Source organism: Centroberyx affinis, unplaced genomic scaffold (genome assembly GCF_046629955.1).
Source record: "Centroberyx affinis isolate AG114_WGS23_722 - 3 ecotype Tasmania unplaced genomic scaffold, CSIRO-AGI_Caff_v1 ptg001883l_1, whole genome shotgun sequence".
NCBI lineage: Eukaryota > Metazoa > Chordata > Actinopteri > Beryciformes > Berycidae > Centroberyx > Centroberyx affinis.
Window position 1 is genome coordinate 144180 of NW_027280255.1, and position 58203 is coordinate 202382.

General features: G+C 41.9%; 2 protein-coding genes across 2 annotated transcripts in view; both read left to right on the forward strand.

Moving 5' to 3' along the window:
* The window catches only part of kif5aa (kinesin family member 5A, a), a 26302-nt gene extending 17512 nt beyond the window's left edge, over positions 1-8790 (forward strand). The window contains exons 16-29 of the mRNA XM_071530130.1: positions 1-120; positions 709-826; positions 1178-1239; positions 1620-1729; positions 2642-2743; positions 3662-3722; positions 4021-4092; positions 4786-4890; positions 5670-5886; positions 6720-6897; positions 7543-7622; positions 7855-7894; positions 8338-8423; positions 8683-8790. The exon at positions 1-120 is cut by the window's left edge and continues 69 nt beyond it. Of these exons, the coding sequence (XP_071386231.1) occupies positions 1-120; positions 709-826; positions 1178-1239; positions 1620-1729; positions 2642-2743; positions 3662-3722; positions 4021-4092; positions 4786-4890; positions 5670-5886; positions 6720-6897; positions 7543-7622; positions 7855-7894; positions 8338-8416 (1344 nt within the window). The 3' untranslated portion in view covers positions 8417-8423; positions 8683-8790. The remainder of the gene's footprint in view (positions 121-708; positions 827-1177; positions 1240-1619; positions 1730-2641; positions 2744-3661; positions 3723-4020; positions 4093-4785; positions 4891-5669; positions 5887-6719; positions 6898-7542; positions 7623-7854; positions 7895-8337; positions 8424-8682) is intronic.
* A 6811-nt stretch (positions 8791-15601) lies between these two features.
* LOC139653167 (pleckstrin homology domain-containing family G member 4B-like) lies at positions 15602-55269 on the forward strand (the record flags this gene model as incomplete). Its single annotated transcript, XM_071530132.1, has 30 exons — positions 15602-15887; positions 37336-37394; positions 37784-37981; positions 38323-38699; positions 38859-39023; positions 39624-40042; positions 40472-40714; positions 40842-41045; positions 41613-41733; positions 41967-42060; positions 42821-42907; positions 43500-43616; positions 43755-43853; positions 44203-44354; positions 45506-45644; positions 46124-46246; positions 46342-46539; positions 46910-46952; positions 47058-47604; positions 48276-48737; positions 49493-49742; positions 50436-50525; positions 50913-51020; positions 51089-51093; positions 51131-51242; positions 51533-51703; positions 52154-52331; positions 52989-53105; positions 53927-54214; positions 55034-55269. Coding segments are annotated over exons 1-30 (5688 nt in total), but the record flags the coding sequence as incomplete, so codon positions are not given.
* Positions 55270-58203: the final 2934 nt, after the last annotated feature.

A 58203-nucleotide genomic window follows, 5' to 3' on the forward strand; every position in this document is an offset into this window, starting at 1 on the left:
TCGGAGGTGAAGAGCATGGTGAAGCGCTGCCGCCAGCTGGAGAACATGCAGCTGGAGTGCCACCGCAAGATGGAGGAGACCGGGAGGGAGCTGTCCTCATGCCAGCTCCTCATCTCCCAGGTGATGAGAGGAGGGAGGAGGCAGAGAGGAAGGGAGGGGAGTTACAGGGGGAGAGGGGAGAGCAGTGGATGGATGGATGGATAATTGGGTGGGGGGGGTCATTTAGTCTATTATTGAGTCCTAAAATCTTAGTGAAAGTGAAAAAATCTGCCAATTGGGTTTGATAATTTCACTAGTTTCCAATGCAAATCAACTTGTTTCAAGAATTTTGTAGAATCAAGTTTCATTTTCTTGATAGTAGTGCAGTGATCTGCCTTTTTCTGACTTTTCTGAGTTATCTCACCCCATTGGCAGAATTTTTCTTGTTTTAAGAGAAAAACTTAAAATATTTGAAGGGTGAATATGAGACTAAATGACTTGCAAAGATGGACATTTTTTGCAGTGTGAGAAAAGAACCAGCCCAAATGCAGTGATGTTGGACAGTAATGGAGGAATTGACAAAAGACTCAGTGAATTAACGTTTTATTTGTTGCTGGTGTTGGCTGGGTATACATGCCACAGGACTCTAACTTATTGTGATTTTGTGTGTGTGTGTGTGTGTGTGTGTGTGTGTGTATGTGCATTTTTTCTATATGTGTGTTTGTACAGCATGAGGCTAAGATCCGCTCTCTGACGGAGTACATGCAGAGTGTGGAGCAGAAGAAGAGGCTGCTGGAGGAGAGCCACGACTCCCTGAGCGAGGAGCTGGCCAAGCTGCAAGACCCGGGTAACACACCAGACACACACACACACACACACACACACACACACACACACACACGCACACACGCACATACCCACACAGAAATCAATTTGTACAGACAGAAACGCGGCAGAAAGATGGCATCGCATCTGTTAAAGAAAAAGGGACAATTTAGCTTCCTACCACCCTCCTTATTAAATTTAAACTAATAACCCACTTCACGTACACGCACACACACACACACACACACACACACACACACGCACACACACATGCACACACGCACACACACTTTATGAAGTTTCAAGGGGATTTTTTTCATTTTTGATGCAGATCTGTGGTTAATACCTCCTTCTTTTCTCTTTCTTCTATCAGATAACTCCCTGCTTGAGGAGAAGGAGGGAGAGAAGGGTGAGACTGAGGAGGGAAATGTCAAGGTAAGAAAACGTGTGAAGCTCCTCTGATATAATGCCAGATCTGACATTTGAGTACAATGATTGAAACTCTGATGTAGGCAGACTGTTGGCCCAGACTAACCCACATGCAACATACTGTAACTGCAACATAATGATGTGGGTCACAACCTTTGCAGCATTTCATACCTTCTATTTCCTTTCAATGTATACTGTTCAATAAAGTAGAAATACCATAATCGTAAGGCTTCTTCTGTCAGAACATTCCAGAAAATTAATAATTCAACCAAACGATCATTGTGTAATAACCATCTAAGTGTGTAAATACAAAATGATCATGAACATTTCCATTTTTGTAAGTTTCCTCCGTTCAGCTGACCCTTCTTGTCGTCTCTGTTGCACAGAAGGTTCCTCGCCAGCAGGGGGAGTCGCACCGCGGCCTCCACCACAAGCAGCTGGCCCGCCTGCGGGATGAGATCAACGAGAAGCAGAGGATCATCGACGAACTCACTGAGTCAGTGACGCAACACTGTTAATGTTTCTGATTTACACATGGATATTGTCCCACATATTCTGATTTATTATGTCTTGTGTTATCACGTTATTACGGAAGCCGAGAACGGCCGTGCTTGCAATTTTTTTTTTAATGCCGTTATCTCGAGATCACAAGTTAATTATCTCGTTATCTCAACAAAACGAGCTTTGTTATCTTGAGATAACGAAATAATCAACCTGTTATCACGAGAAAACAAAATGTCGTTTCCTCTTATTACTTATAATGTTTATCAGAGATCAGGAGTGCCATGCCAGCATGCATAGATGGCGTCTTGACAACTGTAGCAGCTGAATTAAGCTGAAAATCGTAACTGCAGCAAACAAAACTCCACATTTATGCCTTGACTTCCTGTTCAGTTATGAATCCTCCCCGACAGTCATGACAGTGATCTTGAAGGCTGAAATCAGGTGTGATCAAATGAACCAGACACTCAGTTTCGAGTTCTCCATAATTATCTCGTGAAATTATCTCATTATCTCAAGAAAACAAAAGGCAGATTTCTCGAGATAACGAGATAATAATGAGATAAATTAACCCGTTATCTCGAGAAAACGAGGTTTGTTATCTTGAGATAACGAAATAATTAACTTGTGATCTCGAGATAACTCTTGCATTAAAAAAATAATTGCAAGCACGGCCGTTCTCGGCTTCCGTACGTTATTGTCATTTTTTTTATCCAATTCATATTACTTGTAATTATAATTACTTGATGATTTGTTACAGAGACATCTACTTAGACATTTACTTATGTATGAAATAAACATGTTTGCTTTACATTACAAACTAAAACCCCTCCCTTCCTCTCTCTCTTAGTCCCTTGTATATCAACCCTTTCCTTAACATGTTAACTTTGTTTTCTCTTGCTTCCAGCCGTAACTCCAAGCTGGAGCTGGAGCTGGCTCAGGTTCGCTCCGACTTCGACCGCCTGAAGAGTCAGGACAGCACCAAGAGCGAGCGGCTGGAGGAGCTCTCGTGAGTCCATTTTCTCATGCTTGACTACTTTCTGTGGTCTAAACAAGTATTTTAGTATTCTGTGTGTGCTGACAATTTCAAACACTAAAGCAGATCACAGACAAAAAAGATCCCATCACTTTCTGCTCTCTACAGCACTTATCAGTTGCATATCTTACACCATTTTGCTTTTGTTTCGTGAAGTTTTTGTGTGGCTTTGATCATAACATAACTGCTACCGCTACCTGAATGCAGCTACCAGAGGATACAGTACAAAACAACAGCTTCAAAGTGTTTTTTTTTTTATATGGCAGCAGAAGCCCTCTAGTGGTGGTCTGCAGCCACAGCTCTGACTCGGCAGTTTGAGCTCTACTTAGTCATTTCCACTCTATTAAAATTATCTTAATGACCTCTCTCAACATCAGAAAATACATGAACTGGCAAATTACAAAAGTTGACATTGAATCCCTGAACAAATAAAGGTGTACAAAACAAGTAAAATTCATTTTTTATCACCCGCCATCCCTAGTAAGAGTTTGAGCCTCAAGCTACTGTTCCTCTGTGCTGCAGTGTTTTACCCGAATAAGCACTTTACTTTCCCCTATACCTTTCTCTTGATTGAGGTATTTGAGGAAAGATGAGAGGAGCAGATAAACAGGAGAGACACCTCAGGCAACAGCTCCAATGCTGCTGACTAATCAAAGATCCTCCATTTTCTACAGACAGATAGTACTTATCACATTTTTTTGTGTACATATTTAACACTTTTGACCCACAGAGTTAGAAAAGTAGAAGACTGAGCATTGAGCTGATATGTAGTTTTAGGAGTTTTGTGCAATTCAGAGGAAATGTCAGAGTTTCAGCACATGCAGGGATATTTTCTTATTTGTAATGAAATGTAAGCCCACACTTTGATGATGCGTTTCCTGTTCCTATCAGATTCCTGCATGAGCGCCACGAGCAGACGAAGCAGGACCTCAAGGGTCTGGAGGAGACCGTCGTGAGTAAAATATATTCAACAATCCATCTGTGGGATTCATAAAATTTAGGAATTATGTTTTTCTCAAAATTAAAATAATACTGCAAATCCATTCTGAATTGAGGGAACTGAAAGTGAATGGATCCCAACCCTGCTACCAAATAATCTTTTCACTCTTTCAAAACATTTCCCTCTGCCTCTGTGTTTGTCCTTACTCCTTATACCTCTCGAGTTTGTCCTACCAAGTCCTTTCTTTTTTACAACCTCTAAATATCCAGAGTTTTGTTCCTAAGCTGCTCTCCATCTGTCTGTCCTCCAGGCCCGCGAACTCCAGACCCTCCACAACCTGCGCAAGCTGTTCGTTCAAGACCTCACGTCGCGGGTTAAAAAAGTAAGCAATGGAGAGATAAAAAAAAAAAAAGAAGAAACAAGTGACCCAGAATGTCACTTCACTCTGCTCATTTTTTTCTTTTGTAATCATTTTAAAGGAGTATTACAGTAAATAATCTAGGACCTTCATTCATCGCTATCCACCAGTAGGAATTACAACAACATTGATAGAAATTTTCTCCTCCTGCACAAGTCTCTGGCTAAACTCCTCACCCCTCTCATCCCCTTGAGTTCCAAAATGTCAGGTGAAGTGGTATTATATCACGATACAAATTACTATAATAAAAAATACTGCTTTGTCATTTGCTTTTTTTGGCTTGAGAACAAGGATTATTAGCCTTCGTAGTTGAAAATGTCTTGTGAAATGTGTCTTGTGCTCGCTCATAGCGCCGTCCTCCATCTTTTAGCAGTTGAAAATGTGATTAGATGGGATGGGGGGGGGGGGGGGGTAGGAGGATTGGGAGTGTCTGGAATGCCAATGAGCAGGGATTATTTGCTGGAAAGTGAGTTTTGAAAGCCAAAAATCTCAGCACCTGGCAAAGTAATCGTATTGATCAACAGCCCTATCAACCCCCCCGCAGATATATAATGGGCATTTTGTGCTATGGGGTCGTAAATATCTTAGCTGTTGCTCCTTTAACTAAACAGTCCTTTCCCTCTGTCTCTTCCTCCTCGTTCTTCTTCTTCTCTGCAGAGTTCCGAAATGGAACCTGATGATAGCGGGGGGTCTTGCACCCAGAAGCAGAAGATTTCCTTTCTTGAGAATAACCTGGACCAACTTACAAAGGTTCACAAACAGGTCAGAAACACACATAGCAGCTGTGGGTTGGAAAGGAGGAGAAGCACTGTCATTTTTGAATGATTTTGGATGCAAATAGGAACTGAAATTTAGATTGTTGTGAGGCTACACTTGGCAACTGCGTATGTTGGCGGCCCCAAGTGGCAGCAAGAGGCAACTGTAAAACCAAGAAATCATGAAACGTGGTGTCAGCAAACTGCAGTCATTGGACTCAGTGGCGATTCTAGGACTTTTTAAATAGTAGATACTTGAGTAGATCAGTAGACCAGTAATTTTACCTCTACTTAAGTAAAACTTTAATATGGGCAAACCAATCCTCAGAAATTAAATTAAGGGGAATGGGACGCTCTTCTCTTTGAGGCCCCACTTTGTGATTTAGGCTTATCAGACGGATGTATTTTTACATAAAAATCTTTCCTTGTGCAACTTTAAATGCAAAACACGACACAAAGAGAGAAACCCCAGACTTGACGATATGAAGACAATCCACAGTGTTCCACAGTGAGTCAGTTGTGTTTAGGTTACAGGCAGGAGATTGTGAGTCTCTAATTTCTTTGATGTCTCCTGCATTTCCTCCCTCTCACCTTTCCCTCTTCCTCTCTCATTTTTCAATCCACCCCTCTCTTTCTCCTCTCTTTCCCTCACACTCACTCGCTTTCATCTATATTCCACTCTTCCCTCCCCATCTCTTCTCTCTCTCTCTCTCTCTCACCCCTCTCTCTCTCTCTCTCTCTCTCTCTCTCTCTCTCTCTCTCTCTCTCTCTCCCACACACACACAGCTGGTTCGTGACAATGCAGATCTGCGTTGTGAGCTTCCAAAGCTGGAGAAACGTCTTCGGTCTACTGCTGAGAGAGTTAAGGCCCTGGAGACGGCACTGAGGGACGCCAAGGAGGGCGCCATGATCGACCGACGCCGCTACCAGCAGGAGGTCGACCGCATCAAGGAGGCCATGAGGGCCAAGAACGCCATGAGGCGCCCCCATGCGGCACAGATCGGTACTGCACCGCACTTTGATCATTTGAATGACCCTTTTGTTTGTGGTGTTTAAGATGCTGCAGCTATATTTCTAATGAGGCTGATAACGATTTAGTATTGAATTGAGTCTGACTAGTATCACGTTATAATGAGGCTGATAATAATCTAGTTTTGAGCTGAGTCTGACTAGTGTGAGCATGTATAGCGGGTGTGGTTACAGAAAGCTCGAATCGAGTGTTGAGGCTTCTGGAGTTGTTGCAGGCCTAAATCATCATCATCTGAAATGCAACTTGATAAACCAAATGTCATCAGTAGACTCATCCTCTTTCCCTTTAATATCTGAGTAATGTTTGGGTAAATGCTGAGTTAGGACATAAGACAGACATGGCATAATCTGTGATGGCATCATTATTTCTTTCTCTAACAGAGCAAAAAAAAAAAACACACCATAAATAGGCTGTAATCTATACTTTTTCCCATACTTTCCATTCATATTCATACACACTTCATACCATGTTCTAGTGTTGAAATTGTCAAATGTGTATGTTTATATAACCCGCATTTGCTTTATTCTTGTTTTTATTCTCTTTTTCTGTTTTTTCTTTGATGTAACCTACTACTCTTTGCAGCTGCAGTGACCCACTCTCATCAAAGTTTCATCTTCATTTTATGCTTTATATTGTTTTATGTCATGTGTCTGTAACCTTTATGTCTGTCATTGATGCTGCTTTTCTTGGCAAGGTCCCTATTAAAAGAGACCTTGTATCCCAATGAGGCTTTTCCTGGTTAAATAATGGTTAAATATATAAATAAATAAAATCTTACCTCACTTTGTCTTATTATCCCCGTACAGCTAAGCCGGTGCGACCGAAGCAGCTGGCTGTCTGCTCCCCCACCAACCCGTTCTACACCTACAACCGCGCCGCCAGCGAACACTCCAACACCTACAGCAACGCCCTCTTCCAGAGCGCGCTGTCGCAGCAGAGCGCCGCCAGCGTCAACTGCAAACCCAACTCCATCCAGAGCAACACGTGAGTTTGAAGGCGCAATGAAATGAAAAATGACTCGTTCACCCTCCTTCATATCATAATGTACACTTATTATAACAAAACTGCACAAACAGAATCTGATACAAATATATAAAGAGTCACGTGGAGGCCCAAAAAAGGCTCGCACTCACCAATGGAAGAAAAAAAAACTCAAACCAAATAGTTGGAATACAAAAAGATTATGTTTATTCTACATCAGACCAATATAATTACATGTGTTCAGGTGAAACAGTGCAAACTGTAAAATGTTTTTGGACTACCCCATCATCAGTGCAAAAGATCCATTAAAAATCATATATAGACTACAATGACATCACATGGGCCACAACAGCTGTGTATATATGTATGTATGTGTATATACTCTATATGTATGTGTGTGTGCAGACAGATGTAAAAAGGTTGCTTTTCCATACATGGTCATTTGATTATTCATGTTGTCCATTCCTTATGGTGATTAGAGCTGTCAGGCTTTGCTTTCCAATATAAATTACGCTTGGATACCTTTTTTCTTTTGACTCTGACCACTATCTTTTGATTTTTGTTGATGTTATGGGATGTGCATGATCTGCTTCACACACACACCTACTGACACACACTGCGTTGTATTCTCTGTGGTGTGCTGAACAGAGTTTCCACAGCGCTGGGCTACAGAGCAGGCAGACACACTGGAGACATACTGGAGTCCTTCCCACTCAACATAGACAACGGTCAGCGCACACACACACACACACACACACACGCACGCACGCACACACACACACACACACACACACGCTCTGTCTCTCTCTTATGTGATCCTTGATAGTTTTGTCAATTAAAGGTGCCATATTTGTTTGCATGAGAGCTGAGTTTTGCTTGTTGCTTTTAAAATGTTACATAAACTGATTAACTAATTAATCAATCAATAAACTAATCAAACCACTGTTGTGTTTGCAACAGGCAACAGCATCAGTGAAACGAGAGACATCAATGACAACAGGTGAGCTTGTTAGTAGCAGTAAATTAAAAGCCTGCTAATATTTACCTCACAGTTTATCAGTTAATTTATGTGTCACCTTAACTACCTTAATTGCACATTGTCTACATGGCTTTGTGAGCTTGAAAAGATTCAAAATATATCTGTATTAAAGTGTTAGAAGAGTGTTGTATATGTTTCCGTAAGAGTGATGTGCACCAAATTTGTACTTAATGAGAAATGAACATGAAATAAAAATTAAAAATGTGTCTTTGGTACTGTATAAAATAATGTAGCGATTTACTGGCAAATCTACAAAACACCCAACTATTTGTTCATGGGAGTATTTCTTTATCTGTATTGAATAAAGTCTGTAATATGAATGATATAAACAGATTTTTCTGTGCTATTAGGAGTGTTTTATGTTGTACACTGAATGTAGTGTTTTTGTATTTCTGTGCTAACAGGAGTGATGCACACTGTGGCAGCGAGGTGGATGATTCAAACAGGCACTACATCATTCAGCAGGAGACCGCTGCAAGTTAATGCCATGGTACCTAACACACACAAATCGCACATATGCATGCATGATGGACGCACACACACACACACACACACACACACACACACACACACTCACATTCACACAAGCAGACACATACAAACACACAAACACTGTTTAGAATCATAGAATAAACAATTGTTTTACTTAGAAATTAAATCTAAAAGTAATCAATCATTTATTTACTTTACATGCAATTGCTTTTCTCTCTTCCTCCAAATAATCAATCCCTCTTTCTCTCTTCCTCCAGATGACCAAACACTGTACCCATCCAAAAACCCCTCTCCTCCCATCTGCATGCAGCCTCTCTTCCAGTCCCCCTTTCCACTGCATCACTGACGAAGATGACGATGAAGATCCGTAGCCCTGTAGTCTTCTAACTAGATGAAGCCCCTCATGCTCCCATGGTGACCGCTCTCACACTCGCTCCTGTGATTAGGCCCGGGTTCGGGGTCCGGTCCAAATTCCAATTCATTCAATCTGGGAAGTGAATTATCAGCAGGACTCAATCGGAATTTTTTTGTTTTAATGCAGAACTTCTACTTAATCAACTTGTCAACCAATCAGTTTATTACCAGATATCACAGATGAATGTTATTCTCTTACTTAATCAGAATATCACTTCACTACCTTAATTGGCTGAATTGAAACGGGGCCTGATTCCATCCCCGATTACTTAGTACACACATATTGTAAATAATTAGTGCTGTATACTCCAGTAGAGGTTTTTGACCAGCAACTGTTTCTGTGTATGCACAGCCTCCCCCGTCCGCTCCACACACCTTCTTAAGGGCATCATAAGGATGACATAGGCTGACATGACCTTTTTCCTGTCGTAAATAGAGTATACTGTGTTATGCCGGCTTGTAACAGAAGACCCTCACTCTGCATGCATGTCGCTTAGCGGGTTAGCTTTCAAATCTTTGCATGTGTCATGATTCCAGTCATGAGCTGGTATGCTGCGAGCGAACTGTTCTGATCGACTTCGACAGATGTAAAAGAGAGAGAGAGTTGGCTTTTTTCCGCATCTAGATTCCCTAATCCCCATCCTGGTCTCGACGAGATAGATTCTCTATTTGGAAAGTGGATCTGAGTACGAGACTGGGCCGTTGTTTTGTGACAGATTAAACGGTGTTAATGTGCTGTACAATGGCTTAAACACAGAAAAAAACACCTGTCAGAAGACAATGGGACCAGAGCTGAGGTTTCCTAAAAGCTGCTTCATCTGTGTTCATCTATTGTCTTCATCTATTTTGGAAAAAAAATGCTTCCTAAATTTCACCAGTCAATATTTCAAAATCATAGGTGATTGTATCAAAAATATACATTTTTTAAGTAAAGGTCTTAAGATGACTCCTAACTTTAATAGTTACCCATAATGGACTTTACTTTAATATCAGTTTATTAGAGGAGGTGTCGATGTTTTCAAATATCTCATATATCTCATTTTGGAACAAAACTCTTCAACTGTAATTCAATAGAACAAGAGTGACATCTGATGCAAAATGCTTTAGTGAAACCTGGCCCAGGCTTGCAGTCTGAATCGGGGAAACCTTTTCTATTTGCATTGATGCTGTAATGTTATAGCTGTATGATGCCATTGTACAGGTCAGGCAATGCTGCCCACCACCTATTGCCATTTAATGTGGCCCTTCCCTGTATTGCATCCACTCCGCTACTTAAACCATTGTGAGTCTTCTTACCGAGCCTTAAGAGCAGCTGATTTCTCATGATCAAATAACATGCTGTCATGTGTATACAGGTACATTTGTAATTACTACCTCTAGAGCTACTGGTAACACTTATTCTACTAAAATATCATCCTTTCAAATGCTAGCTATGAGCCGATTGTAGTGTGTCTAGAGAAAATTGCAATTTTAGTACAACGATTAACTGTAAGTAGGTTGTTATCAGCTGTTATGTTCACCTGCAAATTAATTCATACACAGTTTCCTTCTCCATCATATTAACAGGATCAGAGCTGGGTTGAATAGTACTTGCAAACAAGTCTTCAAGTATACTACAATTCTTTCAAATACTTTCCTGTGACTGTCTAAACTTTCTGGTACTCATTGCGTTGTCCTATCTGGCACCTGATAAAACAAATCATAAAAAAGGATTTGCAAAATGCTGTTCAACCCAAATCTGAATGGGACAGAAAGTGAGGAAATGAGAACCGTATCCATGGTCCATGCCTTCTGCGTCTCCTAATGTAAAGTCACACTGTTGACCTCCTCCTGTGTGTTCTCATCTAAATTGGGATTTTAGCATGGAAGTGAAGTAACATCTCAAACCCTTTAAAACTCTTTGGATGTTATTCAGTGTGTCATGTTGTTGGTCAGTCCACGAACAAGTTCCCAACTGAGCTGACACCGGTCTGGGATTGGCAGACAGTTTGACAGAAGCTTCATCCTGCCACCTTAGGTCGTGCTGCGCTTCCTCTGGTACAAATCCTGAACAGCCAATCAGGATAGAGGAAGCCAGCATGTCTTTGGTTGGTGATTAAGGGGTGAATCTCCTTGGACAGAGCTGAGTCACTGAACTGAATGAAGTTTAGGGCCGCATTCAGAAGTGTGCCACTCTTCAACTGAACAGGTAGAAATATATAGTGTAGAGGAAACATGCTTCCCAACCAAGAGGCATTTGTAGTAATTACAACTCTACTGAGTAGCAGATGGGAGTTTTAGTTCTACAAACGTTTCTCAGAGACAGAAATAATCTCATTGGTTGAGTTAAACCTCAATGGGCGGAGCCAAAGAACCACAGTTTTTCTGGCTAACTTTGAATTGATTGAAGCCCAGTGAAAAGGGCAAGGAACTAGAGAGGAGGGAGCTAATATTATGAAGCCTAGCACTTTTGCTACTAAGAGACAAATGCAAACTAGGTAATACTAAATTATCTAGATTAGCTAGTTAGCCTAGCTGAGTTTCCAAGTTCAAACTAGCCAAACTAGCCTATAGCTATCTAGTTAGCTAGTTAGCTAGCTGTTGGCCTTCTAACATCATGAATGATGGTCATGAATGAAAAAAAGAAGTAACTGTCATGTATATTTGTATTTAAATTTTGACCAGAGTTCCTTCTTTGCCGTTCAAGTTTCCTAGTTAGCTAACTTGAACTCAAAAAAACTGTGGTTCTTTGGCTCCGCCCACTGAGGTTTAACTGAACCAATGAGATTATTTCTGCCTCTGAGAAATGTTTTGGGTTTTTTTTTAACTCAAACTCCAATCTGCTCCTCAAAACATTCCCGTCTGGAAAGTTGAATGTGTTCCACCCTTCTGAATAGTTTCTCCATGTAGTTTCCTCCAGATTACAGAACACAGTAAAGAAAACAAACGTCCCTCTCCAGTCATCTGACATCTACTACTAACACAGCTATGACAGAACCACTCGGTCTAATGTTATCACTGGCATTAACAACATCTCAGGGCTTCACAATCACAACCACGATGGGCCACCGCTGTCTTCCTCACAGACGTGAAAACCACCGTGGTCAGGAGCATGTTCTTTCGAGGCTTAGTAGAGGAACGGGATGGTAAAAAGAATAATACAGATGCATAACATCTCCATTCTAGCACCTGACATCTTCATACAATCTTTAAAGTAATCACTCAGTCACAACCTGGTCGGACCCTACTGTACGTGTCAGAGCAGACCCTCTACTTGTCATCATGTTTTAAGTGTAAACATAAATTTTGGGGGAGGGGAGAAATGTGTACTATATTGTCACCTGCTGTTCCACTGTCTGATTTTAACATATCTAAAATACATGTGATAAATATTGTTAATCTTGTAAGTAAAATAGCGTATCATGACATAGTAAGAAGCGAAAGAAAGATACACGCTAACTCTGTTCAGAGAAATCCCAAATGTTTGTTTAATTTATTTCTCTAGGTCTATACTGTAGCGTCATCATGAATATGTGAATCATCGTGCATATTTCTGTATATATAGACTCATTACTATGCTGTATTGTATGTGAACCATTGTGTTGTAGTAAAAGTTAAATAAACTTGTAGAAACAAGTTTGTTAAAGGCAATCGTTTGTGTCCAAAGAATGGTAGAGTCTGGTGAACATCGTGGATGGTGTTTTGGTGGTGGTGGTGGGAACTGTGACAGGATTGTGTGTGTGTGTGTGTGTGTGTGTGTCTGTGTGTATTTGAGAGAGAGAGAGAGAGAGAGAGAGAGAGAGAGAGAGAGAGAGTGAGGAGAGGAGAAGAGAAATTGAGAGAAACAAACTTTCTGTAAATGCAGGTAATTGCAAATTCTATTTTAATTTTTTCCCTATGGAATCTTTCACACATATTCTCTCTCTCTTTCTCCTCTCTCTCTCTCTCTCTTTCACACACACACACACACACACACACACACACACACACACACAAGAAAACAGAAAGAAGAGTGGGATGCAAAGGTGCAAGTTTGCCCCTGACTGAAAGGTGCAAACGGCTCCCTCTAGTGGATGGAAGTGGGAACTGTATTTCATTTAATTTAATGGAGTGAAATACCATTTTATTTGCTGACTGTTTCTCTTCTCTCAACATGTCTCCTCTGACAAGAAGCAGCTGCCTTCATCTGAACCTGCAGATGGAATAAGAGCATACAGAGCGACTGTATATCCGTATGAGTTGTGAAAAAAGAAAATGTTTCCCGAAATCATTCTGGATACGAACACACTCTTCCTTTTTCCATCTTTTTTAAATTCACTCACTGTGGAGCTTCTCTGCACAGATTAGGGAGTGAGGGAAACTCTTCACTTTACAATATCTGTAATAAAGTTTTCCCTAATGAAAAACTGCATCCTCTTATTATTTAGGAAATCCAGTAGTCAGTTTTGCACTTATGGGTTTTTTTCCTCCATTAATTTTGCAGCTCTATCCTGTAAACTGTGATTTGATCGCTATCACTGAACGCTCATGAGCTCCATGTATGCTCAGCAGCACTCACTGTTGTTGTCATGACCTCTGACCTAAACAGGAAATGAAGCTTCTAATGAAAGGCACCTTGCCAAAAGTTATAGCATCAAAGATATATGGGAGCAATGGGAAATCGCCTCAGTGGGTGTCAAGTTCTGCTAGGTTTTGTTCAGCTCCTGCCCAAACTTTAAAATGGCCCGGTTGACTTCAAAGGACGCACAGGACAACTCACTCTTCTTTTCCTCTTTTTATTTTCCACTTTGCTTTGATTACTTTGTTACAGTCCAGTTTTGCTTTTAGTAAAACTAGTAAAAGCACTTAGTAGAGTTAATTAAGTTGATAACCTTTTTAAAGAAACAAAGGGAAAATGTACAAAAAATGCCATTACTTTCAAACAAAGATATTCGCTCTTTAAATTAGACATTTTCTTATTTGCCTATTCCCTTGAAACATAGTTACAGTATCTCCAAACTGCAAAAAGTGGAAGCGCAGTCAAGAAGAAGATGAACCAACAATGCCGTCATTTTCCTTCAAGCACATCCGTCTGATATTTGCCCACCGAAACCGCCCTGTGTGGTGATGTCATGGTGATGTCATGGTACACTGGGGAAAGAGGTGCCACTTGACTTAAATGCCTGAGTGCCTGCTTTGAGTCACGTAATCGCCTCTGTGTCCTCCTCCTGTGTTACGGCTTGATTTGATAAAGGAAACTTCATGATGGAAACTGCTGGAGACAGATTTATCATCATTATTGATTGAATTGATTGATTGAATTATTGATAGTATCATTGATTTTTTTTTCTAGGCTACATGTTTTCATTTTTGTAAACGTTGTGGTCAACAAAAATTCTCAACATCTACCTGTTTTTTGGTCAGGTCAGTTGAGTGAAACATGCAAATAAAATGTTTGTCACCATATGAGAAGAGGAGTGGAGTGTACAAGGGAAGGTAGATCTGTGTGTGTGTGTGTGTGTGTGTGTGTGTGTGTGTGTGAGAGAGAGAGAGAGAGAGAGAGAGAGAGAGAGAGAGAGAGAGAGAGAGGGAGGGGGGGGTGATTCATTCATAAAAAGAGATTCCTTCCTTCATCTTTTTCAGTTGTCTACAATATTCAAGTGCTGCAGTTCTTATTACAGACTGTCATGTTGGTTTTAATGCAGAGTGTCACCTTTAAAATCAGGATGGCCTACAATCTTATCATATTAGTCCCCTAAAAGTCTGAAACAAGTAAATCTGTACATTGATAGTATGATTATACGCTGTACAAACAATTTGGTCACCCACATTTTTTGAATGCTGTGTAAGGAATGGAAAGCGCTGGCCATACTGCAGAGGAAATTCCTGCGCTCATCTTATGACAAAAAAATGTGCCCTTTTCTATTCTAATAAGCCGTTTTTCATAGTTCCCACGAGAAAGGAAGCGCTGATGTAAACAGGAGTGGAATGTGATGCATCATCATGCTATATTGGTGTGCGCGCCTGGTGTTGCGTGTCCCTTTTAATAATACACAGAGAAATCATAAGAAATAATCAGACTGGTTTTAAGCGGACAGTGAGACTGTTGGACCAGAAAATTCATTATCTACACTGTGACAATGTTGTAAACAAATTTTGTCAAATCAGCTCAAACATCAAGCTGTTTCTGAGCAGTGTGTGGAAAAAGAAAGAAAGAAAGGAAGGAAGAAAGAAAGACAGAAATCTTTCTCTCACATGCAGGAATATTTATTTAGGGAAACTGGAGGGGGCGGCCAGTGACTGTAACAAACAAACTGAAAACCCTCTAGTAAAATTTCAGTAGGGGATTAAGTTTAGCCATGTATTCCCACACTCATATCTGCTAAATCCCCAGGTTGTAAACTAAACCATATTTAGACATGCATTTATGTGTTTGGAAATATCTGTAAAGAATATTGTATGCCCTTCCCTTGCATTCACATAAATCAATCAAAACCTGAATAACATCCAGGTGAAGGTGTTTCAGATTAGGCCATAATCTAAACTGGTGTGTTTTGACTAACTGAATTGACTCCATAATGCATTTTTAAGGTTTTTACTTTGTGAGTAAATTCTGAACTCCTTCTTAGTATGCAGCTGGAATGGACACATGCTCAGTATCCCAGAAAAATCAACCGGCTGGTGGTTGCTGGCTTGGTTTTACTCACTTGCCACCCACTGTGGAATCTCTCTCTCTCTCTCTCTCTCTCTCTCTCTCTCTCTCTCCCTCTCTCTCTCTCTCTCCCTCTCTCTCTCTGCACATTCATGTTTTTTTGCTCCAGTGCGCAACCCCGCCGCTCGTCCACGCTGCCCTCTGGATCAGAGACACTGGAGACTCCAAGGCACCAGGAGGACGCAGCGCCCGGTGACCCGAACAACAGGAGCCGACACCGGAGACCCGGAGACCTTTCACACCTCCAGCCGGACAATCAGACACAGAGGGAGAGGAGACAGAAGTTTAAAGACCACCTGTCCGCGCAGAGGCATATTCCACTGTCTGCAGGACTGGACTGCCACCATGGAGCCATGCACGTGAAGAGCGACGCACAAGGTAAAGCGCATGGCACGCACAGTCACTTTGGTAATGATTGTTGTTGGCAATGTGGATAAATCTGTAAAATTGCACCGTTGACTGGTGATGCAATTCTTGGTTTCATACTGGTGTCATTATTGCCATTTTGGCTACTGGTGCAGCAGTTGGCCTAGGCCTACTTCTTCTTCTTTTTTTTCAATGTATTTTTGTATTTTCTTATTTTCGTATTTTTCTTCTTTAAGCAGTATTTATTTCTGTCCCACTGCTAAAGCCTAAAAGAAGAGGCCGCAGTTTCTATTTGAAGTTGGCACCGCACCGCCTTATTGACTTGTCACATGACGGTGTCAAATTGAACCAACAGAGTTTTTGCCCTTTGGCGAGTCTCTTGGATGAAGATTTATCCCGGACTGGAGCCGATGTAACTCGCTGGGTTCGTTATGTCAAGTGTAACCTTTTCCACACTCGCCACGCATCAGCGTTGGGAATAATGCGTGAACTCTGTGCGTAAAATGCGCACACGTCATGGTAAAACAGCGGAAAATGAGGCCTGTATAGTGTTTGTTTTGACACACTGTTGTAGCTCTGCAAACCCACAGTGAAGAGGTTCAGTTCCCACAACATCCTAACCCGTACAGATGCTTTATCTCTGAATGTACTGCATTTTTTTTGCTGGGAATCCCAATCACTGACATTCCTGATTATATTTGGCCATACTTCACTGAAACCAAGCAGTGACACAATTGTTAGCTATATGACAAAGTTGGGAAATATTTGATCTCAGGAATTATTAGGAATCTCAGGAATTATAACGCATTCAGGTCCAATTAGATAGAAAAATTTAGTTGCAGCACAGCCAAATGCCATAAATTGTGTCATTTTGTTACTGATGTGTTATATTACACCACATTGTCACTGTTATATTGTCAACAAGTCTGCTGCATAGCCAGAGCCAAAGAGGATAGATTTATAATGGCTAATTTATTGCTTAGTTTCAAGCACTCATCGACAACCAGCGGGTTCAGTTTCACTCTCATAAAGTTAATAACGTGAGGATTTATTAATCCATGCAGATATTCTTTTAATCAGGAGCCAAAGGAGAAGGCGATAATCTTCTCATCTGTGTGCTATGCCGGGGCCAGTTATATAAACTTAAGACTGATGATGTGATGACACACTCACACGCGCGCACACACACACACACACACGCAAGACAGTGTGCTTAAGTGTCACTCATCTGAATCTAAATTGCTGTGATTGAAGATGGACTGATATTTGATTTTCATCCTTGCAGCTTGTCTTTTGCTCTGAAATAAGATATCCAACATATGAAAAAAATAGACATCTATCAGTACTCTTTCAAAATAATCATACCTCTACAGACTGGATCTTTAATATTTTAGAGATATTGGACGATGAAGTTCTATTTTTTTCCCATAATGGATACTGTGTATTGCAGATTGTAAATTAACTCATCATCTCTGCCTTTCTTGTTGCTTTGTACTTTAGTTCTGGAAATAACACTCTACTTCAATATGTCATACAAATATAATTTTGGTTGGCATCCAAGTGGAAATGGCGATTTGCATAAACAGAAAACCACTTAAACCTCAAACACTCCACTCACAAGTCAGTAAATTATTTACATTGCAGTAAAAACAATACCTGAACTCTGTGATATCTGAACAGAAAACAGAAAATGCATTTTCTTTTCCCCTTTTGTCGATCTCAAGGAAGCAACTACTCTCTCTCATTCCCAGGTGTGTGTGTGTGTGTGTGTGTTCAATGTTCCTATACATGCGACCTGAACTCTCTGACTTCACTCCTTTAACCAGCTGTTACTGTCTGTCTGTCTCTTCTCTGGGGCTTCTTCACTGCTGTGTGGGCTAGGTTATAAATAAGAGACTAAAAGGTTTGTGTGTGTGTGTGTGTGTGTGTGTGTGTGTGTGTGTGTGTGTGTGTGTGTGTGTGTGTTGTTTAACCAGCTGCTGGGTCGGTTTGTTTGTCTCCTCTCACTGCAGGTGTACTCACCGGCCTCTAGATGCTGTTCTCGGGCCTGTTGTAAGGTTTTGCCCCAGCCTGTCCGGCTTTACCACCCTGCTTTTCCCTCAGTGTTTCTCAGCCTATTTCTGGTCAGTCAGCATCACCTGTCCGGTGTGTTTTAACAGGGAAAGATTCTGCTGAAGTGGCTTTTAGGCTTTTATTCTGCAAAATATGACATTTTCTGCAAAAAAAGTAAAAGATATCCAGATTTTCCTGTTGTATGAGAAACGTTTATGTTCCAATTCCTGTGTTAAATACCAACATTTTTCATATGTTTTATTCTTTAAATAGGTATGTATATTTATATAGATGCAGGGAAATTGCTGACCATGAACTTTTCTCTCAGGCGATTTAATGTCATAGGATTGTATTTTTTTTAGGTCCCTGAGAGGTCATGACTCAAAAAAATGACCTCAAAAAATCTTGGGGAATTTTAGAAGAATGCCTACATTTCTCCACAAAAGCAACCTTAACGTCAGTTTGGATGGATTTCCTCTTTAATAAGCGTCGGCCCCCAGAGTGAGGTGAAATTTACCCAGTTTACTTACAGCTGAGAAAGTTTAAGAACCCATATTTTGAGGTTTTTAGGCTATTCCTGATCTTCGAACAGATCCCAGAGAGAAATTATACCCTTTAGGTGTGTGTGTCTGTGTGTGTGTGTGTGTGTGTGTTCTCGTCTAGACTGAAGGGAGCATGGGAAAGTTGTGCAGGGCAGACCACCAGCAGTCACAGTCTATAATTGACAGCTTGATATTCACAGTATTTGACAGGATCTGGGTTCAATATTCAACCACGTATGTATTTATGTTTGAAAACGCTGTTTCTTAAATATCACTTCAATCAACATCTATGCATGTGAATTCAATTCAGTTTAATGACAATTGACAGTTACAATTGCATTTGAGTGATTTGACTGGATAGAACAGACTATTCAGTATATTTAACCATTCCCTCAAGGTAACAAGCACCATGCATTCTCGGTGAGGAAAGCGCAACTTAACCAGAAATACTTGCGTGCCTGTTGCATTGTGGGACGGGCAGGAAGGGTTGACTGATGTCAAACCAGGAGCCTGACATGCTTTATGCACATTGCATTTCCCCTCTGCAATTTCAAGGGGTAGAGCTTTATCCTATGTTCAGACAGAATGTGAAAAAATATTTAGATAACGCTGATTAAGTCAATGGAAGGAGGTTGAATGGAGTGAAATGGACGCAACTTTTGAGGAGAAAAGGTGTTCGCTCGATTTGAAATGTTTCATCTTGAGCAAGAAATCCATCTGACACAGTAAAGCGAAAGCCAATCAGCTTCAATCAGGACTCTATCCAGGCGGCTGTTATTTCTTCCCAAAATGGACGACAAACTTGTTGTTGTCACCACCTAGAGGGAAAAATGTCCATTGAGTATTTGTGCCTAATAACACTGACCAGTTACGTCTCCTCAAACGTTTATAAAAGCTAAATTTCTCAAAGAAAAGGATTAAAATTCAAGCATGATAGAATAAAAAAATACAATTCTGAAGCATAGTTTCAAGTAATGTTTGCTGCCTCATCATTCCTCACCTTTAAAAAAAAAAGTCAAGAAATGTCAACCAAAACCTCTAATCATAATGGCAGTTTTGCTAAAAGTCAAGTGATCAAACTCTTCCGAGAAAAGCCAGGTGAAATTTAGAAGTAGAAATGTCCAAACTTCGGTTTTGCTGCAGTTTGTCGATGATGTGATGAACGCCTTATTCTCCAGGCCTACTGCCTACTGACATTGAAGGTCGTGGGTTGACATCTGAATCATATGGGAGTCATGGCAGTAGAACCAGCCTAAGGAACGTGTGCCGCATGAGTCACACAGCTCCATAAGACACAGCCACCAGGTCAGAGTTGGGTCAAGGTTAGGGACCGGCAACTTTTCTTCAGTAGAACTTACATTAGTTAGTCAGTAATCTACTTTGCTGTGCGAGGAGTATTGTTAGACCCGATCTATGGTCTAGTTTCCCTTTCTTTCTCTTTCTTAGTGTCTCTTTATCACTCTGGCTCTCTCTCTTTCTCTAGATATCTCTCACTCTCTGGCACTCTCCAGTAAATCCCCCCCATTTCCTATCTTGCTTCACTGTCTATTTGCTTTGTTGTTCCAGCTACTGTAGGCTTTATGTCTCAGCTTAGTTCCAAAATGGACAGAAGTAAAGCCCGCACTCACGCACACATACACACACACACACACACACACACACACCCCTACGTGAGAACTTTTTGTTTTAAAGAAATCCAAGTCCTGTGGATGCATCATCAGCTGTTTCTCAGTCTCACAGTTCGCTCTGAGCGGCCCAAACGGCTCGGTGATTTACGACAGGCCGGGTCGGCTCGAGAGGAGGCTGCGAGGGGTCGGCCAGTCGGTTGGACGGCCAAAATAGACGCCTCCCCCTCTGCTCCCCCCGCTGGGTCGATTTGTCTCTCTCAACCCAGACCTGTCGCTGTAAAGCAAATATGGAATCGTGCCGCCTGGAGACCCTGGGTCAGTCCGCGAGAGTCCCAGAGTCCCTGACTGTTGGAGTTTTTCTGCTGTTCCCATACTGGGCCTACTACTGGTATGGTATAATATTAGCACCCACTGGGATACTGGACAGCTATGTATGTCACATGTGTGTCACCACTATAATGATGACATTCCTGCCAAGCTGTCAGCACCCTTGGAAAGTGGGCCAGTACTAGTATAGCAGCTTCACTAGCATGCTTGTAGTATAATTGAACCATACCGAACTGTGCGTACAAATCATAACAGAGAAACCAGTTTGGGTACGGCTCAGTACACTTATGCAGTGGGAGAACCATAAGTGTTTTGGCCTGTTTGACTGTCCAGTGACCCATTAATTACAGATCAACAGACAAAACAAGAGTCAGAAATGGAAAGCTTGCTAGGCTGTGGCTAGTGTTTTTCAGATTGGGCTACCCCCAAATTCTCCTCAAATCCTTTCCTGTCTGGATGGCTTGACACTGATACAGTTAGCTCTCTTAACACAGAATCGAAGCCTCGCTACAATACTAAATAATAATGACATGTCATTACTGTACAGTAGTAACAACAACCCTGGGTCGATTTGTAGGGTCAAGCATTCTTAATTTGGAGTAGGACTGCAACTAACGATTATTTTCATTATCAATTAATCTGTCGATTATTTTCTCGATTAATCGATTAGTTGTTTGGTCTATAAAATGTCAGAAAATGGTGAAAAATGTCGATCAGTGTTTCCCAAAGCCCAAGATGACGTCCTCAAATGTCTTGTTTTGTCCACAGTTTACTGTCATAGAGGAGTAAAGAAACCAGAAAATATTCACATTTAAGAAGCTGGAATCAGAGAATTTTATTTTTCTTAAAAAATTACTCAAACCGATTAATCGATTATCAAAATAGTTGTAAATTAATTTAATAGTTGACGACTAATCGATTAATTGATTAATCGTTGCAGCTCTAATTTGGAGATTAAAACTATCTTGATCTGCATCTTTATCTATAGTTGGTTAGTTAGTAAATCAGAACAGTACTAGTACACAAAATGTTGTGCAGCTTGCTCATTGATCTTAATCTGTATCTTACCTGAACGACTAATGGTAGCAGTCGCCAGATGGTAATTTGATGACTGACTTGTAACACTGGGTATTAACTATCAGAGCATGTACAGTAACTACTATGTGGTATGTTGGTGAGACTTAAAGTAAACAAATTAGTACCATAGAGAATAGCCACAACATCATCTGATAAGCCATGAAATTACCAGAAAGTCTGAATATGTCACCGTTATGGAATGTGCTAGCTGGAAAGTTTTTCGAGCATCATCTAAATGCCAAAAATGGGAATATACACATGAATGAGTAAGCTGACTTTTGAGATCTAGCTGCTATTGTTCTTCAGAAAACACTTGTCACATGGGGGGGGAAGGTTTCTATACTTGTCCAGTTTTCTTAAAATGGCTTGTTGTTAGCATTGTTAGCATTCCTCAAACCAAGTGGCACAGCTAGCTGTGAGCTTGTCTGGCAAAGAAAAACAACAAAATAAATGTCAAAATGGCAAGGTATTCCCTTAAGGAGAAACAATAGAGCAAGGACTCTTATTGTTCAGCCCAGGATCCAATGACACTTGTAGTCTTTTGGCTTGAGACTCATGGAAACATTTACTCTTGTTTAGATTTACCACCATAATCCGGCCGGTATGTCAAGGATCCCATACAGTAGTTTAAGAAACACCAAAGCTACCAGATGCTCACTCATTACGTGAACTTATCCACCTCCAGTCCCGTCCAGCCCGGCTCTGACCCTTGCCTGCTTACTGAAGGAAATTCATCTCCAGCTATGTTAACTGCTTTGCAGAATGGTAATGAGGTGTGAGCAGCCTAAGCCGGAGCTTGAGACTGAACATGCTTCACGTTCTGAGGATGCTGCAGGCAGAAATAGAAGGTCGAGGCGCGAGGTGCGTTTGTTTCCATCGCCCGCTGGGATTAACAGCTTCTAAACACTCCGTTCCATTAAGGCTATTGTAATAAAGTACACTGACTCATGCACCGACACACACACACATGCACACACACACACCTTTAAATCCACTCTAACACCATCTAATACTGACAGTGCTGCTTCCATATAAAGTAAGCCCAGTGTTACCTTCAGAACAGCAGGCTAGCTTTACTGGCTGTTTTTATAAGTCTAGAGCTGTGAATGTAGCCATCGGCATGTACTGTACAGATATGTAGATGGATGGGCAGATGCCTACATACACCAAATACAACTTCCAAATAATTTTTATGGTTTGTTTTTTATCCTACCTGAGGTGCCAGACAACTTAATGAGTACCCAATAAATTTGTATTGTCTGTGACTGACAGCTTGTCTGACACCATAGACACTGTCCTCATCCGGTAAACCCCACCCATCTGGTCCTCCAAAGAGATTAAAACAAATGCTAAGAATTATTTGCACTTGCAATTTGATCCGGATCTGGTTGGCAAGGAGAAGGGCAGACAGGAAGTCAACAAGAGGCAGACAGACAGGCAGACAGGTAGTCAAGTACATCTATTAATACCACCGGATTTTCCCACCAATTCAAACAATGCAGTTGCACTGCAGCTAGCATGTAAAAAATATGCTTTAAACAGGTATATTGACAGATATATATAACTGTTACTTCTGATTGAAAAATAAATGCACGGTATAATACAGCAGTAACATCAGAAAGCAAAATATTATCAGAGATCCTCTTCTGAACTTTGCATAGCCTCTGTCCATCCTGTGTGTGTCACAGTGAAGCGATTATCATCCTCCTGTAGGGTAAATACTCAGTTTTGAAGGACACACACACACACACACACACACAAACAGAGAGCGTTTTACGGATTTATTTTTTTATTTAACGTTTATTTCACCAGGCAAACCAGTTATGAGGGGGAGAGGCAGAGAGTTGGGATTTAAATAAAACATACTGTTTATAATACGTATGAGTGAACGAGAGGGAGAGGAGAGAGAGAGAGAGATTGAGGGAGACAGGGAGAGAGAGAGAGAGAGAGAGAGAGAGAAAGAAAGAGAGAGAGATGAGGACAAGGGCAACAAGGCCTTGGCTGCGACCAGTTGAATCAACAGCTTCTCTCCTCTGGCTAGGACACGCTTGCTCCGCTCAAGCCTAATACCACAGACATGCTGTCACACACACACACACACACACACACACACACACACACACACACACACACACACACACATTCCCTATCCTCCCTTCCCTCATTCTCCCTCTCTGTCTTTTTCTCTCTCTCTCTCTCTCTCTCTCTCTCCCTCTCCCTCTCTTTTTGTGACATTTGCACATTTGCCTTGTCACCCAGTAGAGTCAGTGCATTAACAAAGCCTGGAGGAGAGAGAGAGAGGGAGGGAGAAAGAGAGAGAGAGAGAGAGAGGGAGAGAGAGAAACATGAGGACAGAGGACGATAACTCCAGTACAACAGCAACAACACCAACACACATGTTTGTCCTCAGGCTTGTTCTCAGCCGCAGAAGTCGAGGCGGAGGGCGCCCTGCTCTCAGATAAATTATGATGAATACGTTGTTTTTTTTTTTGTTGTTTTTTTTTTGTCGTCGGGTAAAACTGCGACAGAGAACAGCTGATATTCCCTTCTCTATTCTGTTGGAGTATCATGATAACCGTCACTTGTAGATAACACACAAGCATGCATGTGTACACAATATACACACACACACACACACACACACACACACACACACACACACACACACACACACTGGCAAATGCAAGTGACACACACACAGGTTGTGGCCTTTTGATGAACTGAGCTGAGTGCTGAAAACGCTCCGGAGGAATGTGCTGCATGGGTTCGGTCTCTCACAGTCTGGGTCAGAGAGAGAGAGACAGAGAGAGAGACCTCACTCTGTGTCTGTCTCTCTCTCTCTCTCTCTCTCTCTCCCTTTGACATGACCAGGTCAGACATACAGAGGAGATATTCTTGCCACTGTTTCGCAGCAGCTGCTGTCAGTATGATGTTTCACCCCACAGCGCCGCCCGTTCCGTTTCAACACATTTTCTTCCCTTCTCACATCTTCGCCTCTTCCTCCTCCTCTGGTCCTTCCTCGCATCACGTTCTTGTCTCTCCTTGTTCTTCTGCCTGGACTTTTTTTTTTTTTTTCTGTTCTGTTTTGTTTCTTCACTCCTTCTCCTTCTTCTCTTTTCTCTCCCCTCTTCTCTTGTCTTCTCTTGTCTTCTCTCCTTCTACTTCTTCTCTCTTCTCTCCTCTCTCTTCTCTCTTCTCCTCTCCTACTTGTGGAATAGTTCACTCCTCTTCTCCTTCTCCTTCTCCTCCTCCTCTCTCCTCTCCTCTCCTTTCTTCTCTTCTCTTCTCTCTTCTCTTCTCTTCTCTCCTCTCTCTTCTCTTCTCTTCTCTCCTCTCTCTTCTCTTCTCTTCTCTTCTCTTCTCTCTTCTCCTCTCCTACTTGTGGAATAATTCACTCCTCTTCTCCCTCTCCTTCTCCTTCTCCTTCTCCTCCTTCTCCTCCTCCTCTCTCCTCTCCTCTCCTCTCCTGTCTTCTCTTCTCTTCTCTCCTCTCCCTTCTCTTCTCTCTTCTCTCCTACTTGTGGAATAGTTCACTCCTCTTCTCCTCCTCCCTCTTCTCTCTCCTCTCCTCTCCTCTCCTCTCTTGTCTTGTCTTGTATTTTCTTCTCTTCTCTTCTCTCTTCTCTCCTACTTGTGGAATAGTTCACTCCTCTCCTCCTTCTCCTTCTCCTCCTTCTTCTCTCTCCTCTCCTCTCCTCTCCTGTCTTCTCTTCTCTTCTCTTATGTTCTCTAACTCTTCTCTTCTCTCCTCCTTGTGGAATAGTTCACTCCTCTTTTCCCTCTCCTTCTCCTCCTTTCTCTCTCCTCTCCTGTCTTCTCCTCTCTTCTCTTCTCTTCTCTTCTCTCCTCTCCTCTCCTTTCCTCTCCTCTCCTCTCCTCTCCTCTCCTCTACTTCTTCTACTTGTGGAATAGTATACTAAAACAGTGGTTCTCAACGTGGGATCCAGGGACCACCAGGGGTCCTTGAGGGGGTTCCATGGGGTCCCCAGCAAACTAATGAATTGTTAAACTTCACCATTATTTAATTTACAAGAAGTTAACACAATTAGAGAATTGGAGAATGTATAAGAATGACTGTTTTGATCAGCTTTACTGTTATCTCTCCACCTTCAATACAGATAGGCATGGGATTCTGGACAAAATCATATCTAACAACAAAAAATATTCTCAGATTTGAGTTTGGGAGACAAAATCTTATCAAATGGGGGTCCGTGGCCCAAATGTATACTAAATTAGGGGTCCTTGATATGAAAAAGGTTGAGAATCACTGTACTAAAGCATCTTAAAACTGAACCCAGTATGATTTTCTTCAAAAGCCAGCTGAAGAAATGGCTCCATAACAACAGTAATTGGGTAGTTTTGGTTTCTACCTTATTCTACCTTAGGTCCTCATATTTTCAGCTAGACTCAGCTTTACATTTGCCAGTATGTAAATAGTGCAAATGTGAACTGTGTTTTCTTTCTATTCTTCCATAGGATTCATGATTATGTAAATGCTGACCTCTACTGTATAGTATTGCCTGAGGGAGATTTCTCTGTCCTCTATTGTCTGAACATTTCTTCCTTCTGCTTCTTTTTTCCTTCTTGAACACCAAAGGACTACAATGGAAATAAGGCCAAGGCTTTCTGTGTCATCCTTGATGGTTTTTATTCATTTTTCAAGTATATACCTTGTCTCTCTCTCTGTCTTTTGGAGGTGAAATCTGTATTTTATTTAAAAAATCGCATCAAATAAAACCAATCAATTCTCTCTTCTCTTCTCTTCTCTTCTCTTAACTTTTCCTTACTCACATCATACATTCCTCTACTTCAGTTTATCCATAAGATTTGTCTTGTGTCTTGTGAGAGGTAGAGCGAGGCAGTCGTGGTTTTGCTGGCACAGTGACAGCAGTGAGCCTCTATGTCATATAATAGCTTTTATCATTTTAGCAGCTTGTTCCCCCTCTGGGAAGTCTGCTTGTGACTTTCTGATGTGGATGAGTGTGCACAGAAACAAATTGGTGGTTTTTGTTTCCTCCTCAATTATTGGAGGTGACCTAATTCTTAGTGTTTCATGAGAAAAAATAAGTAAGCTTGATAATATATTTGTATATTAGAAATGCATTTTTAAAATCTGTCTAATTTATATCCAGTCTGTATGCCTATTTTTCATATTTTTTTAAACCATTGCAATACCCCAAAAACCATCTTGGAAGCCCCCCCCCCATAGCCCCATAGAAGTAGAGAAACAAGTCTGATCTATTTAATCAGTGCTTTAAAATAGTTTATTTCCATCTCTCAGTACATGGACATTAACAGCAGGGACTCTGTGTATATTTATAGCCTCCCAATAATGTGGTTTGATAATGGAGGAGGTATGACAGCGCTCTCTGGCCCATGGGAGAGAGTATCAGTGTCCCGAAGAAACAAATATCTCCAATTTCTATTATTTCCTGTAACTGACAGCTAACATTGTCTCCCACATCCAAAGAAAATGTCCAATGACCCTGGTACCAAGCCAAAGGATTGATAAAATACAGCGTATCAATGGGGAAATTGACTGAAAAGGTGATGTTTTTTAAATGAAAGATTTTTAGGGCACTGAAGATGTATAGATCTAAACAGATCATTCTGATAACAATGTAAAATGACTGGGAGTCTGAATCCAATGCGTGTAGATATTTTTGAATTTGTAGTTCCAGTCTTCTTTTCCAAAACCAGGATTTTTTTTCAACTTTATATTTATTGACAAGACAACGTTCAAAGACAACACGCATTCTTCTTATTACTGCAGTTTTACAACATGTAATGGAAAGAAAATTAAAGTTTGCACACAGTGACAACCACTCCCCCCTCATCTCTCAGTCCAGCCTCCCTTTCCCCCCCTACACACACACACACACACACACACACACACAGAAACACACACACACTCACACACACACACGCACACTCACACTCATTCTCTGAACTGATGTATCGTTTTGTTTTGGTTGGCAATGCCTTGTCAGCATCGCGGATCCTATTCCACATTGGCATCAGGTTAATTATGGCTATGTTATTGAGCTTCTGTGTGTGTGTGTGTGTGTGTGTGTGTGTGTGTGTGTGTGTGTGTGTATGTGTGTGTGTGTGTGCCAGAGAAAGAGAAACAGAGAGCGAAACAGAGAGAGAGACATAATGTGTGCATGGTGTGAAAGATGCTACAGGGGGAAAAAATGAAAATAGATTTTGCCATTACCTGCATTTACTGTAAGGTTTCTCTCTCAATTTCTCCTCGTCACCTCCTCTCTCCCTCTCCCTCTCTCTCTCTCTCTCTCTCTCTCTCTCTCTCTCCCTCTCCCTCTCTCTCACCTCTCCTCATGTTGGGTCACGCTGCCCCTCTCAGACAAACATAGCGCCCGGCACTCGAGGTGCTGCGAGAGAGAGAGAGGGAGAGAGAGAGGGAGAGAGAGCAAACACAGAGAGAGACAGAGACAGAAACCAGAGAGAGTGAGAGTGAGAGAGAGAGAGAGAGAAAGAGAGAGAGAGAGAACAAGAGAAACTGCAGACCAGTGAGACTCTGCCAAGGACTCTCATCCAGCAGGCTTAGAGCTGTCCTCTCTCACTCCGCTGTGAGAGACTGCCTGAGCAGAATGGATTTTCCTGCGGTCCGCCAGCCACTTCACACAGCCGGTCACTCTGCCCTCTGTTATTATTCCTTTTGGATTATTTCAGAAATCGCCACCACCGTCGTGATGAATGGGAATGGCAACACACAGAAAGGAAGATGGTAACGTGACTTCCTGACTTCCATCCTGTTTTATATAGATTTGTTCAAAGTAAACACAGGATTGTCTGTTTTGTTTTGTTTGCAGTTATTTCAAAAGCTGTCATCCTTAAACTGTATTTGAACCTCAAATCTATCCTTACAGCTGAACATTTAACTTTTTACTTGAGAGTATTGTATCTTCTGTATCTTCTCCTCTACTCTGACACATGTAGATCTGTTACTAACTTGTTGAGTTAGTAACATTTGAAGCAGGTTAAAGCACTTGGCACTTTGGAGTTTATTTGTGCAAAAATGTGCAGTTTTTAGCATACTACTTCTGTCAGAGTCTGAGCTTGAATTTATATACGAGCAGCAGCCTACTTTCACATGTCGGTGTGAGTGTGTTGGGTGTCCTGCGGGGTTTCGGGTTCCTGGTATTCGCATTCATAATAGTTTTGGTGTGATTCTCCCTGTGGTATGCCGGTCTGAGAGCTTGCATAGGAGGAAAATGTGCTTTTATGTGTTACTCCTACTTTAGAGGGTGACTTGAATAACGTCTTACAATATGTGCTATGCAGTATTCTACTATTTCTGATATGATTTACACAGAATTTCCTTTTTTTGAGGCACGTAGTAAAACAGAAGACATGACAGTTCCAGCACCCTCTCCGTATAAATAGTACCGCAGAGTCTTTTATTTATTATGTCTTGACAAGCAGCCTTTTTATGTCAGAACATGCATGTGCTCTGACAGTGTGCTACATACAACATAGCTGCCATAGCGGACGCCGCCTGCTACACCGCTGGAGTGTTTTGACTCAAGGTGAGGGGTTTCAGGTTACGGGGCGTTCAGACGGATTTCACAAACCAGCCACTGTATCTGCCTCCCTGCTGTACCCCCACTTATATGTCTGTAACCTAAGAGTTAGAATGGATATGATATGAAGGAAACATCCTAATGGAGTATCAGGGTGATGGTTGGTATGCCTAAAAACTCAGACAAGACTCAGAAAGTTCAACACATTCTTCTTTCTCGGCCCGTTTAGGATCTCTGACGACTGCATATCCTGATGTGAAAACTCCTGAATGAATGTGTTTTTTATGCGTTTCAACACCTACCCGCTCCCAGAGAAGGGTGTGCCTCGCTCGTACATAATGTTGATTTTGTTTGGCACCGGCTGGGAGGATGTTCTGTACGGGTTTCAGAGGCTGGCTTGAATTTTAAAAAGCCCGCCTAGCGCTCCCGTAGGTTTGACTTGGCAGGGCACTGTATGCGCACCGCTGTGATTTTTTTCCCGCCCTGCTTCCTGCATATTTGCCATGTCGTTGAAACCAGAATCCATTAACCTTTAAACCTGAACTATTCCTGTTTTGGGAGTGACCTCAATGTTTGGGAGTTTGTTCCTGTGTTGACCAGGTTAGACAGAGCATCTTTTTTCCTTCAGCAGAAAGACGTCTTGTTCTCTCCCGGTGATTCAATGGAAATACACAACAGGCAGCTCAACAAGCTCTGTTTGCCAAACTACAAATCATCGCCTTGCGTTTACCTGAAGCCCATTCATGTTCATTACATGAGCTTGGAATTAGGTGCCATTTGCATTCAAAGTACACAGCAAATTTTCCAGTTTAACTAACACTGACATTTATTTGGAGTTGACCAGTATTGATTGGAGAGTTGTTTGTCCACTCTGTTGATTTTTACACTCTGAGCTAAATTAATACTGGTGATTTTGCAGTGTAGTTTTGAGGTATTGATCCTCAAAGGTTTTGTAATACAATCTTTTTACTGTAATTTGCCTTTTGTCACCCATTTAAATAAATATTGCTAAAATGGCAACTTCAGCCATTTATAAAGACCTGTTTGTAGAGACACATCATATGAATAACTTCACCAAAACCTCAGATGAAGCCTTATAATTAATAATTAATAACTAATAACAACTAGAAGGGCACTTGGAGAGCGCAGACCTCCGCCAAGGCCAATAGTCCAGTCTTCTATGCAAATGTAAAAGCACAACCAATATACGGATCCACTCCAAAATTTAATGGGTTCTTCCTTGGCCCATGCCACACCCTTCCACGAAGTTTCACGAAAATCGGGCCAGTAGTTTTTCCGTAATCCTGCTGACAAACAGACAAACAAACAAACAAACGGCACCGAATACATAACCTCCTTGGCGGAGGTAATTAGTGTAATAATACACTGACTCAATATGTGTGCCAGCATAATTTTAGGATTCAATTCTACGTGTTTAACGTCATTTACAAGATTTGATTTCATGTATTTAGATGTAGGTCTGATTTATAGGATTGACTGACAGGCTGCAGTTCATCCCATGCAGTCGATGCTGAAAGTGTTTTCACCTGTTTTCACTGTATCTAAGTGATCGTTTCTGGTTGTTTGTTATGAAATCTGCCGGTGTGAGTTACATTAAGCGCAGCTGTGGGCTAATTACAGACGAGATGAGTAAGCTAGTGAAAGCTAATCCACACTTTGATATAATAACACGCCTCACACACGTAGCGGAGACACGTCAACGCGCTCATGATGTGTTTAAAGACATGTTTAAATGCCCGCTTCCCTCATAACTCTCTGACGTGTTTTTAATGACATAAACACAGGCCTCTGGCTGCCTCCTGGCTGCTACTTTACAGTCACCTTCAAACCCTTCTGCTGATCAAGGCCATCATGATTAGTGTTTTCCTGCCGCAAGCTCTGATTTGCTGATCCCTCTGAAGCTACTAAATATACCGTCTGGCAGACTCGGTGCCTGAGCGGTCATGTACAGTAGACCTACTCAGCCTGTGTTTATAGCCAACCCCAGTGTAATTTGGCGTGTGCCCATGCCCGGGTGTCACCATGTGTTCAGAGGTAGAGAAAGAGGTTGCACAGAGAGATGTTGCACTCAGGAAAAAAAAAACTTTTGTGACTGGCATTGTACCTTTTAGTCTAAAGGCAGAGCTTTTAGACTAGAAGGTACGGCGCCATATCTATTAGGTGCAGCCTTTTACTCAGAAAAAGTAAAGCCCCGGTGGCAAAAGATAGAATTTTGTACCTTTTTTCTTCTTGCCTGCTGCAGATTTCCAGGGTTCTGGCTGGAAATAGCATGGAATGATGAATTATTCACGCACGAAAAATCCCCCCAAAAATATGTTTTTTGTACAACCCAAAAACATCTAATATGACTTTGGCATATGAATCTCAAAATCTCCTTTTGGGCTGTCATATCTGACTGTAACAATCCCATTGGAATCCAATCAACTAGCACTAAACATCCTGAAGGACTGGTTCCAAATAAAACTGCAATTGGGTTTGTAAGTAATTTCCTTTTTGATTCCTAAAGGATTTTCTGGATACTGTGAGCCTAATTGGCCTAATTTCCTTTCGGCGTCCTGTACAGTTGATTTCTCCTTTCATTATGTAATGTTATTGTGCCATCATTATACAGCCATGTCAGCTGGACAGAAGCTATTTTTAAAGTTGACTTTGTCTGCTCAGATTCCTCTAGAAAGCTGTTGATTTCTCTGATGAGAATAAAGCAAGTACACTTTCCTCCAGTTTAATCAGGCTTGGTCATATTGTCAAGATTTTGTTTAGTGAAGATAAAGATAATAGAGGATATGAATTAATAAAGATAAAGCATCTTCATGATGCTTATAAAGAGTTACTACTCCTTATAAAAAAAAAAATGTCACCATGTTGGCTACTGACAGATTTACACATTGAAAGTGTTATGCTGTAAAAACTTGAAGAATAGTTTTGAGGTGACATGGTGCTCCCTCACCATTGAAGAATCTTAACTGCTATAGGCATGTGTCTAACTCGGGAGAATCTCTATCACCAGAAATATCTTACAATGCGTGGTGTGAGGCACTGCTATGCTCTATTGATTGTTCTGTGGTTTGTCGCTGCGTCAGTGCTAATCTGTTTACTACACAATCGAATTATCCTCCAGATTGCCAAATAGCTAAGATAGCCGTGTCCCCACTCTTCCACTCTTATTATTTCCTGTTATGCCACGTGATGTGAGAGCCATTGTCATTCAGAAAGTTGTCATTTTCAGTGAATGGCTTAATACAACAGCAGGCCGAAACGTATCCAGGGGAGAAGCTAGCAGAGTCTTCCCTGCCATAAAGATGAGCACAGATGGAAAATGTTTGGCTTAATTGGAAAATGATTTTTTTTGAGGTCCTGAATAAATCAGTGTGTAAACCTTGGCAACACTGCTAGGATGAGGGGTTCAGTTTCTACTGGGGCCACCAATGCAAAATATTTATGTGCTCATACACTTTTCTCTGAATGGATATAAGCATTCAGAAAAATCGCATGTATGGGACCTTACATTAGAGTTTGGGTCTTATGGTAAGAATGAGACTCCTAAGATAAAGACTGCTAATGTAGAAAGATTGCTGAATAAAATTTATCTGGTCCTGGATTTGTTTGTTTTAGAGACGGCCACTGAAGAAGGCAGCAGAGCCGAAATGCCTGGCTGTTTCTTGCTGTTCCAATGTAAAATAAATATTGAAGTATTAAACAGAATCGTCCTGAGTGCGGTCCGTGCTTATAGAGTTTGTGTAATTCCTTGGAACCTGCACCAAGAAAAAGTTGGCTAAAGAAGCAAGTCCCTCTAGTGAGCGTATTCTCTACTAACTGGCCAATAATAATAATAATAATGTGATATTTTATTGATTGGTGTAGGGGAATTCTCCTTTTGCATTCCCTCCCTCACAGGGAGGTCAGAGGTCAGAGGTCAGGGTCAGCTGTTAAGAATTCAGCGTCTTGCTCAAGGACACTTCAGCTGGACAGATGCCTGCCGACAAGGAGGCTTGAACCCCCGTTCTTCCAGTTGAAAGAAAGTCTCACCACACCATCCTGCTGCCTGTTGGTCCTATCCACATTATTCATACATATATATGTTTAAGGAATACCACTTGGGTTCAGATACCTTATGCAAAGTATCTTCAAATAGGAGAGTGCTGAAAAGGAGTGCTGTATAGGAATGAATGGAGAATAGACAAGCAGTGTACAAGAATAGTAAAATATACAAGGTGGAGATTGATAGGAAGAAATTGTTTGGTAGAATATACATTCAATTCAGTTTAATAAAAAAAAAAAGTCACTGTGACGGTCACCTGGTCATGTACCCTTACCTTGTTGTGTGAAAACCTTGTAACTCAAATTTGGTTGATTTTCATGTTTCATGTCACATTGAAGGATTACATATCGCTGTTGGGTGCTGGGTGAAAACCTTGTATCTCTAAAATGTCCACTTTTCAGCAACTAAGCGGAACAGCCTTGTTTTTAACTTGATAGCCATGCATTTTTGAGTTTATCTAATCGGTGTTGAAGAGGTTTCATAAGCACACGGGTTGTATGTTTTCCTCAATCTGTAGAGGAGCATGTAATCCATCAAGTTAAAATATGAAAATCACAAAAATTGGAGTTATGAGGTTTTCACCCGACAGCGACGATGTAATTGTTGAGAAAACTTTCTGATCTCTTGGGATTATGAGACTCCTTCAAAACCCACTGGAAAACTCAAAGATGCATTATCATCAAGCTACAAACAAGGCTTTTTTTTCTTTCTGTACATGTTTCTGAAAAGTTGACATTTGGGAGATACAAGGATTTTACCTGACAGACATGATGCTCATATGACCTGAGCAATGAACTTTAACCACTGATTCATAGATCTGTTATGAATAAATCATTTTCAAATCCTGGCAGAATTATAAATAGTGGAGTAATATGGATGAGCTCTGGTTGCATCCCTCCTGTAAGAAGCTCTTCTTTGTTGGTATTTGTGTGGGCTGGGCGCAAACCATTTTGACGAGATTTTTCTAATCCTGAAAAGAATCTGTCAGTATCTGCTCAGTTTACTTTAGATGAAAAACCACAGACATAAACACAGGAAATGGATTCTTTTCATGCTTATTTTGAAGCTGTATCAGTGTCTGTCGAGGCTTTGATGTTTAGCCAAATCGCATCAGTTGCGGTTATTGTACTCCGCATAATTTCTCAGGCATTTTGTATACAAAACATTAAGGAAATTGAATATTTGTGAGGATGCTCCACTGGATGCTTGGTCACAAACTGAAGGGAAGTAGTTTACTAGATAAATGATGAGAAGTAGAGACATAAATTTGAATGGCTGTGCTCAAAATGAGTGTACAGTAGCAGAGATTTCAAACCAAATACCTCTGCTGATTACAGCTGCATCAAGACATTTTTTTTTCCAGTTTATCCACTTTCCTACTTCCTTCCCTCCTAAACTCTTAATGAACAAGGATTTCTTGATGAGGTTTCTCTCTTAAAATGACATTGTAAATGTTTTCATCTTCATCAGGAAATGGTTTGTCTGCATCTATTACCAGGAATCATTTTGGGGACCATACAAGTGCAATTTGTGTATCAGCCTCAATTGAAAAATAAGAAACATGGGCTAAAAGGCTAGTAAAAAATGTTCATCACTGACTTTAAGTAATGATTATTGGCACAGAATAAGACAGATGAAAACATACCATGGAATATCATGGCTCAGAACATCAGGTTGGGGATAAATATCCACCATGAAGGCATTAAAAGTAAGCATGCACGCTCTTCTTTTTTCATTATATATTTTCTTCTTGTCCAGGCAGGAACCTGCATGAGATCTGGAATGCGCAGCGCCTATTTCTGTTTGGTAATGATATTGGACAGAGACATTTAAACTGTCCTCGGCTCCCACAGTGGGACATCCTATCTACAGTAATGTGAGCGTAGTCATTTATTTCAGTGGCTGAGTGAGAGAGATCCGTGTGTTTATATACAGCCGTGTGAATCCACTGCAGCAGAATGTCAGCCTGCGTATTCTGGGCAGAGAGACAGACACACTCATACACTACATACTGAAGATGCACACACAGATAAATACACATTAAAAAGCACGCACACACACACACACATCCTTGCCACGTACATAGCCATGCTGACTCACATCACCAGCCATGTTAATGCCCTTCTGCTACATGGAAGATTAAATTTCACTCTCTTCTTGTGCACCCCACCTTGCCTCGCTTTGCCTTTGCATATTTATTCGTTTAGCGTGTATCTCCACTGCCGGAGGACCCAACCCAACATTACTATTTATTTGGCTTCTTAAGGTCACAGTCATTTAAATTCTTGGGATTTCTGAGCTGCGGCCCGACCCTCGACCTCCCCACACCGACAACTGAGAACACAACACCAACACAACCTGCCTGACCCTGACGTTATTTAAGAGTTGATGAAGCAGGTGCTTATTGTCTCCCGGGTGACCGAAACTTTAATCCAGAATTTATGAGCTGTGAACTGAATGTGCTTGCATAATGTGGTTTCAAAATGTGGTTTCAAAAGGCTTATGAGCCGACCATCGTCGTCGTCCTCCTCCCGTGCGTCTCTGTCTCCTCCTCTCCCTCATCATTTTGACAACCACCACCACCACCACTGCTATCATCACCTTCCCCCACCCCCCTCCTCCTCCTCCTCCTCCTCATTATCATGATCACCGCTGTGCTGCGTCCCAGTGAGGTGTGGCAGGACTGACCGGAAGGCTCTGAGTCACAGTGAAGTTTCTGGAACTGTGGGGGCAGCGAACTGGCCCAGAGTCAAGTGTTTAAACTTTAGACGGTAATGTAAGGGGATGAGACGGGGAGCATGGGGATGAGAAATGTAGCTGGGGAGAAAAAAGGGATTACAGGCAGAGACAGATGCAGAGAGACAACAAAGACACAGGGACAGAATATGCAGGATAAGAAAGAAAAATGTTTTACGCTGGAGAACAGATCCTGCAAATCTTGAGGCTCTTCCAAAGACAAAAAAGGACTGCATTTCTTCCTCTGAAAGGTGTGGAGAAACAGATGCAACACAGACAGCAGAGTTGGAGAGGCAGTGAGCCAATGATTGTCTGGGGAGACATAATTCATCATCACACCCTGATACACCCTTCTCCCTTTTCCCAACATCCCTGCCTGTCTTTCTTCAGCTGGGAACCATCAAGTTCTGAGGAATGATTAATTCAAAATAATATAAATGAGAATGCGAATAAAAATTCCTGGAATATGATATAACATGGAAATTTACCTTAGTTGGACTGTAATGATGACAGTAACTGACATCATTTTCCTATGTTTTCCTGGTTATTGTCTTCATCTAGATTTATCTAAAATAATTATTAGTCCCAGGACAGGAAGACTTTGAACTGAGCAAGAGTTACATGTAGCGTTGGTGTTTCTTCCCGGTACGCTGACACAGTCCTGTTCTCATAAATCGACATTGAACACATACCTGAGCCAAGGCCACCTCATTCATGCTCCGACCCTGCGTTCACTCTTCCTGCCATATATCTCCACCGCAGAGCCTCAGCCATGCGTGTGCATACATTAACCCCCAGGTCTGCTGCCGTGGCCTTTGCCGGGCTAAATAAAGCAGGGCCTAAAAGTGGGTGGCGGGCCACGAGTTCAGGTCAAAGGGAATGTGAAACCATAAACCAGCAGGAGCCTAGCTAGCCTTGAGACCGGCCACCACACACTCTGTTTACTTGGATGTTTGCTGTCAGGCTGACTGGCTTTATGTTTAATGGTGAGCAGAGTGTTTGCGTTTGTTTAGCTATTCTCTCAGCGGGTCATGAGGTTGAGGACAAGACCTGTGTAGTTTACAGTGAGAGAGCAGTGGGATGAAAGTGTTTTGATTTCAGACTTCCTGTTTGTTCCACAAGACTATGGTAACATTTCATTAAAGGGGCATTAAATAATCTATGACTCTCTCTTTTATCTCTTTTATCAACTCCTTGGTCTCGGTGACCAAGGAGTTGCAGCAGCATCGACAGGTTTCTGGCACTGCTTACCTGTGGCCTGTAAGGTCACATTACAGACCCGTAAGCAGAGATTCAACAGAAACATCTTGTTAATAGATATTATATCACAATGAAAACTACTGTAATAATAATCATGCTTGGTCATGCTCTTTTTTTTGCTTGAGAACGAAATGTCTTGCAAAACTCCACAGATATAATATGGTTATTTTGTAATTTCGTAATTATTGCACCTTTAATTCTGTGCACATTTGTGTGAATATTAATTTCTGAGAGATCAACCAGGGGCCGTGGGAGCGCTCTCAGCCTGTCTGCTCACCACTGAGCGGGGCGTGGTGAGGTGTGAAACGGGTGGCCAGGCCTGAGGTTGTGGATGTGCCACAGCACTTCATGGTCTAAACCAGTAGTTGCTAATGTGGCGTCTGGACGCTACCAAAGGTCTGAGGCCTCAGCCAACTCCAGGTGAAGGAATAATATTAGAGACATAAACATAAAGAGACAGAGAAGTTACTGATTAGTGAAAACAAACACCATGTAATCCTGCTTTCACCTACTCTGACTGGCTTAAATGACAAGTAGTGCACATGTGCAAATCAAACACAGCACATGGCCTGCCCACAGTGTAGTAGGTAGGGTGGGGATGTTATCAGTGGTGAGTTAGAGGGAAGGCATAAAGGAAGAACACTTTTCTAAATCCTGTTTTCTTTTTCCTTTGTGTTTTCAGAACCCTGATTCTCTGGAGGGCTCGATCCAGAAGCTGCTGTCGGCCCTCTACCCGCCTTTTGAGGCCACCGCCCCCACTGTTCTCAGCCAGCTCTTCCAAATCATCGACAGCCGTTACCAAGGAGACGCCCTCCGGTGCCTGCTGGACTTCCTGGTTCCAGCCAAGCACATCCTAGACAGTGTGCAGCAGGCTGCATGTGTAAGCCGCTGTCTTGTACAGTTACTGTCGAACTAACACTACATTTGCATATTGTTGTTTTCACTTTAATTTAAAGATTCTAGGTTCCTCTATGGGCTTGAGAAAAGTTTACTGCATCTTCGGTTTAGTAAACTTTCTCAAAACCCCACTGGATAAACTCTAAAAGTCATGGTGGTCAAGCTGAAAACAAGGCTATTTTTCTTAGTTCCTGAACAGTGGACATTTTGGAGATTCACGGTTTTCACCTGACAGCAACGATACCATATATGGAACAAAGCTGTATTAAATCAATTTTTATCATATTTCTAATGAAACCCTGTCCTGTCCCTGTCCCACTTTAGGCCCAGTACTCAGATGTAGTCTTCCACTGTGAAGGCTGGCCTCTGTGTTTGCGTGACCAAGTCGTCGTCCACCTCGCTCCCATCAACCCCCTGATACTTCAGCCTGGTGACTTTTACCTCCAGGTGGTGCCGTTCTGTGACCAATCAGCTCGCATCGTGGTCTGCAGCCTCCTGGAAGAGGAGGGGCTTAGGGTGGAAGTAGTCGAGGAAACCCCCATCCCTGAAACTTCCTATCCTTGCATATTCAGCTGTGACTGGCTAGAGGAGATCAACCAGGGCCGCCATGCTACCCCTCTCAGCCAATGCCTGCTCGCCACCGAGCAGGGCGTGGTGAGGTTACCATGGGAACGGGTGGCCGTGCCTGAGTTTGTGGACGTGCCACAGTTTGCTGGGAATAGTATGGCCTCTGTTCCTCCTTCATATCCTCTTTTATCACCTCCTCTTCCTCTTCCTCTTCCTCCACCTCTTCCTGATTTTCCTACTGCTGCTGCTCTGAATTCTCCTTCAAATCCTGCACTTCCTCTTTCTCCTCCAAGGGAATCTGCATCAAAACAATCTCCTCTGACCAGTCAGAATTCAGTTTCGAAGTCTTCTGCTCCTCATCCCTCTGCGTTCTCTGTGGAGACCAGGATATGTCCGGCGAAGCACGGCATCGCTGTGTCGCTCCGCTTGGTGGATACTAGCACTGCTGCTTCATCTAGGCCAGTTAAAGTGAATGAGACTGAGCCTGAGCCTAAGCCTATAGGCTGGGTGTCCCCTAATACTTGGGACAGCCGCTGTACTGGGACAGGTACATATACAGCTAAAAGTACGAGCACAGGTTCAGGTATATGTGCTCCTGCAAGTATTGGTGGAGATACCAATACATCTGCAGATAAAAGTGAAGGTGTTTTTGCAAATATAGCTTCAGGGCAAGATAAACATAGAAATACAAGCCTGAAAGATACAAGTAGGGCAGCAGACCAAGTTTGTAGTGTTAAAGTTGCAGAAGGGGATTATATTGACATACTGCAAGCAGCGATGCTTTTTGGTGGAGCTCAGGCACTAACAGAAGAACAACAGCAACAATTACAAGTGCAGATGCAACCACGCACGCAAATCCAAGCACAAATGCAACGCTACACACAAGCACAAATGCAACTGCATGCACAAATGCAAGCGCAAACAGAGACACACATGCAAACACACGTGCACCCGAGCGCACAGATGCCACCTCAAACACAATCACAGGTACATGTACAATCACCCACAAAACCACAAGCACACGCCCATCCTCGATCAGGGGCTGTTATGTCATTTAGGCCTAACATGCCTGGGGAAACTGGACCTCCATCCGCTCTCCACCATTCCCAGCCCCACCACCCTCACCCCGACTCCCATGAACCCTCTCACTGTGTCCGCACCGTCCGCTTCGCCGAGAAACCCTGTACCCCGTGCATGAGGAGGAGACAGGGCGGGAAGGTTTCCAGAGCGCAGGAGCTGAGGTGTCGATACAGGGAGTCCTACCAGGCTGCCATACAAAACCCTGTCGCCTTTGGCCGGGAGAAGGACAGAGGGAATATGTTAGCCGTGGTGGAGGAGGACGGCGATTTCTCACAGTGTGACGAGAGATGGAGGCCGCCGGAGGCTGACAGGGGGGATCCGTGGTGTTATGCCCAAGGAACGTGCTGTGATCCTGGGATGCAAAACCAGTCAGCCTCCCCTGTCAGTGGAGCTGTCTGTAAGGAGTCTGGAGAAAAGAACACTGTTCCATATTGGAAACCAGGAGATACAAAAACTGCCCCCTGTATGGATTACAGGGATACAAATGCTTTAAAATATGGACTGCCGGAGCAGACAGCTGAAAGGAACACTGTGCCATTTAGGGAACCGAGGGACGCATACTCTGCCAAACCCTATGGCAATTTATACAGTGTGAATGGGACGAATTTAGGGGCAGGAACAAGAGTAAACACTACTAAATCCTGTGGAGTTTTTAGCTCAAATGATTCTAAACAGGCAGATGTGAACTCCACCAAACAACGTGGATTACCGTCTTGTTCAAGTGAAATTTCAGGGATGAACGTGAGCGTCATTAAGCCTCTTGAAAGACTCCAAAACAGAACTGACTCCACAGCGATGCAGCTAAACCTTTCTAAGTCTCTTGGAGTACCGCAAAACAGACGAGAATCCATTCAGTCGGATGGAAGATGCTCCTCTCTGTCCACAGCGGTGGTGGACACCTCAGAGAAGTGTGAGCTGGTCATCGTCCAGGGGCAAAACGTCAGGAGAAGAGAAAGTACGGACTCCTGTGCAGAGATGGTTCCCAGGCTGCATGTGGTCAAATGTAAAAACACCACAGCCTTTGGACTGGTGTCACCCAAGATCAACAGGAGGAAGATGGTCATCAAAGGTATAGAGTTATTATTGAGGTTAATGTTTCGAATGTTATTGTCTGCTGTTTATTTTGTTGTCTACCACCGAAAGAAAATCAGCGTTCATCAGATTCCCTTCCCCAAAAATGTTTCCCCTGCCTATAGATGGAGCACAGCCTGGAAACCCTTCCATACCCAGTAGAAATGGCCATCAGACAGAGACCCAGAGAGAGAGCGATCCTCCTGCAGCAGCAGAGACCCACAGGAAGCCCCATCCTGGCTCTGCTCGCCCCAGACCGGACCACCTCCCGCTGGGATCCCCAGACCCCAGAACCCACCCCCTCTACCTGGGACTGGCTTCTCACACAGGTACTCACTACATTCTGTTTGAGAATCAATACGAATAATCGTAGTAATCATAATAATAACAAACAACTTTATTTATATGGCAGCTTTTTCTTTTTTTTTTACAGAGTTTACAAAGTGCTTTACAGAGCACAACATAAAAACAAAAAAGAGATTACATAAAAATGTGCCAATAACGGATTAGTCAATAATAAACAGAAGAACAAAGAATTAAGAAACTAATAACTAGTTATTACATAAACTATTTTATAAGAATGGATTGTAAGAAGAGAGCCTTACCTACCTATTTTATATTTTTCTTTCTTTTTAATGTCATTTTATGAGTTGATAATGTCATTTTACAAATTATGTATCTTTTGTGTTTTATGTGAATCACATTGAATTTGCCTTGTGTATGAAATGTGCTATATAAATAAAGCTTGCCTTGCCTTACCCAAAACACTGATTTAGCTATAGCCTTAGCTCCTCGGGCAGGTTGTTCCACAACATAGGGGCTCTATTGGAGATCCTCACTCAATAACTTTTAATAATTCGATTTTCCCTGATATCTGGTCTCTCCAACCCCTTCAGGTGGCAGAGACCGGACAGGCAGGGCCATAGTTGAGGTCTATGGAGAACACCAGGGATGGAGATCAGCTGTAACCAGCCAGGAGCTTTTCCACATGCTGCTCTACTTCCACTCCATCACCAGGTAAGGAGGAACATCCTGTCATCTCTGTCTTATCCTGCATATTATCTGAATCACTCAACCAATCAGTCAAACAAACAAACTTCACAGGATATTTAGAGGCATTCAGGAAGGCATCTTTGTGGTATTTGTGTTTTCTTGTCTCATTGTACTGTGGGTTTCAAGTGTGTGGTACTTTTTATTAAACTGTCGTCCACCATTACGCACTATTTTGTCTTTTTCATCACTGTATCCAGGAGAGAAATTAGAGAATCTGGGATGACGCTCATATTTGATGCAAGGAGGACCGCTCCTCAACCGCAGCTCTATAAGGCCTTGATGACACTTCAGGTAAGAAAGACACAAACTTCCCTGCAGTAGCACGACTGCAGCAGTTCAGACTGAATTGTTTATGGTTGTTTCTGCCTGGCTGGAGAGCTGCGGAGCGGCGCTGCCCACGGACGATGAGCTGATGAGTGAAAATGCCAAGTGCTGAATAATGTATCTGCTCCAGAGCGTAGAGACCACATCCAGCTGTCCTTCAGCTTTTGTTTCATTAGACCGCTGATGGGTTCTGGTGTGTCTGTTTAAATTCAATTAAAAGAAACTTCCTCAAAATTTGATCATTTCAAATGCTCTCATTTAGAAATCTTCTCATATCTGTAGATATCTGTAGCTATAATAAGCTAAGTCTGGAAATACAATATTGAGAATTTTATCATTAGTTGGTAAATTGTAGTTTCAATTTACATTTTGAATTGAGTGAATTGAAAACGAGCGGTATAAAAGTGATACTATTTTTTCTGCTAAGGTACCAGTTTTTAAGATGTTTTATCATATTATATTAATATAATAATATATCATATTATTATATATTATTTATATTTGTCATGTTTGCTTGAGTTATACAGTATTCTAATTTTGATACCCACTCCATTAACTTTGATAAAATTCAATAAAAAAAAGTGGTTGAGTTTTCTTTTGATGCCTGTATATTTTTGACTCTTAACAAAGATTATAATAGTGGTCAATAAAATTCAAAAACAGGCAAAATTAAAGATGTATGGAGATATTACAATAGCCAAGTGTAATCCATGTTGTTGTGTTCCAGGAACAGACTCCCCAGGTGATAAACAGTCTGGTGCTGCTGGTGGACAAGGAGAGCAGCCATCGGCCTGAGAGCTGTCCTGGGGTCCAGGTCAGACTTTTCACTTGTTAGGGAGGCGTTGGCTGCAGACAGTGCATGTTCAGTGCTTGGAGACTGTTTATTGTGGGGGTTTTGGAAATCTCAACGGGTGGGGAGTTTTTGTTCGGGCCAGAAAGTGAGTTGTATGTGAGTGTATGTGTTTTCGTACTATCAACTGACACAAAACTTTTTTTTCCCGCTGTGTTGAGAAGGTTAAAGGTCACTCTTGTGTCATAACTCGTAGGAAAACCAAGTAGGAAATTTGTTTTTCTGATACATCCGATAGCACATGAATGCACAATTATACTATTCTTACTTATTGTACCTTTATGTTTACAGTTTATTTCAGCACATCAAGAATATTAAAATGAATGTTACAGTCACAATACATATTGTAAAGCCAGGATTTAAAAGGTTAATAAACAACATAGCAGCAATATCTACAGTAAAGGCAATCCATACTAGACAGAAGTGGTTATGGAAAGGATAATATCATTTTAGTACCTGAATCATAGAAGAGTCACTCTGTAGTTCATACTGCCATTTAGTGCTGTGGTTGAGGAAACTTGCTGATGTTACTTTGTCGTTTGTAACCTGGAAACAGACTGAAGTGGTGACCTCCATGAAAGCCTTGTACAAGCTAGTGGAGGTGAGTCAGCTGACCTCCTACCTGGACGGAACGCTCTCTCACAGCCGCTGTGATTGGCTGGAGCTGCACCAGGTGAGACACTCGCCATATGGAAGCCATTTTGGGAAGTTTTCTCTCTCTCTCTCTCTCTCTCTCTCTCTCTCTCTCTCTCTCTCTCTCTCCAACAAATACTGAATTTACCTGCTCATATCCATGTCTTTCATTCTGTAGAAACTCTTCCCGTTTGTGTCAGATCTACATGAGGCGTCCAACCTGCTACTGAGAGCCATCAGTAAGTTAGAGGAGCCCCAGAGGATTGACACTGTACAGGTACCTCAACACTGTACTTTGCCTGGTTTCTTATGTCATTATTAGTGCTACAATATAGTTACTGGTGTTGCTCCTGGCACATTGTCAATGTCCTTAAAAAACTGTCTTTGTGCTCAGTTATGTAACTCTGTAAACATCCTAATTGCAGTATATAATGCTGTATGTGTGTTGGTATATGATATTAGCTTCTGTAGCTGTAAGTATTGGTGCAGGTGCATGGAAAACTATAGCCAAGCATGCTCATTTTCTCAAGTGCAAAGATGATCTTCACACCAAAATACCAGCTCAGTTTTTGTTTATAAAATATTGTTCAAATAAAAGAGTTACGATTCGTCTCTTTGTGCAACAGACTGTCCAGCAGTGCATGATGGACCAGAGAACTCTGATGAGGGACGTTCTGGAGGACAGCCGATTGGTCAGTTTACAGAGGGAGGGCGGGTCCATCCTGGCCAGGCTGAGGAAAGAGAGCGACCTCAAATACCCCCACTGTGAGGACCTCAGGTAAACTTTGAGCAAAATGGCCCTGCTGTCACAGGCTGCATTTACATGCACAGACTAACAGGCTATCAGCCATACTGTGGTTAAGATTTTATTCGGGTTGAGCTGTTTACATGAACCTTTGATGCCCTGCAATTGAATATCTCTGTTGCCATGAATAAACCAATAAACAGAATATTCCTGTCAACCTGTGGTGTCCTGTCCATAGCTAAAACAGTCCACCAGCAATAAAGTATGAAAAAATGCAGCTACCTCCTCGCTATTTGACAATAGTCGCGTTACTTCTAATGCATGGGAAAGAAATGATGATCCCAATAGTATTAGTAAAATAAGTACTGCATGCCACTATGTTTGCTGTTGACATCAAAACGTACCCATGGGTGAAAACCAAAATTGAAGGAGTAAGATGTTGACATGCCACAGTAAGCTGTTTAATATGTGAGCGAGCCAGGCATCTTAACCGGGTTTGTGTGTGTAAGAGAGAGCAACCTCCAGCCTGAGTCAACGTGCGACCACAAAAATCCAAAGCTCATAATCATGGAGATGAGGCGTGACTCTTACTCAGAGTGAAGGCTTTTGGCAGACAAAATGTCATGTTTTTATTCAAACAAAAACAAAGATTCTATTTTTATACTCTGAGCAAGAGTCAAACCTCGTCTCCATAATTATGCTCTTAATCGAGTTTCTCATAATCGGTAGTATGAGCACTTTGGTTATTCTAAGCTAGTTATGATGTTTACATGCGTCAAACTAAAACCAGGTTACTTGACTTACTTGGTTGGGTGTTCATTAATTTAGTTTAATGAATGGACAGTTAAACCGGACACCTCTGATGCAACGGTTTTATCCCCACTCTATATGAATGCATTAGTAAAGCTTAAACACTGAGTAGGAGATTGACATTGCTCTTTGCCTGCCTTATGTTCCTGGGAAGTCCACAGGATGGCGACAAAGACATACAAAAGCAGCAACACAGCACAATTATAATCCTCAATCACTATTGGTGTCCCAGTTCTCTGTAGTTGAGTTACTTTCTGCATCACACAAGCGATGTGCTTTGTCACTTGGGCCTCTGCATCTTCCATTCAAACACCATCATGCTTTTATCCCTTATTTTTTGTACTTACCCACTAATCTGTCTCTTTACTATGCAGTGATGCAGTGGACTCTGTGACCAGTCTGTACAACCATGTGGAGGAGCAGGCTCATGTCCTGGTGCAGAAGTCCAACATGTCGCTGGAACACCTGGAGTACCTGCTGCGACTGAGAGAGATGGAGGGACACTTCATGCAGGTGCATTATTAGCTTTTTCTACAAATGTGGAACAAGTTTATCAATGCAGTTCACCAGATAAATGCATTTCCAGGAGTGAAGAAAAAGCCTTACTTTAAAAATCTTTCCATAAGTTTTGAATGGGCATTACAGTCCTTAGGGTCATGAACACCAATGTTTATAATTGACTATATTTGAATGGTTGGGGGTAAATCAATTGCTATTCACTCAAGTCCAGGATTTAATAAGTGAATGGATATTCAAAGTAAAGGAAAATGGAAAGGGAAAGAAATATTTATTCATCACAGAATCATCGATTGTCTTTTTGCACATGAATCAGGGAATTTAGAAAGTGATGCAGTGTAAAAAATCACTTTCAATAATGTGAAGAAATATCAACTTTAGCATGACTGTCCATTCTTGCACATGTATAGTACATCATTGGGTAATTACAGTCTCTTACTGTACATAATATTGTTTCATATCTTTCATCACTGCAGATCCAGGAGTGGTTTGATGCGGAGGGAGAGCGCCACCTGCTGGAGGCCGAAACAGTGGAGGACTCAAGAGACGCAGTGGAACAGACGCTCAACAGCTTCACTGCTTTCCTTATTGAGGCCAATGTGAGTCTGTGTTTGTTTGTGGCTGTCTTTCTGTCCATTTGTGTCCACCTGTCTCACTCATTATCTCTCTGTCTCTCTCTCTCTCTCTCCCCCAGGACCGTCAGCACCATGCCATGTCTTTGGTGTCAGAGGCAGAGAGGCTCCAGGGAGGCGGACTGTCTTACCCAGAGACCGAGGTCTTCAGGACCCTTGTCTGCACCTTCAAGTCTGGCCTGGAGGAGTTCCTGTCCAGGGCGGAGGCTTGTGGCCGGGAGCTGCAGATCATGGTCAGCGTGTCTGACTTCTGTGAGCAGGTTGGTGTCAGTCAAGTTAACTTTTCAGACCAGGAGCCAAATTGGGTAGTTGGGTAATTCTCCCTGGTCTCTACTGCTCTCACCCACTAGAAACAGACATCTGGCCCAGTGTTTAAGAAACACTGGTCTTGGCTGATTCAGTTGTATTTGCTCATTTGTCCGTTTAATTGTTTGATTGACTGGTCATTAGTTAATTTGTTGTTTTATTGTTTTGGAACTTCATCTTACTTTCATCAAAACCACTTTGGGAAGTTCAGAAGGGATAGGTAAACAGTTATATAGACTAATTGTAAAATGATGTAAAAGAGAAACGTGCACTGTCCCAGAAAAGAAAACTGTTTCTGACCTCTACCTCTTTATCTCCAAATAGGCTACAGCTCTGGCCAGAGAATGCAAAGAATACCTGGATCAGAGTCAAACAAACACCAACACAACACAAGACCAATACTATCATCCTGGCCAGAATACAACCCCTCTCAATCAAGCTAACACTCAATCAACGCAACACCAAAAGCAAGAGCATGGCTCTGGCCCAACCACCACCACTAATGTTTTACTGCCAGGCGATGACACCGCCATCCTCCAGACTTACCAGGACAGGTTCCTCCAGTTCAGCCCAGAGCGATTCCAGGAGGTGAAGGCCCAGGCCGGCGCCCTGCGGAGCTCCAGGGGGATGCTGGTCTGGAACGTAGCCTGGCTGAAGTGTCAGGAAACCAGGCAGCAGCTTCAGGAGAGGATGCAAGATGTAGACGAGGTTTACCATCAACAGCCGCACACTAGCGCCTGGTGTGAACGCCAGTATGTCGATGAGGTGGGCGCTGATGTTCAGACAGTGCCACCCAGTGGTCAGAACGTGGCGCTGCAGTCAACACCTGGGCCGCGACACCCGCAGTGGGAGGGCATCGTCTCAGGAGCAGTGGACATAGGAAAGAGAAGGCCGATCCTGGGCAGCGGCAGCACTAACGCAACATCTGTAGCCTGCTGTAACGTCGTCGCCAAACCTGATGATGGCAATGATGCTAGAACCAACAAGGGGTCAAAGGTCACTCCAGACTCCCCTCACAGGTAATGTTACTTCAGTGTTACTTCATTCGTTCACTTCGCTCAGCTAGAATTTACCCAATTTAGGTTTCAAGTGAGTCCTGGGAAAGGGGAGCTGGCATTGTAGCAGGGTTCCTTGAAAAGTTTGTGGATTTGAGAAAAATAAAATAAGGCCTTAAAGGTTTTTTGAAAATGAATGGATGGCCTTGAAAGTGCTTGATTTCTCTCTGGACCTCTCCCCGTCTTCGTGTCAACACTTCACATCCTGAGGAAATCCCTGTGGAGATTTGCACTGATACAGCAGCAGTTTTAAAATGAATGATTTCACCAGGATTTCTTGACTTGACAAGATCAGGAGCAAAATATCAGGCCTCTATGATGTCTAATTTTGACCAGTGTCATGTCCCAAAACATGCCAATTTAGAGTCCTTGAATTTCACCAACTAAGACCTTAAAAGTTCTTGAATTTGGTGTCCAAATGAGTGTGGGAACCCTGTAGTAGACATTGTAGTTGCAAAGTAACTCAGTGTTTCAAATGACAGCTTGAATCTATTTTAACCTTTGCTGGTACTGCTGAAAAACTATGCCAAGTTGGAAAGTAAGAGCAAATTTTAGATTTTTTTTTTCATTTTGTTTGTTGCAACCCAGGTAGCCAGGTCCTATGTAACATATGTATCATGTATGTATCTTCTCAGATCAACAAGGAAAGCGGAAAGAGAGGCGAGGAGGAGAGAGATGGCCAGCAGAGCGAGGAGCGAGAGAGACGCCGCCGCTCTCTCTCAGTCCCACACCGTCGGCTGCCAGTGGTTTCCATGGGGACGAGGCCTGGGAGGCCGGCGGTCGGTGAGCGAGGACTCGTGCTCCACAGCTGCGGTGACACCGACACCAGCGGGGCCGTCCACTCTACCGGAGCCGCCGGTCCGACCCCCGTCATCCTGCTCCCACCACGGTCAGCCATCTTGTCGGATCCTGCAGGAGGCTCAGAGGTTCCAGATCTCCCGCCATGGCAGCTTCTGCTCAGACGAGTCCTGCATGGGAGACGAGGGGGCAGCAGGGGCTGATGGGACTTCATGCTGCAAACACTCAAGCCTGCCCATCAGGAGATACGAGGGGACGTTTTGTCTGGCAAGTCCGCAGGAGAGCGCCAGCAACGCCCTGTAAGTTCGCTATGAGTTTTGGTTCATACTGGATCTTGCATTACTGAATAAAAAGAATAAAAAATCATCATTATAATTCCTCGTCAGTTGACTGATTGAGGCAGCAAAAATCCAATGATGTACTTTAAATTTTAGCTTGTGAGTCTTAATGAGATTTCATGCACTCTTTTTCACACACTCTTTCTCTTTCTGTCTCTAAGCTTACAATGAAGTACCACAGGTATCGTTTCATCTGATAAATTCTATTCTATTCTATTCTGTTCTATTCACTTTACTCTGCATGCCTCTTTTCTATAATTGTGCAGGTAGTTAATGCCTACAGTAAAATGCCTGTCTGCTGCTGCTTTATCGACTGAAATTGTGGAAATATGTTCTTTTTTCATATTCTGCTTGACCTATTTCTTGATGCATGGTAGAAAATCAGGGTAAAATAGTATTTGCAAACAATTATTATGGTTTGTTTTAGACCACTTAGGTGCCAGATGGGTGGGATTTGCCACAGAGGACAATGAGTGCTGGAAAGTTTACAAGTATTTTAAAGATTAGTACCTTACCTAATACTGTCTGAACTGTCCTGCTGCAGTAAACCCCACTCATCAGGTGGGCAAAGGAGGAACAAATGCAAAGAATTATTTGCAAATACTATTATCTATATATCATGAAATGCATCATTAAAATTTGTCTGTATGTATGCTAAGCAACTTCCTGTGAATCCATGTTTTAAATTGACATATTTGTCCTGTTTGTGTTGCCAGGAGGCTGCAGCGTGTGCTGGAGGAGCTGGTGTTCACGGAGAGGGAGTACGTCCGCTCGCTCGGTTACATCCTGACCCACTACCACCCCCTGCTGGAAAGGCCCGACATCCCCCAGGACCTCAGGGGCAAGCGAGGCGTCATCTTCGGCAACCTGGAGAAACTCTACGACTTCCACAGCCACTACTTCCTGCCGGAGCTGGAGGCCTGCCAGAGGGAACCCGCCATGGTGGCCCGCTGCTTCCTCAGACATGTGAGTCAGTACGGATGAAGAGGGCCGGGTTTGGGAGCAAGGAGTACCTGCAGTGGAATTATTGTAATATGATGACAAAGACTTTGTAACTGTAATTCATTAAAAAAGTTATTTTATTACAGCAGAGGGAGCCTGAAATGTCATACTGCCTTTTCCCTGTGTAGGTATGGGTTGGGTCAAAGTGGTTGGGTCAAATATATACAGCTCATTGGCTGTGGCTGTCATTTGATTATCACCTGTTAATTTATTACAATCACCTGTTATTTTCTTTTACGCAGAACTGGTGAGTAAAATATTACATGTAATAAGATGACAGTGATCTCTTTTAAAAGTGTAACTGAAATCCATTAGATATTGTGACACATGAGTAGGAAGAGATAGATTTTAAGTAGGTTAAACAGCAATAGATTACTGTAAAATGATGACAAAGAATCGAATTGTAATCCATCGCAATTATGCGAAAGGAGCCTGAACTAGTGCCATATAACTTCTTCAGATGAGAGTAGATAGAGATATTAGATAGTAGAAATAGACATGTAACCGGATTATATTTATATCATCATAAGAAATCAACCGCAGATCAAACGCAGATCTGGTATTGTTGGTGCAACACAAGTGGATAGAAATGGTTGAAAGTGGCCACATTCATACAGTAAATTTTCTAAAATGGTTTTAATTGTGTTCTTTACACAGATGGAGAGTTTTGGTCTGTATGCTCTCTACAGCAAGAACAAGCCTCAGTCAGACGCCCTGATCCTGCACCGTCGCCATGACATCTTCAAGGTCAGTTTATCTATATATTCTGTCTTTCTCTATCAACCAGAGAAAGACAGAAAATGAAATTGTGGAAATATGTTCCACAATTTAAATAAATGTGTTTAATACTTAATTTTTTCTTTGTGTTTACAGTGCACAAGATATTCCTCTATATTACCTTTTCACAGATTCTCTGCTCAGCTCAGCACCTGACACATTCATATTCATATAAATGAATGTCATGCTGCACAACAGGGTCTGTCAGTCTTTTTGGCAGACTGTAGTTCACATTTTGCCTGACCTGCACAGCCACCAGGGGGAAGCATCTTACAATTTTTGCAGACAAGGGGAGCTAGCTATTCCCTTTGAATGAATCCAGCCACTAACCCAGGCCCACTTTGTTTCTCCTCCCAGAGGAAGCAGCAGGAGCTCGGGGACATGATGGACCTCTCCTCCTACCTGCTGAGGCCCATCCAGAGGATCAGCAAGTACAGCCTGCTGCTGCAGGACATGCTCACCTTGGCTGGATCCTACAGGGCAAAAGACATCGTCCAGGATGCACTGCGTGGGTCAGGTGTGTGCGCACAGAGTGTGTGTGGCCCGGGTGTGTGTGTTGTGCCTGACGTGACGAGCAGCGAGAGGGAGAGGGAGAAGGCTGAGATCCAGGCGGCTGCAGACCTGGTTCGGTTTCAGATGCGTCACGGCAACGATCTCCTCACCATGGACGCCATCCAGGACTGTGATGTAAGATATCAGAATGGTAGACAACAGATAGTTGAAACACAGTAGATAAGTGAAAAGAGAATATCAAGTTTCAACAATTTATGATTTAGCATTTGTAGCTTTTTGGGTCAGTGATGACAAATTTTCTGATGACAGATGCATGCAAATCCTCTCCTCTCCTCTTGTCTCCTCTCATCTCCTTTTCTCCTCTCATTTTCTTTCCTCTCCTCTCCTCTCCTCTCCTCTCCTCTCCTCTCCTCTCCTCTCCTCTCCTCTCCTCTCCTCTCCTCTTCTCTCCTCTCCTCTCCCAGGTGAATTTAAAGGAGCAGGGTCAGCTGATTCGCCAGGATGAGTTCACAGTTTTCTTCAGGAAGAAGAAGTGCGTCCGTCGCATCTTTCTCTTTGAAAGTCTCGTCCTCTTCAGCAAGACCAAGAGGACTGAAATTGGCAACGATGTTTATGTCTACAAACAGTCTTTCAAGGTCTGTACACAGGTCCTTATTCTACCTTCATTTCAGCTTTCATGATATACAAGCAATGACACAGGTATTTTTTTTATATTTCAATTAATACATCAAAGTACATAAACCTCCATAATTCATCTTTCTCTGTTGAAGTTCGGCGCTTTATAAAACGGGTAGTTCCAGTCCTCAGTTCTGATTGGCCCTAACCCTGCAGAACTGTTAATTTAAATATTAATTTGCTCACCGAAAATCACCACTTATGCTGGGGAATTGAAGTTCAAAGTTTTGAAACAGTTACCTCTTCCTGCTTTTTGGAGCCGCCAATGAGCAAAGTTGCCTAGTTTAAACTGCAGAAATGAGTGAGCTGTCATAACCACATATTATATTTTCCTGCAGTGAAATTAAACTCAAACGTTAGAAATTAGGGACTCATTCATTTCTCTGTGTCTCTTTGTGTTCTCCCTCCAGACGTGTGACATCGGGATGACCCATAACTCCAGTGTGAGCGGTCTGTGTTTTGAGATCTGGTTCCGCAGGAGGAAGAGCGAGGACACTTACACCCTGAAGGCCTCCAGCATGGAGGTGAAGAAAGCCTGGACCACCGACCTGGAGAGGATCCTGTGGGAACAGGCCACACACAGCAGAGGTAATAATAATATTAATGATAATAATATACCTTATTTATATAGCACTTAGAGTTTACAAAGTGCTTATAACAAGAATGATGATAGCGATGATAGCGATGATATAATACATAATGAGATGAAGATAAGGGGTACAAGCAAGACAAAACACATAGATACATAAAATACAGATAAAAGAAATCAGATAAAAGAAAACAAGAAACTAGAAGGGACTCAGATGCAGATATAATTCCTAGAGACTTAAATTTGAAGTTAAATTGATTTTAAGTTAATTTGAAAACAATTGCGTGAAAAGCAAATCTATAGAAGTGCATTTTATGTAGTGATTTTAATGGTAGTACTGACTTAGCAAGCTCCATATGTGTGTGTGTGTGTGTGTGTGTGTGTGTGTGTGTGTGTTTGTGTGTGTCTGTGTCTGTGTCTGTGTCTGTGTGTGTGTGTGTGTGTGTGTGTGTGTGTGTGTGTGTGTGTGTGTGTGTGGTGGGGGGGTAAACTGACCATCTACTTGCTGATGTCTCTTATCTGTGCGTTTTTGTCTCTAGCAATTTATGCGTGCATCTGTGAATGTGTCAATGTATGTGAATGGACGAATCAATCAATCAATCAGCCAATGAATCAGTCATTCAGCCATCTGGATCTTGTGACTGTTTATATTCCAGAGCTGCGTATGCAGGAGAGAGTGTTCATGGGAATGGGCAGGAAACCTTTCATGGACATTCAGTCCAGTGAAGCTGCCATCTGTGACCGAGCCGTCAACTGTGTCCCGCCTGGGAGAAGTAAGCAGTCCCACACAGAGCACTGAACACTACACCACAGTTTCTTAAACTATGGGTTGGGGTCCATAGTTGAAGACGTTTGGGATGTTTTCCTCAGACTGGGCCCTTGGGTGAAAAAGTTTAAGAACTTCAGCACCAGGTTCAGAATCGCTTTATTCGTCCAGGACAATCAATTTGCAGGTAGTGGTATCAGTGTAGAGACATACTGACATCTTACTCAGTCACACAGAACATACTGACACACTGACTGGTACAACAGCACCTCATGGCCACATGACCTTTAACCTTTGATTCAAATGCAAACAGGTAATGTTTGTCACAATACAAATGAGTTGCTAAGAGCAATGAACCAAACTTAATTGAAGATATATATTTTAACTACCTTGTGCACCGGATACATACAGTACATATGTAGATACATCACTAAATTAGAATAATCTAAACTAAACTAAACTGGACTGAACTAAACTAAACTAAACAGAACTGAGCTGAACGGAACAAAATTAATTGAAATTAAACAAAATGAAACAAAACAGTTAAACTAAACTAAAAAGTAACTAAACCCCAAACCCAAATCTGTGTAAAGCCTGACATCTAATGGCAAAAAGCATGCTACTGAAACTGCCATCCGATCTTTGGTGCCAGGTGATGTCACCTTCTACAAAACAGGTGGTGACATCATACTCTTTAAACTCCTTTTAACTAACTCAATTCAACTACAAAAGTATTCCTACAATAACGACCATGCCTGTGTTATCATGCTGACATCTTGCAGCACATTAATTTTCTTATTGATGACGTCTATCCATGTGTGTTGTCAGTCCCTGTGGCGTGTTGTTCACACAGGGGTTTAGAATACCCGCGGCCGCACTCCATTGGCTCCGGCAGCACCGCCTCCACCACCCTCAGCCAATCGTCTTCCTCCTCTGGCCGGGGCTCCCTGCCCCCCGTAGGCTATCCCGGAAACCAGTCGCAGGGGGCGGAGAGCGGCCACGCCGTCTGCTCCTCCCCTGAGGCCGTGGCCGACAACGAGCTCAACAATCATCACCTTCATCAGCATCATCTTCATCGTAACTGTGAACCGTGGAAACCGGGCCGCCATCTTCTGAGTGAGTTTATTTTTATTTATTTTTTTGTTATTTTTACTTTTTATTCTCAGAAGATAGTTTACATTTTCCCTGCTCTATACTAGGTTAGTTAACTCTTTATTAATACCACAGTTTACATACTTTTTTTGTTTTTTATATATTTTATTTTTTTGTTTTTTAGGAATATAGAACATACAAACTTATAAGGAAACATAAAACAGAAAAAAGTAGAGTCATTTAGACTAATTTCATGAGAGATATCTGTATTACACCTTTCCATTGTTGACAAAGGCAAGGTTTCAGTTCAATGTAAGGCTGCCAAATTTTCAGAAAACAGTCATATTTCTTGCTTAAAATATATGTAATTTTCTCCAGCGGTTCACATCTATTCATTTCTGAGAGCCAAAGTCCTGTTGAGAGGTGAAATTCTTTGTTTACATATTTGCTTATGTCCTTCTCCAGCACTGATGAATCATTCTTCAAACTCCATGAATGCAAAATATTTCACTTCATTTGGACTGGAAAAACCTGACTAAATTAAATGAACATATTTACTTAATGATTTTGAGCTTGTAGGAGTACGACTACTGAATACGAGGATATTAAATCTTTCTCTGATACCATCACTAATAGGGAAATGTAATTCTGTGTGTTTATTTCCCACCTGGTGGCAGTGTATCACTATAATCCAACCTGACATATAAATCCACATCCCTCTTTAGCTTTTGAGAATGTTAAGTTTTTATTTTTTCAATCATGAACCAATTTATCAACCCCTCCTCCCCAGTCAATCACTCCCAATTGTTTCTCACATTTTCTTGGTGTGTGTTTGTACCTCAGTGGACAGCACCGAATCCTCTGGAGAATGCATCAGCCTCTTCAGCAGCTCGGACCACAGCTGCCTCTCTGCCATTGGCGGAGAGGTCGTCGACTCCTCCTCCTCCTTCTTATCCCAGAGTTCCAAGCCCCGCCCATCGCTCTGCCGAACGCCGAGCCTGAGGAGGAACGGCTCGCCGGCGTTCACCAGGGAGAGGCCGAGTATCGTCCCCAAACCACAGGGCCTGGCTAATGCTCAGGTACAGGCGAACGTCCGGTCTAAAGATGTGAACTAGTCAATTATATGTAATGATTACTTTTGACAGAAGCTGTACATGTTTTAATGGGCCTTACCCCCCAATATGAAAGGTTAAATTTCTCATTTGGGTCTCAAAAACTTTAAAAACCCCTGTTCTAATGGTACACTGAAGACGTGAAATCAAGTTTTGGCACAGCAACAATTTTTCAAATCAATTAAATCGAATCAAATTTATTATATTACATTATGTCATTTAGTAGTCAAGCCCTCAATAGGAATAACTAGCATTTGTAGAATCAGAGTTTTTTTTTATTAAGTACTTGTAGCAGGTTTTTTACCACTTTATTGAAGTATTACTGTATATTTGTGTGATATATGGTCTGTTTTGCATCATAGGACAATGACATTGTCATTGGAAAATCAACAGAGGTTTAATCTATGGATTCCCTGCTGAAGGTAAGCACACTTATAATGCTCTTTATACTGGCTGTGTCGCTGTGGCTAGGCAGTTACTTATTATTATGCATCTATTGTAATACGGTCATGGCCAAAAACATAAATTGGTGAAAATGAGGTGACGTCTTTTTTCACTTTTTTTCATTATAATATTGTTGTGCTGCTTTTTTTTTATCAACTTGAACTCTGATCATTTAAGTCTATTGAAGTCCAGCACCCAGCTACAAAATAGCCTTTTGTGAAGAAGCGCACCTGTATCTATTCTATATTGTTATACACTATTTTAGGATCTATACTGTATTTATATCATTTAAAAAAAATGTGTGATTAATGTTGTTTCAGGTCATTGGTCCACTGAGTCTGTCCAGTCCTGTCTGACGTCTTCTAGTCGCCCTGCAGGTCCTGAAAAATGGAGGGATGGATGAACCCGGTCCTGACCAGACCAGACTCAACCTCATTTAAATGAAAAGCTACACTAGGCATGAGGCGGTTGATATTGTCTGATCAGAGGGCCTCGTTGTTTGAATCAAACCATTTGCGGTTCAGTTTGTTGATATCACGCCTCAAGCATCAACTGCCAGCCATTTATTTCAGATTATTTGCCAACCAATCCGTCACACTGCTCCAGCTGGAAGTGCATAGGATTGTCTTGATCACTGATTGACCAATACATCCTGTTCTTAAATATATCCTGTACGTCGCTAAAATCTTTCTTGCTTGTTAGGCAAGCAATGAAGAGAAGAAGAGTCACGACATGGAGAGATGGATGGGTGATGTGGTCGACTGATGCACAGGTGCAGTGAAAGATGTGCACTTCAGCAGCCTGGTTGTTTTTTTTTAGCAACAAACAAAGGACCATGAAGGAAAGACATTATTTTGATGCTTATTTACGCTTCATTCAGTAGCACACAATAGACGATGGCATGTAACATCAACCCAAAAATACACACTAGCCTACAGGTGCCTTTGTCCTCAATCCTCAACCATCCTTTAAAATGTAATTGAGTCAGCTGCTGTAGCTACTATTGATTACAAACCTTCATGTGGAAAACAACTTTTTTTTATTTTTTTTTTTATTTTATTTATTAGCACAAAGGAAGTGATAAAACAAAAGTATATGAAACAAACATAGCAGGGATTGTGCAGGAGAGGTAAGAAACCCCAAAGGGCTTATAGTAAAAACCTCCCCTCTAGGATTTACAATTTATCCTAATACTATGGATATTTGTTTCCGAACTTCTGTTTGATGTCTTGAACATCAGCAGCTGAAAATGCAGAGAAGCAAATTGATGTGCTAGTGCACAAACTGTTACTCACAGTAAAGGTTGGTTAAAAAACACAACACTTAAACCACTTCTTTACTCTTCAAAAAAAAGGCAGAGTTGTACTTTTTGTCACTGCTAGAAAAAGTACAACTCTGTACCCTTTTTCTTCTGTTCAGAAAAACGATCCACATGATTGTGTAATTATATGGGGAATACCCGGGGAAACGAGTGTAACCCCCCCCCCCCCCCCCCCCCCCAATATAAACAGTAAGTGATGAGCAACATGTGGTTCTGCTGCAATGAGACGCCTCAACACATGTAATGTCGAGGTCAAAGGAAAATCTTATTGTATAAACATGTTTATTAGATCCTCTGTGCTGTGCCTCCTGTACAATTATTGATACGCAGGGATCAAATAAGAGATTATTGTATCTACTATAATGTATTTCTATTTATTTTCTTCTTTTGGGCCATTTTTATACTACTGTTGTCTTGGGAAACATTTGCATTTATCTGTCTGGTTGTGAGATTTTTACAGTAGTCCTGTATTTAAATAATTTATAGTAAGGGGGAGACCACTAGCCACCTGTAAGGCCCATTTACATTGGAAAAATAAAAAAGTGGGTTTTCACACCTGGATTTGAAAAGGTCTTTACCAAGGGAGACTCACAACCGCTGCATACTAACAGATAGGGAAACCACTCATTATTTCGGGTCCACCATTGGTTCCAAACTGATCAATTTACCAGCTTCACCATCGTGAAAAATGACCATTAATAATAGGATACCATTTTAGGATACCGTTTATTTCAATTTTTTGTATTTTTATGTTTTCTTTACAAATGATTGTAATGAAAAGTATAATTCTTTTGTAAGCTCTTTTATTTTATTGCCTGTGCAAAATGCACAGCGTCCAAATCTTAGCAGGATCTTGAGAAGTTGAGGCTGTGATGCCAGTTTTTGGTTTTACTTCCTTACTTACTTACTACTTACTTACGTTCACATGATATGGCAAGCCAGTTCCACATTTTTTTCTTTCTTTCATATGTTCACATAATATGGCAAGCCAGTTCCACTTTTTTTTTTCTTACTTTCATTTTTTGCTTGATTGCTTTTTTTCTTGCTTTTTTTTTCTTTCATGTGTTCACTCATTCTCTTGTTCAGTGCAATGCAGGGTCAGTGCTGTAGTTTTTTTTTTTTTTTAGGGAACTAAA